The sequence below is a fragment of the Sylvia atricapilla genome, chromosome 17, assembly GCF_009819655.1.
Source record: "Sylvia atricapilla isolate bSylAtr1 chromosome 17, bSylAtr1.pri, whole genome shotgun sequence".
Lineage (NCBI taxonomy): Eukaryota > Metazoa > Chordata > Aves > Passeriformes > Sylviidae > Sylvia > Sylvia atricapilla.
Window position 1 is genome coordinate 9,376,507 of NC_089156.1, and position 55,959 is coordinate 9,432,465.

Here is a 55,959-nt window from a genome sequence, read left to right on the forward strand (position 1 = left end):
TGGGAGGAAGGACAGTCTCAACTTGCTCTCCCTGCAAGGGCAGAGCAGCTCTCCCCAAAATCTGGGGTAGCTCATTGCAGGTTGGGCACACAACATCCATGAGCACCATAAGAAGTGGGGACCAGAGGCATGGAACACAGTGCTGGGGGGTTGAAAAGGCATGGGAAGGACTGGAGGTGCAGGTCGTGACTTGGGAAGTGCTGCAGCAGCCTCTTACCTCTCTGCACTGGAAAGAGTCTCCTGCTACCATGTTTTGGGGACCTAAATGTCTTCCAGCTTTGCTCACAGTGACCCCACACCTCATGAATCATCTCAGGGTGGTGCCAGGCCTCCAAAGGCCCGGCAGAGGCACCCATCCAGCCTGCCCATCAGAGCAGACAGCAGGCCATGGAGGATCTTGAGCCAAATGGGAAAACCAGTGTTCCCAGGGAGTGCTGTGTTTTGGGCCAGAATTTGCCAGAAAACTGCCAGGAGGCTGAGCCAGAGCCCCCCTCATGCAGCTGCAGCAGCCCTGTGAGCCCCGGGCACCCTGGGGGAGGCAGAGCAGGGCAGCTGCGGAGGCTCAGCACAAGCGGCTGCCCCGGGGCACAGCAGGGCTGCACGGGCTGTCCCTGCCACCTGCAACCCCAGCAAAAGCCCTCTTGGCACTGGCGCAATTTGTCCCTGGCCTCTCGCTGTGGCCTGAGCTAAACTCAGCTTGTGCTGGCCACCAGCACAGTGACCACCAATCGTTGTCCACTCCACATCCTGGCAGTGGGACAAGGTCTTTGCAGCCTGAGCTGTGTCCCCATGGTGCCACTCAGTGCCAGGCAGGGATGCAGCAGCGGGAGATCCATGAGCAGTGGGACTCACCAGGGCAGAACAAACCCTGGTGCCCCATGCCCTTTGTGGCCACGCTGTGCCAGCTCTGGCCATCTGCTGCTGGGGCAGCTCTTTGCTGTGCTGGAGCTGTGCATCCCACAGGGTGAGATCCCACCCGTGCCAGGGAGGGATCGTGCAGTGAGGGGCTTTGCAGGGCACAGGGTCCATGGCAGAGCAGAGATTTTGTGTCTGGGGGGCTCAGGAATGGCCAAGGATCTATCACTGCTGTCAGCCCTGCCACAGCACTGGCTCAGGGAAAGCCACGGGGATGCTGAGTTCTCCATAATGAGAAAACAGCCATCAGGAGCAGAGCTCGGCCTCTCCAATGCTGGTTTGCCAGAGGTGCTGGGGATTGGGAGTGGGAGCAGAGTGAGGAGCAGGGGGTGGCTGAGATCTGTTGATTAATGCCCAGGAGGCACAGGGGAGGCACCGCAGGGAGAACATCCACACTGGCTCTGGGAGGAGGAGAGGGCAAGTTAAATTAGAAACCTGGATAAAAACCATGGAAACGAGCACAAATTGAAATCGTGCATCATAAAACACTGCCTGGAATCAAGGTGAGACCCAGATTGGGGCAGTGCCCAGGGTAACAGGGCAGCAGACCCCGCACCCAGCCGTGTCACGGGCACAGCACATCTCCTGAAAAACCTCGGGAAAAGAAGGGATCAATACATCCTTTTTGTTCAGGGGTTTTGCGCAATAGCCCAGAGGGTGCAGCAGGGATCCCACCACTGCTGGGTGACGCAGGAGAGGAACAAAAGAGGAGGGCAGCACACGGGGCTCTGAGCCCTCTGCCCGCACGCCCTCGGGTGAGGCACGGCCGGTGCTGGATGCTGCGGGAAGCTGCGGGTTTGGACAGGGCTGTGGAGGCGCAGAAGAGCTGATCAGAGGCCCAGAGACCCAGAGGGGCTCAGGGGAGGGTCCCCCCGAGGTGCCATGGGGTGATGTGGCACCAGAGGCTGAGCTGCCACAGGGGCTGGTGTGTGTCCTCAGCCAGCCACCCCACGACCCTCCTGTGCCAGTCAGGCAGAGCTGATGCCCCAAAACCATGAGTGTGGCGGTGGCAGAACCAGGGGTAATACAGCATGGGGAAAATGGGCTAAAAAGCAAAGAGCTCTGACAGTGAGCAGGGACATCCCCAAGGCAGAACAAACGCTGTTTTCAGGCATTCAGGTGGTTCAGAAAGTGTCAGCTTCGATTACACATGGTTTGGAAAAAACAACCCTAACTCCCGAAGCATTTCAGAACACTCAGGTCTCGCTTTCTGGCATCTCCAGGGCAGCGCTGCCGGCACCTGCGGGCACGGGGTGATGTTCAAAGCGAGAGGTTCAGTGTTTGGAGGGGAGAACGGGGCCGGGCACGGCGGGGCTGCCGCACCTCCTGCTATCAGCGGCCCGGGAGCGGGGTGTCACCACGGGCCCGGGCCCGGGGCGCTGGGCAGGGGAGGTGTTCCTGTGCCGGTGCCGGCGCCGGCCGGGCCGTGCCAGGGCTATATATGCCCTGCCGGGGCGGCCGCACGCGGGGCAGCTGGTGCCGGGCGCGCTGCAAAGTGGCACGGTCAGGTCTTCTGTTGTGCCGGGGGCACAAAGGAAAGTGCTGGGTTCAGCGGCTGGGCACGGGGCCGGGGAGAGGCTTCCAGCTCGCCCAGCGCTTTGCAGGATGTGATGACTGGGCGGCCGCGCAGACACTGATGAGCTGGCAGTTCCTTTGTGCGCCCGCCCGGGGGTCTGCCCTTGCCAGGCTATAAAGTGGGGGCCTCGCGGCGCCCCGAAACACAAGCCCGCTCACTCCAACAAGAAGCAGCAGCTGCCCAGGTAAGAGGACAAAGTCCCCGGGCACCGGGCTGCAGCCGGACCCGAGGTGGGGAGAGGGAAACTCAGGGTCTAAGCCGTGGCCACCGCTGTGGTGGTCACGTCTGGGAGCACCTCTGTGCTCAGCATCCCACCGCCCTCCACTCCCCGGGGAGCGGCTGGTGACACTCACCTGCGGGGCCACAGCAGGGTGCCAGCTGCAGGGCCTCAGCAGACCAAGGCTGTCCCCTTCCCACCCCTCGTACGCTGCCCCAGTAGCCCCCGGGCTTCCAAGGTCCACCCCGTCGGGGATTGCCCTGGTGCCTGGCACAGCGTCGGGCCCCATCCCTGGCCACCCCCAGTGCTCAGGTCTCTCCTGACCACAGAAGGAGCGTGTGGACTCCAGGACCTCCTGTAATCCCCCTGGTGAAGGCAGGACCCCTGCCTGTGCCTGCGGAGAACCTTCCAGCATCTCATCTGCTGGCCCTGCCCACCCACCCCACTGAGAGTCCCCATCCAGATGTTACCATTCCTGGGGTGGGTTGTGCCTCCATGCCTCCCTCTAACCTGCCGCTGGTGCCCTGTCACAGACTTGAGCCCACCACCGCGATGTCTGAGACCACAAAACCCGCTGCTCCCGGCCAGGCTGCGGATGAGAAGGAGAAGGCGGCTCCTGCGCCAACTCCATCCCTCGACCCTGCTCCTGTCGCAAACAGCAAGGGCGAGGAGCCCTCCCCAGAAGCCTTCAGGGTAAGCCCAGTGGCTCCCCACGCGCAGGGTCACGCTCTGGGCTGAGGGACAAGGGCAGCATCTCTGGGGCAGGAGGAGATTGTTCCGGGGGAAAGGAGTGTGGAGGTGTGGGTGATGCCGTCCCTGCTCTGTCCCTCTGACAGCAGGCACGGGATTTTGCAGGAGGAACAGTCTGAAGGTCCCTTGGCCAGGACAGCTTGTTGGGGACCACAGGCTTTGGAAGTGCTCTCCCCTGGGTTGTAGTGTCAGGGCTGGCTGCTGCCACCTGCACCCTCTGGTTACCCCTTGCATGCAGGGGTCCTGTGGAGAGGTGGAAGGGACACTAGGGGTGACAGGGCCAGCACAGAATTGCCACACTGATGCCAGGTCAGCGTGCCACTGCAGCAGGGCTGGCATGGGGAGCGAGTGATATGAGGGCTCCAGTGACATCGTTCCAGGCTGAGACGGCCACAGTGCAGACAGAGCACCTGGAGAAGCAGCTCCTTCCCACCAGGGTGGGCACCGGCAGCAGCAAGACCAGGGGCAGGATGAGGCCATCTTGGAGCTGTTGGGGGGAACCTTCCAGTGCTCAGCCTGTGCTGGGTATGGCCATGAACAGAGTCCAGCTCAGCATGGGCGGGCACCAGATCCGAGAAGGTGCAGGAAGGCTTGGGGAGCCACGGGGGACATGTGGAGCAGTGGGCTCAGGCATGCAGGGTCACACAGCACCAGCCTGCCTGAGCATGCCTGTCCTCATCCAACCCTTTCCTTGCACCCCCAGATCGTTGTCTTCGACCAGGAGAACTTCCAGGGCAGGCAGATGGAGTTCACTGCCGAGTGCCTGAACCTGGCTGACCGTGGCTTCGACCGGGTGCGCAGTGTCATTGTCACCTCTGGACCGTAAGTGACCCCAGCCATGGAGGGGGCCATGTCCCTGGGGATGTCCCTGGTGGGTGGGGACACAGCCCTGGGGGCACCCTGGGCACAATGTGACATGCAGGGGCATTTATCTGCTGCCTGGGCAGAGCACAGCAGGGCCGGCACAGGAGCAGGGCAGGCACCCGGATCTCCTTTGAGGAGGATGGGTGGGAAGGATGCCAGGGCCACGTGCAAAGAAAGGGCACCAGAGGCAAAGCCAAGGGCTGAGGAAAGGTGTCCATCATTTCAGCCTCTTGGAGCTGTCCATGGAATACAAGGGACTTGCAGATTTTAGAGAAGTCAAGGTGAAATGAGGTGGGATCCTCGGACCAGGCTGGAGCAGGCAGGGACGGGCAGGGACAAGCACATGCCTGTACCCAGGCAGCCCAGCAGCAACAAGGGGGCTGGGCAGGTCTCAAAGCCGTGGGAACAGTTGACACAGGCAGGGACAAAAACGATCCCCAAAGCAGATAACGGAGCAGACGGATGATCTCCATGTTGAAAGAGCATCCCACCCCGCCGTGCCCGGCTGGAAACAGCATGCCCAGGAATGCAGGGGGCTGGTAGTGCTGCGGAGAGGATGCACAGGATATGGCTTGTCCTGACAGCATCCCTGAGGGACTGGGAGGGTGACCTGGATTGACACCATGCAGCGCCGATGACTTTTTTATTAGGAACCCAGAATATCCAACTCTTCTTGAAACAAATGGGGGATGGAACAGCCTGGAAGGAGCTCAGATATGATACCTGTGAAGCTGCACTAGACATAGAAAGGGTGAAATTGGGAGGACAGAGAACTTGGGTGTCATTGGGGGTCCTTAGAAGCTTCTTGAGGGTCACCAATGGGACTCTGCACCCATTTTTATGTGCTCAGGGAAAGAGGAAAGCAAAACAACCAAGCTGAGCTTTAGCAGTCAGCTTGAGGCTGTGCAGCCTGGTGTACCTGAACACATCTCCTGCCAGCAGGAAAACCCCTGCTGGCATCTGCAGGAAGAGCTGTTCTGCAGGGAAAGGGGAAGCAGCAAATATAGGACTGCTGTACTGCCGGGGGCTTCTGAAGCCCCACACTTATGACATTCTCAGCACTGCAGCACCTCGTGGCTCTGCTAAAGAGGTGACATTGCAGCTGAGTGAGGCCCATGCCTGGCAGTGGGATGGGTGCCAGTGCTGGCTGGTGCTGGAGCAGTGAGACGTGCCAGGATTACACAGCCTGGGCAGGAGGAACAAGTCCTGAGCTGACTCTGAGGGGTCACCAGCTGTGCAGAGGTCCTGCTGCTCCCCAGCTGAGGAAGAGGAGGACAGTGAATGCTGGTGCCTGCTGCAGGTTTGGACACTCACACACCAGTGAGCTTCCAGCTGGGAGCTGATGGCTGGCCCTGCAGAGGCCACAGTGCCTGGGCTGGGAGAAAAGTGGGAGCAGGGTGGTAGAGCCACAGCCCTTTTGGAGACCTCCTCTACTGTCCTGCAAGCTGGCTGAGCAGGAAGGGAACAGCACCTGACCCGTTCTTTGCCCACCTCTGTCCCCAGCTGGGTGGCCTATGAGCAGGCCAACATGCGTGGGGAGATGTTCATCCTGGAGAAGGGCGAGTACCCTCGCTGGGACACCTGGTCCAGCAGCTACCGGAGCGACTGCTTCATGTCCATGCGTCCCATCAAAATGGTGAGTGCTCAGGAGCAGAGAGCCCTGTTGGGGTCTGCTTAGGGCTGGGCTGTGCTGCTCGATGCCTTGCTGCAGCAAAGCTCCAGGGCTTCGGCCACACTGCCCAGCACACCCTCCCTCTGTCTTCCCTAGGAGGCTGAGGACCACAAAATCTCCCTCTACGAGTCTGCTGACTTCAAGGGCAACAAGATGGAAATCCAGGAGGATGATGTGCCCAGCCTCTGGGCTTATGGCTTCTGCGACCGCGTGGGCAGCGTGCAGGTGCCCAGTGGAACGTAAGCTGGGCTGCAGCCGAGGCTGCCTCATGCCAGACTCCCTGTCCCCCCCAAGTGGCTGCCGTGGGCTCTCAGGCAGACAGAAAGCTCTGCATGACTGGTTTTGGTGGTGTGGTTGGTTTTGGTGGCATGGCTGCTTTGGGTGGTGCGGCTGTTTGTGGTGGCATGGCTGTTTCTGGTGGCATAACCTGTCCCCCACTGGCTTCCTGAGCTCACACCAGCCGTGTGGCTGCTGCCTGGATCGGCCGACCCCGCTCAGGCACCCTCTGTTTGCTTTCCCTGCAGTTGGGTCGGGTACCAGTACCCTGGCTACAGAGGCTACCAGTACCTCTTTGAGACCGGAGACTTCCGACACTGGAATGAGTGGTCTGCCTTCCAGCCCCAGATCCAGTCCATCCGCCGCATCCGGGACATGCAGTGGGACCAGAAGGGCACCTTTGTCACCCCCGACGCGCCCTCCGACTGAGCGTGCCGCCTGCTAGCTACGAGTCCCGGGCCCCGTGGGGCACCCCCGCCTCCCCTCGCGCTCGCCTGCCCAGCACTTTCCTTGTACATTGCACATTCCCTGGATGTACTCTACCTTGTGAGGCAAATTAAAAAAAAACCAGAAGATTAGAACTGCTCGGGGGTCGGTGGTGCATGACTGCGGCTCCGCTTTGCGCGGGGATGTGCCAGCCTTGCGCTGGAGCCGGGTGGGACACGGCGGAAGGGTGGTTTTGCCAGGGGATTGATCTCATGTCCCCGCGCTGGGGCTGGGACACAGGAGACCCTCGGTGTGGTAGAAGCGGGTGGCAGAGGCCCTGCAGCCCGACCTCACGAGCCTCCGTGGGGACTCTCTAAGTTGGGGGGCTCAGGGTGCCCTGGAATTAGGGTGGGCTGCTAGCTCTGTCCCCATCTGCGGGATCCGGGGGGCTGCGAGGGGTCCTTGCCGGTGGGATCCACCTGGGCACTAATTAACAATCGAAATTGCAGTCAATCAAAGACCAAATCACTTTCAAGGACGGTTTTTTTCCCCCTCGGATGCTGTCCCTCCCCAGCGGGCATTCTCTGCGGCCTCATCCCCCCCTTCCCATCCCTTTGCCTCCCAGTGGGGCACCTCGGGTGCCACTTCCCTGCGCTCCCACACCGCTAATTAGCGACGGCGCTGATTAATTACAGCGATAGCAGTGACGGCAGCGCTGCACACAGGCAGCACCGAGACAGGGGCGGGGAGCGGGGATAACGGTGAGGCCGCGGGCAGCGCGGTGCGGAGCGCTCCTGACAACTCGCGGGGACGGCTGCGCGGCCACGGCCGGTACCGGCACGGCCAGGGACAGGGACAGGGACAGGGACAGGGACACGGATAGAGATAGAGACACGGACACGGACACGGACACGGCTCCGCTCCGGGCTCGCTCCCCTCCGGTGCCGCCCGGTGCCGGGCGCGCGCGGCGCACGCGCGGAGCGGCGGGCGGGGATCCCGGCCCCGCGTGCGCGTGACGTCGCCGCGTCTCGCGGCGCTCCGGGCCGGCGGCGGCCCCGGTGAGTGCGGGGAGAGCGGCGGGGGGAGCGCGGGGAGCGGCCCGGCCACCGCCTGTGCCCCTGCCGTTTGTCACCCCGCAGCCGGCTGGCAGGTGACAGCGGCCGGGCTGCGCGGCGGGCGGTGCCTGCTACCGGCTCGGGGCTCGGTGGGTGGCGCGGGCGAAGCGGAACGGGGAGCGGAGCGGCGGGGATGCTCGGTGCGCAGTGCGGGGGGTGCGCGGTGCCGGGGACGCCGGGCGGTGATGCAGGATCGGAACGGCGCAGGGCGCTCGGTGCTGGGGACACAGAACGGTGCTGGGTGCTCGGTGCTGGGTGCTCGGTGCTGGGGACACAGAACGGTGCTGAGGACACAGCGGTCCTCGGTGCTGGGGACACAGCGGTCCTCGGTGCTGGGTGCTCGGTGCTGGGGACACAGCGGTCCTCGGTGCTGGATGTTCGGTGCAGAGTGCTCAGAGTAGTGCTGGGTGGCCGGTATAGGATGCTCCGTGCAGGATGCTCAGGGCAGGATGCTCAGGGCAGGATGCTCAGGGCAGGATGCTCAGTGCTGGGTTCACGAGTGGTGCTGGGTACACGGTGCTCAGGGCAGGATGCTCAGTGCCGGGTTCACGAGTGGTGCTGGGTGCTCCGTGCAGTGCAGGGTGTGCTGAGGTGGCCACAGGATGCTCAGTGCACAGAACATAGTGCAGGATGCACGGCAGTTGGGACAAGGTGCTCAGCCCTGGGTGTTCCTCGTACTTTTGTCCTCCCATTCTGCTCTTCCCCTCTCCCTGCTCCCATGGCACACCTCTGGCAGCCCAGCACCAAGCTGTGCCCCCATAACCTGAGCACTGCCATACACAGCAGCACCCGTGGGCTGGGGCTGTCCATCTGTCCAGGTGTCCAGAGCTCAGCCAGGGTTGGAACTGCCCTCCTGTACCAGGATGAGTGTGGTGGCCTGGGCAGGTGGGTGCCCAGTGAGAGGCTGTGCCTGCGGGTCTCAGGCAGCGTCAGCCTCTCATGAGGCTCAAGAGATGTTGGCAGCACCGAAGTCGGGCTGGCTGTGGGTCTCCCCTTGGCACGGGGTGCACATGGGCTCCTGAGCATCTGCATTGGCACCTTGCAGCCCGCCCAAAGCACTGGCACTCCTCTGGCAGTGCCCATCTGTTACTCAGCTGTGCCCTGTGTGGCAGGGATGTGACATCCAGGCTTTGTCCAGCTCAGGTTCCTTGGGACTCGTGGCTGGAGTTGCTGGCAGTGGGGCTGGCAGTGTGAGCTGGGCTGCCCTCCTCTGCAGGCAGAGAATGGTTTACATCACAGAGGCCTTTGCTCTGTCCCTCGCTGTGTTTGTTTGCGTGCTCGGGCTCTGTCCAAAAATCATCTCACAGCTTGAAACCCCTTCAGACGCCTCCCTCTGCCAGGCCCCTCCAGCTGCTTGGGCTCGGTTTCAGGAGGCGAGTCCCCCCCTCGGCACAGCCGTGCTGCTCCCTCCTGCTCGGGCACTGGGCAACGGTGAGTGGGGAGATCCCGATGACTGGTGCTAACAGGTTTCCAGATTTGCCGTGTGTTTAGTGGGAATGCTGCAGGGTGCTCGTGGGGAGCTGTCAAGTGCCAGCGCGGGCGCCTGCGAGCGGGGTTTGCCATCGCGTGCCAGTGGCAGCTGGTGCCCCGAGGCTGCTGCATGTGGCACCACAGGAGCAGCTGTGCTGCAGAGCCCAAAGGGAGCCCAGGGAATCTGTGCAGAGTCACACGAGAGAGGCAGCCTGGAATTCTGGAATTTGGGGGACAGCAGCTGAGCTGAGCATTGTGCGGGTCCTGCCCACAGCAGCTGGCATTGAGGAGTTTCACTGTGGGGGGACGTGGCAGGCTGGGGCCTGGGGTCTCTGCAGGACACTGATGGGCTCACCAGCATGGCCAGGCTCGTGCCACTGCCCTCCTCTGCCTGTAGGTTTTACAAACTGTATTAGTAATTTCTGTCGCTATTTTAAGGAGATTTTTCCAAAGGCAGTTTGCGTTACGGGTACGCTGAGCCTTTGGGGATGTGTGGGATGGCAGGAGCGCTGTTAAAACGCGGGGACTGTCAAGAAGATTTTTGGAGAGAGAAAACAAACCCCCAGCAGGTGGTTTTATTTGGCACCGTGCAGATGCGCCTTATGATGAATTTGTGATGCCTTGAGGAGCCTCAGCCTCATGCCTTAGCTGAGCACATTTCCCTCCAGATTCCACAGGCAGCAGGCACACAGAACCCGGGAGAAGCTTGCCCTGGTGTTGGCTGCCTGCTTTGGTTCGCTCTGTTTTCCAAGCCTTTAGTGCCCTGTCTGCCTCCAGAACTCCTGCAGGAATTCTCTCAAAGATTTCCTCTCCGAAGGTGAATGATGCCTTTTTTTGCCCCCTTTTCATCCCCAGTCCGTGCTGTGGTGCCTCACGGTGTGAGTGCAGGCAAGAGGGTGGCCCTGCCACAGGAGCCCCTTGTCCCCTCAAACAGCAAACAAGAGCAGCAGCGGGGGTTGCTCAACGCTCAGCACTCGGAAGTGAAGCAAGCAACTGCTTCCCACTGTGCATTCCCAGGCAGTGACCCCAGACTGAGACTGGGGGCTCTGGAGGGACTGTGAAGCATCCAGGTGCTTCTCCACGGAGGAATGACCATAGGCTGGTGCAGGGAAAGCTTTTCCAGCACTCCTATTCCTGCTTGGTGCTGGGAGGTGGCAAAGCAGCCACCCTCCCACAGGCAGCTGTGCTCACAGCTGGCTGCAGGCCAGCATGGCCCACTCAGGGCACGGGCCTTGGTGGCCCAGCGTTTGCAGATGGCAGTGGCAGCAGAGGAGGAGCAGGGCTCCCAGCTGGGCCCGTGCAGACAGGAAGGCGCTCGGATGTGCTGTGCAGGGTTCCTTTGGCTGCCGAGGCAGCCGTGGCGCAGGCTCGGAAGGACCCGGTTCCGTTTCTTCTGTCAGTGGTTTCACAAGGGCTTCTCCCGTGCCAGGGCTTGGGGGTGGTCACTGCCCGTCCTCGCTGGGGCTGGGACTGGGAGGATACAAACTCACACATTGTTGAAGCGGGTGCTGGTGCTTCCCAAAGTTTCTGGCTTTGTGGAGTCGCCAAATGCCTGCTGTTACGGCATGCGTTGTGCCGAGCGTGGCTGGGCACTGCTGGACATCCTGTGCTCGGGACTGTGTTCCTGAGGGAGCTGCAGGAAACGGGACAAGAACGAGCAGAGGAGCTGGGGAAGATGGGGAGGTGCAGCAGTGTCCCCTCTTCTCCTCCCCGCCTGCAGGGTGAGCAGTGACACCTCATCCTTGCTGCCCTGCCCTGCCCTCAGGCTGCGCCTCCAGGGCTGCTGCTGCTGCTGCATGGGGAAATAAAACACTTTGATTTTGTTTCTTAAGCAAATTTGAGGTTTTGGGGTTTGTCTTGCAGAAACAACGTTTTATTTGCAGATCATGATCTTTGTGCGTGCAAGAATGGAGCTTGTTGAGACTTAGGGTTTGGCGTGTGGATTGGGAAAATATTTTTTGAAGATACTTAGTGTTTTTTCTAGCAGTTCTTCTGACTTCTCTTTCTCCCTGTTGTATGGCAGGCTCTGACCACCCACATTCTTGCAGGGAGTGTTTGTGCAGTTTTGTGAGGGAAGAGCTGTGTTTGCATCAAGTGTGGTGGGGGCTGCAACCCCCAGCTGCCCTTGCCCAGTGCCCCCCTCCCATGAGGATCCCCAGGACATACCCTGGATGAGGGGTGAGAGTTGGAGGGACCTGGTCAGAGGCATGGAGAGTAATCATAGAATCGTCACAGAATCATGGAATGGTTTGGGTTTAAAGATCTTCTAGTTCCACCTCCCTTCCAAGGGCAGGGACACCTTCCACAAGACCAGATTGCTCTGACCTCCATTCAGCCTGGCCATGGACATTTCCAGGGATGAGGCAGCCACAGCTTCCCTGGGCAAGAGGAGCTGGGGGAGAGCCCAGTGCTTTCCCAGAGCCCCATCCTCCAGTGGGACAGTGGAGTCACTGGTCAGGGCACCTGTGCTGGCTTTGCCTGTGTCCCCCAGAGGCAGCAACTGCAGATTAATTAAGGAAGGGTGAAGCTCTGTGGGTTAATTAAAAATCAGGAGCTCCCTCTGAAGTGCAGAGCTCGTGTCCCATTTCAGCACAAGCACGTCAGACGTGCCGGAGCCCTGCTGCCATGTGGTGCCAGGTGCTGGGGAGTGGGTAGGTGCTTCCATCCCTGTGTCCTGCCAGCAGCTTTCCCCTTGGGCATTCCACAATTAATCTGCCACTCTGAGCTGAAGGCCGTGTTCCTGCGAGGTTGGCAGGGTGAATTCTGAGGTTTCCATCTCGAGAGGATAAAATGCTGTTGCCGTGCTTGGAACGAGGGATGGACAGAGGAAACTTACTGTAAATTGGTGGGATTCTTACTGTTTGAGGAACACTCTACCATTGAGCAGGATAATAAAATGTTTTGCTAATCGTAACAGCCTTGAGGCGATAAACCAACAGTCTGTTTGTGCTGTGAAATGTCTGTGGATTCTCTGCTGATGTGATATAGAGCCTGCTGGAGCTGGCTGGCACACAGTGCCCATAGCCCTGGCTGGGCTCTCTGGGATGCAGGGCAGGATGCACAGCTGGAATGGGTGCTGTGGCTCAGGGCTCTCACCTTGCAGCTTTTCTGGGCCAGAAAGTGTTTGAAGCTGGCACACGCTCTCTTCATCCTCAGGGCAGCAGGTTCTGCTGGTTTATTTTTCTAGGTCCTCAGCAGTGAGAATAAATTCCCCTTTGCCCCCTGAGCCTGTTGGGTGCTAAGATGCAGCTGCAGCAGCCTCTGTGTGGTTTAGGTGCTGAGGTGGCTGCTCGAACACTCATCCCTGGACTCTTTTGACTGTTAGTTTTCACTGGGATGATGGTGGCGGTGCAAGTGTAAACCACAGGGACTGTTAGTGCTGTTTGGGGATTTTCCAAGGGACACAGAGCTCCGAAGTGCTCCAGACCACAGGTGTTTTTACTTGGATTGGTTGTGTTTTCACTGGAAGTGGCCTCTGTTCCAGTGGATGCCCTGGGTTCGTGACCTGCAGTACAGCTTCAGTTTTAGTCACCAAACCCGTCCTCAGCGGTCCCGCTCTTGCCACGTGGTGGCTGATAGCAGCTTCTTTTTTGTTGTGGGGTGTTTTTTTTTGAGTGCAGCAGCTTAATTTTCATATCTTCTCTCCAAGGCTCAGGGCCATGGCTCCCCTGCAGCAGAGGTACGTGCAGAGCCCCTGTCCCCCCACTGGGCTGGGTGGGTTGGACCCTGTTCCCTATGGGATCGATCCCGGTCTGTGCAGGGCTGGGGTGGAGGAGCACGAGGGTTGTGCAACAGGGCTGACGCTGCACTCAGTGACCACAGCCACCCCCGTGGTGCCTCTGTGGGCTCCTGGTGGAGATTGGGGCTGGCCCCATACTTGCTGCATTCCAGTCCTGCTAAGAGAGATACTTGGGAAATGTTTGGAAATATGCCGTACAAGTGGCCAGCAGGAGCATCCAGGAGGAGCAGAGCTGCCATCAGCAGTGCCAGCATTGGACTGAGCTCAGGTTGAGATGAAGCAGTGGCCCTCAGGCAAGCTGTGTTTATTTTTGTAAATGAACTGGAGACTATCAATTCAGTAATTAAATATTGCTGATTTGTAAAGATGTGAGTTGGACATGTTGGGACATTTCTTGCTGACCACAGTTTCTGCTGCTGCTCCGCCACAAGGGTGCCTGCAGATCCTCATCCTTTTATTAAGCACCAACAAATTGAGCTCAAATTTTCCAGGCCACACCTACGTCTTTTGGGGAGGCTGCACTTTATGACCATCATTTCTGGGAATGGTTTGAAGAAAAATGCAGCTTTTGATCCTATGGGGTTTCTCGTAGAAACTGGTTTTGTGGTTGTTTGTAACACTTCAACAAATGGTGTTTCCTCACTGCCGAGGGTGCTGTGCCAGCACAGAGGCTGTTCTGGGGGTGGTTTTTACCCGTTCCCAGTGCAGGTGTCAAGATCAGGGGTTTCACTCCGGGGTTTTGGTCGGGGTTTTGGTCGGAGCTGTTGTTGGAGCCCAGCTGGTGGTGACGCCCTGCACAGCATCAGGAAGGAAGTCACAAACAAGTGCGTGTCCATGTGTCTGTCCATGTGTCTGTGCACGGGGAAGAGCTGGAGCCATTTCTGGAGAGGGGTGAGTCGGGTGGGCTGTTAAACCACCTCTGTCCCTGCACCTCAGCACTGCAGAAGCACATCCAGGGATGTGGCAGCTGCTCCGTGGAGCTGCAGCCTGGTCAGGAGCAGGAATCCTGCGGTCCATGGAGGCCAGGCTGGGCAGGAAGCCTCTCAGGGAAGCGCCTGCACTGCGGATAAGCCCTTACAGAGTTCATGCTGGGTGGAGTTTCCCTCTGGTTTCTCCTTAGTGCTGAGGCGGAGGGGCCGGTGACACTCGATGGCAGGAGGGGAGACTCGGGTGACTGGAATAGCCATTAGTGTCACTACTGGAAATGTTCTCAGGAACATCCTGTGGGGCCAGGACCTGCTGTGCAGTCAGGGGCAGCTGACTGGGAATGTCCCAGCAACAGTGACCCCAAGATGGTCCCATGTCGTGATCCTGGGAGCAGAGTGACATCCTGTGATCCTGCTGGGTCCTGGCCCCTCTGGGGTCTCTGCTGCAGCTCCATGTCCCAGACTGTCCCCAGGATGCTCTGTGCTTGCAGGATGGCTTCGGCCAAGGCTGCTGGGCTCCCTGGCACAGAGCAGTCCTTGTGGATGCTGGTGCTGTGTGCTTATAGGAAACCCAGTGTCCAGGGGTTTGGTTCCCAACCTGGAGGCATTTCCATGCTGGTGCTTGGCAAGTGGTGAGGCTGGAGAGCTTTGTTTCTTGGGCTGGAGACGGGAGGTCCTGCCAGGCCTGCAGGTCCTCTGGGCTTTGTCTCCTTTCACTGTCACTGATGTGGGGGCTCTGGTCATAGTCTGACTTGTGGCTGATTTCAGCATTTGCAGCAGGCAGGTCTGGAGCTGCTTCCTCTGGTCAAGGCTGTTGTGCTGGTCGGTGTGTGCTGGAATTGTGCCCAGTTGGATTGTCATCTCCTGGGCTTTAATCATCCCGGCTGCTCGGGTCCCCCTGAGGCCTCTCCCTCCCAGGAGGCTGCATTTCCTAAAAGAGCAGCTGCCCTGCTGCTTCCCTCTGTGTGTCCTGGTTTGGCTGTGTTCTGTGAACAGTGCTGGTGTCTGCACTGACCGTGAGCTGGGACCATCAGCTCCACCAGGAACACCTTTTCCTGGGGATCAGAGGAGGCTGTGGGCAGGAGGGGAAGCTGCAGAGGAGGAGAGCAGATGCCTGTGCTAAATAAACAAACCAACACTGTGGCTTCTCTTCCCCATCAGGTGTTTTGGTGGCCATAGGTTCAGCATGAAGCTCAACTAGCAGCACAATGACCCTTCGGGGGAAAGGTAAGAGCAAGCAGCTGGATGTGTGGTTCTCCTGGGATGCTGGGTGGCTGCTGCACATCTGTCTGATGATGTTGCACATCTGTCCACACCACCACTGGTGCCCCGTTGATCCTGTGTTGCTTTCACAAGCTGGCAGGACACAGTGTCAGCCTTGCTCATGCTCAAGTCCCATCAGAATGGGAATAGGAAAGACTTGCTGCCTGTAGGACCTCTTGTCACTCTGCTGTCACTTCCCCACTGGTTCCCATCATCCTCCATGTTCTGGGTGCCAGCCTTGCCCTGATGCTGGCCAGAGCCAGAACCCCTGGCCCTGGGTCACATCCCTGTCCTGCCATGTCCAAGCTCCCTAATTCCTGCTGGAGTGGGAAGCTCTCAGAGCCAGCTTGGGCATCTGAAAGGGTGTTGTCTCTGGAAGGGCTGTCTCTGCTCAGACAGCCCTGCACCTAATTACACCATGATTCCAGCACAGTGTCTGCTGGGGAGGAAATGACCCATCCATCTTCCCTCACAGACTAATGAGGCCCATAAATTGTAGGAAATTCTCAGTGGAGAATTGCACAAAAGAGCTGAGAACCAGCTGGGCCGTTTGTGGTTGCCCCCGGCCCGTGGCCAGACACGCTCTGGATGTTGTTCAGCCCTCCCAGCACACTGGGGTGATCCCAGGATGATCCCAACAGAATTTGTCCCATTCCAGCCCTCCCAGGGCCAGGGGCTGCCGTGCAGGGGCAGAGCCAGAGTCCAGAGCTCAGCAGTGGGGAGAAGCCATGCTCCTTTCCCACTCCCCACACAGAGTGGGACCTTTCCCATGCTTGTGGCATTGGGTGGGAGCAGTGGGGGCTGTGTCCTGCCTGCTGGACAGGCAGAGTGGTCTCCAGGGACTCAGAATCACAGGATCATTCAGGTTGGAAAAGCCCTTCCAGACCATCCAGCCTGAGTCCAACCTGTGCCCGGTCCCTACCTTGTCACCAGCTCAGAGCATTGAGTGCCATGTCCAAGCGTTCCATTCTAGGGATGGGGACTCCACCACCCCCCTGGGCAGCCCTTTCCAAGGCCTGACCACTCTTTTCATGTGGAAATTCCTCCTGATGTCCGACCTAAACCTCCCCTGGCACAGCTGCCCTCCCATCACACACAATATGAGAGTCCCTTTGTTCCCTCTGCAGCTCAGCCAGAGCTGCTGGAGCATCTCGGTGGGAACTGCTCCCTGTCAGCTGGTTCTCCTGGAGAACAGAGCACTTCTGTGCTCCAGCCTCCTTTCACGATGCAGCCTTTGCTGCTAATTAGCCGGTCTTGGGCTGCATCGCCCGAATTATTCCAGTTGGCCCTAAATCCTGCCTGCTCCTCTGCCATCCATTGAAATGGGTCTTGTGGCATTTGCAATTATTTTGGGGTGAGTATTTGAATATATTTACATGACTGAAACAGATGAAGAGAGCAGGAAGGAGCAGCACTTGTCTTGTTAATGGCTCTGACTCTGCTTGGTGCCACAAAAATGCCAGAGCTGTTGGGTGTCCCTCTGATCTACATCCCAACAAATCCACCCACTTTATCTCATACCTGGGGATGCAGTTGAGGCTGTTTAGCTTTGTTATGTTACCAAGCAGCTGGTCAGGGTGGACCAGGGAGTAAAAAGCCACAAAAATACTTTTGGTAGTGATGTTTGCCGTGCTGCTGGGCTGGGGAAGGGCATCCCCGGGCTGGCAGAGAGGCACTGCCTGGGCAGGAGTGGATAAAACCCCGTGAGTGGATGGCAGCAGTCCAGGATGGTGCAGTGGGATGTCAGGGACTGACAGGGGGGAGCAGACTGAGTCGCTGAGTGCCTGGCAGGGAAACTGCTCAGCTCCAGGCTCTCTCCTGCCTGCTCCCTGCTCCACATGGGCTGCTGCACAGCGTGTTCCTTCGTGGAGGGGAGAAAACGCTTTTCTGGAGCAGCTCTTTGGCCTCTGTCAGCAAAACAGAATCCATGGACGGCCCATTCCTTCCACTCCATTCAGCTCCTGCCCCAGCCTCATAATCACAAAGAACTGGAAATCCCGGGGTGAGCCCAGGGGAGGATTGCAAAACCTGCACTCGCAACTGGGGCGGACGGGGGGGAGGGGGCGGGAAGCAGTGCCAGCATTCCCGGGAGTCCCTCCGGGCACACAGCTGAGCTGGGCACTCGCAGAAGCTGCAGCCTTCCTGCTGGATGTCCTGCCGAGCCGTGGAAAAGCTCAAAAAGTCTCGGTGCCAGATGAAGTTTCACGGATTTCTCCGTCAGGTCAGTTCCCGAGGCAGGGCAGGGTGGTGAACGCTGCGTGTTGGCTCTCAGATGGCTGAACTTGTCAGTGTTTCATTCTAACGGTTTCTCCTGACCCAGACCCTTAAAGCTGGCATGAGAGGCTTTTGTTTTTCTCTCATTTCAGCTTCCCCCTCCCCTGTGACCGCAGAGTTAAGCTAAACAAAATGTAGGGAGGATGCAGGTGGTTGAGAGGTGAGCAGTGCTGGAGTGCTGGCTTGGGTTTGGGAGGAATAACCTCACCGAGGGTCTGGGCTTCATCTGGGACAAAACAGGCTCTCTGTAAAGATTTTGTTTTAAGGACTCCCTGAGTATACAAGGCCCCTCCTCTCCGAAAAGTTCCTGGAGCTTTGCTCCAGCCATAAACCTGTGTTTCTGGGAGCACAAACAATGCAGAAATTCTCTCATTGGGTGTGCACCGAGGCAGACTTTAATTACCTGCTGGGTGTAAGGCACCAAGCCTGGGAGGTGCTGATAAGCGAAGGAGGTGATGAAATGCTGGGATGGTGTCAGCATCCCATCGGAGCAGGGCTGGCCCCGCTGCTGCTCTGACAGTGCTGTTCTCTTGCAGATGCTCGAGGGGTTGGACACTCGCTAGCAGAGAGCTGAAGCCTCCAGCCTGTGCCCAGGAGAGCAGGATGCGGGTCACCACGCGCAGGGTGCTGCTGCTGGTGGGCTCGGTGGCGGCCCTGATGGTGACCCTGCACCTCGGGCAGCAGGTCCTGGAGTGCCAGCAGGTGCTGAGCGAGAGGAGGCACAGGCTGATGAGGCCCGAGAACGAGGAGCTGGTGATGGTGGACGCCAACCACGTGGAGTACCGGTACAGCAAGGACATGCCCCTGATCTTCATCGGCGGCGTCCCCCGCAGCGGCACCACGCTGATGAGGGCCATGCTGGACGCCCACCCCGAGGTGCGCTGCGGGGAGGAGACCCGCATCATCCCCCGCGTGCTGGCCATGCGCCAGGCCTGGTCCAAGTCCGGCCGCGAGAAGATGCGCCTGGACGAGGCGGGGGTGACGGACCAGGTGCTGGACGCGGCCATGCAGGCCTTCATCCTGGAAGTGATCGCCAAGCACGGCGAGCCCGCCAGGTACCTGTGCAACAAGGACCCCTTCACGCTCAAGTCCTCCGTGTACCTGTCCCGGCTGTTCCCCAACTCCAAGTTCCTGCTGATGGTGCGGGACGGGCGCGCCTCGGTGCACTCCATGATCACGCGCAAGGTGACGATCGCCGGCTTCGACCTCAACAGCTACCGGGACTGCCTGACCAAGTGGAACAAGGCCATCGAGGTGATGTATTCCCAGTGCCTGGAGATCGGCCGCGCCCGCTGCCTGCCCGTCTACTACGAGCAGCTGGTGCTGCACCCCGAGCAGTCCATGCACAACATCATGAGGTTCCTGGACATCTCCTGGAGCGACACGGTGCTGCACCACGAGGAGCTCATCGGGAAGCCCGGCGGGGTGTCCCTTTCCAAGTGAGTCTCGGCTGCTTCCTCAGCTTTTTCGAGGAGTAATTTCAGTACACAAAGCAGGCTAAAGCTGGGGGCAGAGCTGCACTGCTGGGGTTTGCGTGCGATTTTTTTGTGTGTGATTTTGGGGGAGGAGGGACGGCACATTGTACTGCAGTGGGGTTTGTGTTCCTGAGTAAGAGATGCCTTTAATGCTCCCAATCTGTTGTACTCCACAGAACAGCTTGTCAAGCAAGGATTTCAGGAGCAGGTGACTGTTTAATCTCTCTTGACACTGCAGAAATTATTTCAGTCTCTAATTTGCAAAGAGCTGCTTGCTCTGAAACGTGAGCTCTTTAATGCCTCTTTCTCCACCCGTCCTCAGATGCCTCCTTGGTGTGATTAGTTGTGCTGTTAATGATGATGAGCTGCACTTCTTGCCAGGTCTGGGGCTGGTATTGCAGAATAAAAGCAATACCTGCTCAGTGGGGGCACACCCAGCACTCCCTCCTGGCCTCTCCATGTGTGGGGGGCGTTTACTTTCTCCCACTTTCTTTTCCTCATTTAAGGCTGTTTCTTTTCTAAATGGAAGCTTAAGTCAGCCTTAGTAAAATTTAATCAGCCGTGTGAGGGAATTATCCAAGTCTCCGTATCAGTTGTTGGTGTCCCAGTGGTGAGGGCACAGGAGCCATGCAGCTGCTCCAGTTTTCTGGGATGCCCTGGGCATGCAGCTGGCTCTGCTTCCCTGTTTGCTCAGAGTAAATTGGTCCAGGTTGCTTAGATCAGGTTTTGAATATTCATAGGGGTCACTGGGTGTATCAGTGCTACAGCCCACACATCTTACATTGTTTTCCTCTGATAAGCAGAGGTGTCCTGGTGAAAACTCCTGTCCCAGTGCAGGATGGATCCTTCCTGTAGGAAAAGAGGAAGCAGCCTCAAGTTGTGCCAGTGAAGGTTTAGGTTGGATAATAAGGAAAATTCCTTCTCTGAAAGGGTAGTTAAGCACTGGAACAGGACAGTGGTAAGAGTTACCATCCCTGAAAGGATTTAAAAGTGGATGTGGCACTTGAGGACATGGTTCAGTGGTTGCTGTAGCAGTGCTGGGGGAATGGTTGGACTCACCGATCTTAGAGGGCTTTTCCAACCTTAATAGTTCCATGATTCCAAACAGAAGAACACGGCCTCTGGAGCTGTGGAACCCCCTGCCAGGGTCTGTTTCCCCAGAGCAGGGCTGTGAGGGACAGAAGCTGTGGCTACCCCATCCAAGGAAGTGCTCAAGGCCAGGTGGGACAGGACTTGGAGCAGGCTGGGATAGTGGAAGGTGTCCATGCCAGTGGCAAGGAGTGGGATGGGATTTAAGGTCCTGTCCTGTGGCTCTCTGTGGAGGTGGCAGCGAGTTGTGTGTGAGCCCAGCACGTGCATGAAATCCAACCATCGTGTCTTTTGTTTTTTTCTCCTTTGTTTTCCCCAGGATAGAGAGGTCAACAGACCAGGTGATCAAGCCGGTGAACATGGAGGCGTTATCCAAATGGACCGGGCACATCCCGGGGGATGTGCTGCAGGACATGGCCCACATCGCCCCCATGCTGGCCAGGCTCGGCTACGACCCCTACGCCAACCCCCCCAACTACGGCCACCCCGACCCCCTGGTTGTCAACAACACGCACAGAGTGAGTGCCACTGCCGTGGGGGACAGGCCAGGGGGCCACAGAGCCCTCCAGAGCAAGGGAAGCTCCTGAACCGGATCGGGATAGAGCAGGGGGAAAATAGACTCGCCCAGGGAAAACAGAATCACAGAATTCCAGAGTCGTTGAGGTTGGAAAAGGCCTCTCAGAGCCATTGAGTCCAACTTGTGCCCGATCCTCACCTTGTCACCAGCCCAGAACACTGAGTGCCACATCAGACACGTTCCTTGGACGCCTCCAGGGTTGGGGACTCCAAACCTCCCTGGGCAGTTCCAAGGCCTGACCACCCTTTCCATGAAGAAATTCCTCCTGAAGTGTAACCTGGCCCTCCCCTGGCACAGTTTGATGCCGTTTCCTCTCATCCTGTCCCTGTTCCCTGGGAGCAGAGCCCAGCCTCCCCCCCACCTCAGCTGCTCCCTCCTGTCAGGGAGCTGTGTGAACCAGAAGATCCTCCCTGAGCCTCCTTTTCTGCAGGCTGAGCCCCCCCAGCTCCCTTAGCTGCTCTTGGTGCTCCAGGTCCTTCCCCAGCTCTGTTCTCTTCCCAGGACATGCCCCAACTGTCTGTCCTAGAGAGAGAGACCCAGAGCAGGACAGAGCACTCAAGGTGCAGCCTGGGGAGGTTGGGAATGGCTGACAGCAGTGACCCAGAGGTGATTCCAGTGCCCCAGGGGATGACCCCAGGTTCTCTTTCCCACAGGTTTTAAAGGGGGATTATAAAACACCGGCCAATCTCAAAGGTCACCTGCAGGTAAGAGCTGGGTGTACCCTGAGGGTTTGGGACACACCAGGGTGCCTGCTCCCTTCCCTGGGGAATGCTGCCTCAGAGCTGACCCTTCTCTTTTGGGGCTCTTCCAGGTGACTCAGAACACGTCATCTTTTCACTAAGAAAATTAATGATTTCCAGGTAAGACCCTGTTTACTTAACTTTGGTATTTGGGCAAATCTGCCTGCGTTGCTCCAGCACCAACACTTGGTTTGCGTGATTTCTGTGGATCATCTGAGGTTCCAGCCTCACTCCTGGTGCCAGGGATCCTTCACAGTCGCCTCAGATCTTACCAAACAATGCTGCTGTGTGGGACCATTTGTAAGGAATTCTTTTCCTGAGCTCTGGGAACAGGATTAAAGCTGCAAAATGAAACTCAGCCGCTTGGGAGGGATTTTGCAGCCTGTCCCCGCAGGCAGCTGGGACACATGGAATGTGGGGATGAGCTGAGCTGCTCCCCAGCTGCCTCCAAGGACGTGCCATGGACCTGAGGAAGGGGATAGAAAACAAAGGAAAACATGATGGAAAACAAAGCTGCTGCCTTGGGCTTCTGCTCCAGAGACAACTGTTGACGTGTTGGATGTTCTTCTTCCATGCTAAAGCACAAAATATCATTCTTGGTACTGAAACTAATCCTTCAAGAGCAAGTTTGTGTAGAAGCAGATGGTCGGGATAGAAAAAGATCAGAAGCACTGAGGGAAGATCAGGAATTGTGTCCCCACTGTCCTGGGCTGAAAATTGGTTCCTTTCTGGCCATTTTTTTTCTTTTGTGTGTCACAGAGGCTTTAAACCCTCAGTCGAGCATTGCTGTGCTATCTGAGGGGATCCTGTTCCTGAGGGGATCCTGTTCCAGAAGGGATCCTGCCCTAAGGGGATCCTGTTTATGAGGAGATCCTGCCCCTGAGGGGATCCTGCTCCTTATGGAAACCTGTTCCTGAGGGGATCCTGCTCCTTAAAGGATCCTGCTCCTTAGGAGATCCTGTTCCTGAGGGAATCCTGTCCCTGAGGGGATCCTGCCGCTGAGGTTGTGTGTTTTATCTCTTGCAGAACGCTGCCAGTGGCCCGTTGTCGCCCGAGAACGAAGAGTGTGCAGTGGGCCCGTGGAAATCGGTTCTCCAAGCATATTGCTTGCTCCTACTGTTGCCAAATGACTGCGCTCCAGGAATGTATTTGCATTTATTTGCAAAGGCCAAACGTGCTCGGCGGCGGGCACGTCCCCGGCCTCTCCCGGCGCTGCGTGGGGAATGCAGCTGTGGAAATCCGGACTCGGGGGGGCGGGAGGAGATTCCCTGTGCCGTGGCTGGAGGACTCCGTACATCGCGTTTGTGTCTCTGTGATCCGTTCCCCGTTCCCGGCGTGGGGAACGGCCCTCCCATCCCTGCCGTGTTCGGTGTTCCCGGGATCGGGAAGAGCCACCCTGGTCCTGTTGTTCCCAATTCTCAGGGTCAGGAACAGCCCCCTGGCCCTGCAGAGCCTTTTGTGGTGCGTGTGCCCTCCCCCCGACCCTTTTCCCGACCCTGCAGAGGCTATTGCAGAGTTAATATATGGCCCCCTCTACCCTCGGTGTCGGACACCATTAAAGTGTTGATTTGATATTTAATATTTTAATTATTAATCGCGCGGGCTCCGCCCCCTCTACCTCGCCGGGCCACAGGGCGGCGCTCCGCCCTTGACGACTCTATGGTTTGGGGGCGGGGCTTAAGCGCTACCGGAAGCGGACCGGAAGTGAATGGGGCGCATCCGGTTTGGCGGCGCGGCCGGAGCCGCGGTTCCTGGGCGGGCCGTCGGTGCTGGGTGAGGAGTCCCTCAGCGGGCCGGGGTCCCGGCGGTGCCCGAGTCAGGAGTTCTGGAGCGGGCCGGGGATCCCTGAGCAGGCCGGGCTTCCCGGCGGTGCCACGATGTCGATGTCGCACTTGTACGGCACGGACGGAGACGATGGCGTCGAGATGGAGAGTTTCGAGGTGTCGGACTGGGACCTGCAGAACGAATTCAACCCGCATCGGCAGCGGCACCGCCAAACCAAGGAGGAGGCCACCTACGGCGTGTGGGCCGAGCGCGACTCGGACGAGGAGCGGCCCAGCTTCGGCGGGAAGCGGTACGGCCGGTCCCGCTCAGGGACCCCAGGAGCTCCCCCGTTCCCTGCAGCTTCCCCCCGTTCCCTGCAGCTTCCACTCGTTCCCTGCAGTTTCCCCCCGTTCCCTGGGCCTTTCCCAGCTGTGGACACCCACCCGAGCAGCTCATCCCGGGCCAAGGCTGCCCTCGGGGTCTCTCAGTTGTAGAGATTTTCCCTGTGCTCGCAGCGTGGGTGGGAGGAGGATGGGGATTGCCTGACAAAAGCAGGGTTAAACAGCTCGACAGCCTTTGATATCCCATTTTGGGGGGTTGTAAAGCGCAGCAGCACGCAGGCTCCTGCAGGAATGTTCTCTGGAGCAGAATTCCCTCTTGTTTTGCAGCTCTAGGGATTACTCGGCCCCCGTGAACTTTGTCAGTGCTGGGCTGAGGAAGGCGGCAGCCGAGGAGCTCTCTGATGAGGACTCAGATGACGATGAGAAGCCTGTGAAGCAGGAGGAGATTCCCAAGGAGTTTGTGCCCAAGAAGTTAAAAACAGTGAGTTCTCCAGGAAATTTACTGTTTTCTGTTTTATATTTGTGAAATTCAGGCTGTGGTGGAGGGCAGTGAAACCGTAATAGAGCACTAGAAAAGGGAGAAATAATTAAACCAGGGGCCCAAATGTGTCATTAAGGGAAGTGTTTGCTCTGGATTTTGAACCATTGATGCAAATACATTGATAAAACAAAAATCAAAATAATAAATCATTGGTACAACTGTATGTTGATAAAACGGTTGTGTATCCTTTAACAGGGTGGAAATTTCAAGCCCAGCCAGAAAGGCTTCGTAGGGGGCTCCAAGTCCTTTGTGGATTTTGGCAGCTGGGAGAGACACACGAAAGGAATTGGGCAGAAGCTTCTCCAGAAAATGGGATATGTCCCTGGAAGAGGTCTGGGAAAAAATGCTCAAGGTACTGTCAGTGTGTTTGGTGGTTTATTATTAACTGGCGATTTGGAAGAGAGATTGGATTCCTTAAAGAGTTGCCAGGTGGCTTAAACTTCCTTCTGTGCTTTGGGAGTAGGGCTGTGCTTTGGCAGTTTGGTGTGTGCTGGGATGGAGTGATTTTATAGGGAATTGGTGATGTTGGAAATACCATGGTGCTGGAGGCAGCGCCAGGGAGGGTATTGGTGCTGATCTGGTAACTTGTAGGGAAAGCCTGGCTGTTCTGCTCTCTCCCAGCACACAAACCGCTCCTCCTGACCCCATTCCCATCCTGCCAGGAATCATCAATCCCATCGAGGCCAAGCAGAGGAAAGGCAAAGGTGCTGTGGGCGCTTACGGCTCCGAGAGGACCACGCAGTCCTTGCAGGACTTCCCTGTGGTGGACTCAGAAGAAGAAACTGAGGAGGTATTTCTGGGGTTCTTGCTGTTTGCCTGCTGTGTTGTATGTACAGAATTCAGTTTGTTTAATTTCTGTGTCAGAGAAAACATTTTAGGCTCATTTTATATAACATGCAAAACAAAGAGCACTTTGATTTCCTTTAGGGAGATCTTCCTTATCACTGTAATGTTTTTTGTTGTTCCTGGCTCACTCTACTTCAGTACCTTTACTAGAATCCCTCCTTTGAAGAGCCCCCCAGACAAATAGTTTTTGTCTTTTGTTTAAATAAAAAAAGACCAGGAACATCCTGGTAATTTAATCCATAGGGTGGGTGACTGGCCCACAGCATTTGAGCTGGTTTGGCATGAGCTTTTCCACTTCCCAGTTCTTTCCTGTACAAATTCCTCGGTGATCTGACGGCTATTTCCCTGTAAAAAGAGGCAGATTTGGGGTGTGACAAAGAGCAGCCACCACAACTCTGCTGTTTTTGTCCAGGAATTTCAGAAGGAGCTCAGCCAGTGGCGGAAGGACCCGAACGGAGGCAAGAAAAAGCCCAAGTACAGCTACAAGACAGTGGAAGAGCTGAAAGCCAAGGGCAGGATCAGCAAGCAGCTTGCAGCCCCTCAGAAGGAGCTCTCCCAGGTCAAGGTGAGGTAGATAAGCCAAGAGGGGACCCCTGAGGAACAGTTTGGGCTCTTTGGTGTCTGTCACCAGCACATTTTAGCCAGCAGTAACCTCAGTAAAGCCAGTCCTAGGAACTGCTTATGCAGCCTCATGGAACTCACCCATGTAATAGCTCTGTGTCACCTGGATGTGGTGACAGATTAAATGTGAGTGTGTGTAGGGGGTTAATTGCAATTTAAGTTTAATTGTTTCACTTTTGTCATAATGAACACTCACCCACTTATGAAAGCACAGTTGTCCTTTCTGGGATTGTTTGAACCGTCTTCTACTTCAAAGGGACCGTAAGGGATTTGTTTGGTGTGCACTCAATAAAATGATGAATCTGAAATTGAAGTCTCATTATAAAATTAAAAAAGTTCTAAGTGCAATAACTAATAGTGTAACTAATGGCAAGATTGTAGAATCATTCAGTGAAACTGGAATGAGATGAGGAGATTCTTCTGGCTCTGATTCCAGATTGTCTCTTATTTGTTCTAATTCCTTGTGTCTGGAGAAGGCCATTGTGGAGGCAGTCCCCTCGTTCAAACACAGTGTACATTAGCAGCCTCCTTGAGTAATTAAACTCCTTGGAAGTATCCAGATTTCAGTTTGGAGTCAGGAATTTTCTCCTTTTTTGAAGATGAGAGAGTTTTTTGTGAGAGAATTCCTTGTTGTGTGCTGGCAGGTGATTGACATGACAGGCCGGGAGCAGAAGGTTTATTACAGCTACAGCCAGATCAGCCACAAGCACAACATCCCAGATGACAGCCCCCAGCAGCCCCTGGGCAAGGACTCCAAGCCCCAGGGCTTTGCTCTGCCCGAGCTGGAGCACAACCTGCAGCTGCTCATCGACATCACGGAGCAGGAGATCATCCAGAGCGACCGGCAGCTGCAGTACGAGAGGGACATGGTGGTCAACCTGAGCCACGAGATCCAGAAGATGGCTGAGGTGCTGTCCCACGAGGAGAAGGCCATCAGCAACCTCAGCAAGGTGCTGGACATGGTGGAGGAGTGTGAGAGGCGGATGCAGCCAGGCTGTGAGAATCCTCTGACCCTGGATGAGTGTGCAAAGATCTTTGAGACCCTGCAGGACAAGTACTATGAGGAGTACAGGATGTCAGACAGGGTGGACCTGGCAGTGGCCATAGTTTATCCTCTGATGAAGGAATACTTCAAGAACTGGGATCCTCTCAAGGTGTGTGTTGGTTTGAGTTATCTGCAGTTCGCACTTGATGGCTCCAGTAATCTTTGTTACCTTGTCCAAAGTGGTCTAGTAGGAGGTGTCCCTGGCCATGGTGAGCTTTAAGATGAGCTTTAAGGTCCCTTCAAATCCAAACCAGTCTGGGATTCTGAGATTTTAAATTCCTGATCAGTCTGGAGAAAAAGAAAAGAGACAAAATGAAACCCTGTACTATCTCCACCCTCAGACATTTGCTGGGTAAAAATTTAGGAGTTTGTAAGGTTAAAACCAATCCCTTTTATGAATGTTGGTATGAAAAATTTGGTGAAAAACAGATCTCTAGCTCTTGTTTTGTAGCAAAAGCAGGAGAGGTTTGTCTGTCAGGTATCAGAGAGGCACAGTCTGTTCTCAGTGCTGTTTAAGCTGGGATAGAGTCTGGATATCTCTGTACACCTGGAAAAGTTCAGACTGTCCTTTTCTCTCCTTGGAGGTGTATTAATACCATAAGGTGGGTTTTTTCTCTGGCAGGACTTAACTGAAAGTCACTTAAGAAATGATGGACATTGGACTCAGTGCTCTGGGCTGGTGACAAGGTGGGGAGAGGTCACAGGTTGGGCTCAATGGTCTGAGAGTTCTTTTCCAACTTCAGTGATTGTGGGATTTTGGAATTAAGACTGCAAGCTCCTGGCTTGCCCTGAGAGGAGGTGAGAAGGCTGCTGTGCTCAGCACACCATCAGCCTGCTCTGTGCAGATCCCTGCTGGAATTAATGGAAAAGGATAAGGAGCATTTGTGCCCTGTCATTCCCAGGACTGTACCTATGGCACGGAGATCATAGCCAAGTGGAAGAGCCTTCTGGAAAATGATCAGCTGTTATCCCACAGTGGACAGGACCTGTCAACAGATGCTTTTCACAGGTAAAGAACTAATTGTTTGTACTTTGTGCAGCATCTTCCTGTGCTGCTTCCTCGAGGATGGAAAAGAGCAGACACGAGGGAGCTTTTCCCAAGGATTCCCTTGCTGGGCCTGTTAAAATTCAGTTTGCAGCTACAGAAAAGAAGCAGCTTTAACTAACAGCTCCCATTTGGTTTGTTTATGCCCAGGCTGTAGCTTTGAGCTTCATTTAGATTTATTTGGGGTTCCTTTCCAGACTGATGTGGGAGATCTGGATGCCATACGTCAGAAACATCGTGGCGCGGTGGCAGCCGAGGAACTGTGGATCCATGGTGGATTTCTTGGATAGCTGGGTGAACGTTGTTCCTGTGTGGATTCTGGATAACATTCTGGATCAGCTCATCTTCCCCAAGCTGCAGAAGGAGGTGAGGGGAGAGGGCTGGGGAGAGCAAAGCCACGCTCTGAACCCCTGTTTGAATTCCAGCTGTAATTCAAACCAGTGTGCGGCCTCTGCTGATGGATTGAGGAGTCAGGGATTGCATCACAGCTCTCTGTGCTTCAAATAAACTTGCTGCTGATGGCTGGGCTCAGTTAATCTTTCCTGTTGTGCCCCAAGGTGGAGAGCTGGAATCCTCTGACGGACACGGTGCCCATCCACTCGTGGATCCACCCCTGGCTGCCGCTGATGCAGGCGCGGCTGGAGCCGCTGTACTCGCCCATCCGCAACAAGCTGGCCAACGCCCTGCAGAAATGGCACCCCAGCGACTCCTCTGCCAAGCTCATCCTCCAGCCCTGGAAGGATGTGTTCACTCCTGGCTCCTGGGAGGCTTTCATGGTCAAGAACATCGTGCCTAAACTCGGTGAGACGATAGGCAGTGCTGGGTTTTGGGAATCTGCTGGTGGCACCTTCCCCCTGACACCAAGGAAAGATCCTTGGGTGCCAGTGTTATATCAGAGATTGTTGTTAGTGGTATTAGGCCAAGCTTGCCTCTGGTTTTCTGCTACCTGTCCTGTGCAGAGGAAGAAAGATTAGAGAAATATGAGGAGTTACTGGTTATTCTAGTTTGCTTTTCTGTCTTATTTTTTATAAATCATCCATCTCCAGCTGGCAGGAATATCTGAGAGCTGTCAGGTAGGACCAGGCTGTAAGATGTCTCTCTGTTACTCCTGAATTCCTTGGTCTGTTCTAAGGTTTTACCATGGATTTTTTAATGCAGAGTGGCTCAAAGGTTAAAAAATAGTCAAGTGTTTTTAGTTTCTCAGTTCTGGCAGCAAACTGTAATCACTGGAAATGGAAATGCAGTGATTACAATTTTGTGGCAGGATCAGCCAGAGATCCCCACTGTCCCTTAGGATAACAAAAAGGTGCTGCTCAAGTTCTGTGTATTGGTAGTGAAAGAGGTCAGGGCACTGATAAAACTGAGTGAGGCTCTTTTCTAACTGTCCTCTCCTTTCCCAGGGATGTGTTTGAATGAGCTGATCATCAACCCACACCAGCAGCACATGGATGCCTTTTACTGGGTGATCGACTGGGAGGGGATGATTTCTGTCTCCAGCCTTGTTGGGCTCCTGGAGAAACACTTCTTCCCAAAGTGGCTGCAGGTGAGACACTGAGGGCTGAGAAAAGAGGTTTGATTAACTGGGGAGTGTTTTAGTGATTGCTGTCCAGGAATTGCTGCCCTGGTGCTGAACTGGCCTGGTTCCCACTCACAGCTCAGTAGTCATTGGAACAGTTCCTCCTTTTACTGACACTCAGTAATAAACCAAGTGGTAAATTATGCCAAGAGAGATTCAGGTTGGACATCAGGAGGAATTTCCTCATGGAAAGGGTGGCCAGGCACTGGAAGGGGCTGCCCAGGGAGGTGATGGAGTGCCCATCCCTGGAGATGTCCAAAGTATGCCTGGATGTGTCACTCAGTGCTCTGGGCTGGTTGATAAGGGGGTGATTGGTCACATATTGGACTTGATACTCCTGGAATCTTTTCCATGTTAAATGACTCTGGGATTCTGTGGCAGAGAGGCCTCTCCTGCACAAACATCCCTGTGCTGCCTTTGACCTGTCCCTTGTTCTGCAGGTGCTCTGCTCTTGGCTCAGTAACAGCCCCAACTACGAAGAGATCACCAAGTGGTACCTGGGCTGGAAGTCCATGTTCTCAGACCAGGTGCTGGCACATCCCTCCATCAAAGACAAGTTCAATGAAGCCCTTGACATCATGAACCGGGCCGTGTCCTCCAGTGTGGGTAGGTGGCTTGTGGGAGTGGCTCTGCTACTCTGGGCTGGCAGCACAGTCATGTGTGGCTCCTGGGAGGCTGACTGGGGCACAGCCCTGCTGGCAGCACAGCAGCCATGAGCAGTGAAATTCAGTGGGCTGTGCCTTGCTCTCTCCTTAAAGAACACTTCTGAGGTGCTGCTCAATAGTTCTGGACTGCACAGAAGCAGGAACAGATTTTTGGTGGCTTCCTGGGCTGTTGAACAACTGATCCTCTTCCAGCCTTGCCCTGTCAGTCAGACATCATCCTTTAGGGCTCGACTTCTAAAGCTGCCATTATTGGGTATTTTTTTTCTTTATGGCAAGATACCAGTTCTTTTCCTTATCTTTACAGCAGTTCCCTTCCCTTCCCTTCCACATGACTCTCCCTTAGACCTAAAAGTGACTGTTGGGAATTCACTGGACGTTACATTGTATAAAAGAGAAAGATATAAAAGAGAGGGAGCAGCGCCTGAAATTTGCCCTCTTTCCATAACTGAGAGCTCCCTTTCTTAGCCCAAATTTAAACACCACACTCCAAAAGCCTTGCGTGACTCGATGTCCTGGATAGAGCTGCTTCCCTCTGAGGAACAGCTCAGCACCCAGTGTTCTCCCTGGTTTTTTTCCCCCAGGTGGGTACATGCAGCCGGGCGCCCGGGAGAACATCGCCTACCTGACGCACACGGAGCGGCGCAAGGACTTCCAGTACGAGGCCATGCAGGAGCGGCGCGAGGCCGAGAACATGGCGCAGCGCGGCATCGGCGCCGCCGCCGGCTCCGTGCCCATGAACTTCAAGGACCTCATCCAGACCAAGGCCGAGGAGCACAACATCGTCTTCATGCCCGTCATCGGGAAGAGGCACGAGGGCAAGCAGCTCTACACCTTCGGCAGGATCGTCATCTACATCGACAGGGGCGTGGTGTTTGTGCAAGGGGAGAAGACCTGGGTGCCCACCTCGCTGCAGAGCCTCATTGACATGGCCAAGTGAGGCCTCTGTGCAAGGAGAAACCACCCTGGGTGCCCGCTTTGCTCATTGACATGGCCAAGTGAGGCCTCTGTGCAAGGAGGAACCACCCTAGGTGCCCACCTTGCTCACTGACATGGCCAAGTGAGGCCTCTGTGCAAAGAGGGATCACCCTGAGTGCCCACCTCGCTCATAGACATGGCCAAGTGAGGCCTCTGTGCAAGGAGAGACCACCCTAGGTGCCCACCTCGCTCATAGACATGGCCAAGTGAGGCCTCTGTGCAAGGAGGAACCACCCTGAGTGCCCACCTCACTCACTGACATGGCCAACTGAGGCCCTGCTGGGGACAGAGTCACCACCCAGGAACAGCCTCTGGGTAACAGAATAAACAAGTTCCAGGTTTGTAAAATAGTGACACTGGAGCTGGATGCCGGGATGGTTTTATTGGAGAAGCTGTTCAGGCAGTGGTAAGAGGATGGAGGGCCAGACTTCCTGACCTGGGAAGCCAGGCTAAGGGAGAACAAGCAGTGGTGACACTTGTAACTGCCACCTAGGACAGAGGTTTACCAGCAGGTTAGGAGGGATCACATTCTCTGCTCCAACAGCTGAGTGAGGGCTGGCCTAGCTGAGTCCCCTGAGTCTCTAATGACAGATGTCACAGCTTGTGCTGCCTGTGTGCTGTGCTGGCAGTGAGTTACTGTACCCACAACATCCCTGACACAGTGGGTTCCTCTGTCCAGGACCTGTCCTAGCTCTCTGCTGTGGGACTGCAGTGGTTAAGAGCACAGAGGTGAGGGAAGGAACTCAAGACTTTTTTTTTTCCCCTGGAGGGAGACATGGTTATTCTCAGGACTGTTTAAGAGCTGATCTCAGCAGAAATGAGATCTGGGAGCTTTTCCCAAGTGTGCACTGAGGACCAGATCCCAACAACTCCCACTACAACCCCCTCAGATAATTTCCCCTTCCTGATGCTTTGGAACGTGTGTAGGACATGCAAAGCCTTGAATTGTTATGGAAGGGGAGGGAATCAGAGAGCAGTCACTGCAGTGTGGATGGTCCTCTAGGCAGGTTTTGGTAGAATTAGTTTTCCTGTAGTTCAGCAAGTGTAAGTCAAAGCTCAGCTTTACTTTTTTATTAAATAAGATACAAAAATGTCCCATCACCTCAGCATTCAGGTGCTGCCACTTTTGACACAGCCTGATGCCACTTGTTGCTACTTGAGCTCCATCTCAGCTGCACAGAAGCTTCCATGGGAAGAGATGTGGATCCCAGCCCTCCCACCACAGGGAGGGTCAGGACTTGGCAGTGGCTCCCTCTCCCTTCCTGATGATCTCCAGGTCCTCACAGTCTTGGTACATCGGCTCCTCCACGAAGTCCCAGACCTCAGGGGAGAGCTCCTGCAGCTTATCCAAGGGAAACCAGTGCACAGAGGTGTCATTGAAGGTGTCCAGGTAGCGGGGGTGACTGGGGAGTGCCACTTCCTCCACTCCTTTCAAGACCTAAAGATCGTTTTGGGGGAAAAGTTATAGACAATGCAGAAACCCTTTCCTGCAAAGCTGAGCCAGTGAGGATGAGAATGGTGTTACATTACCCTCAGCCCCTGTGTGCAGGATGTTCTGCAGATGTTCAACAATCCTGAAGTGATTAGTTTTTATATTATATTGTCTAGGAAAAAGGTTTCCAAAATACCCCCCCTCCTCTTCTTTCCAGTGGCAATTTCATTTCCTTTCTTATTAAAAGGTGTGTTGTTAACATGGAACGATGTTGAAACTGTTGCCTCATACCTTTGCTATGTAAGAATAATCTCTCTCCAAGATTCTGGACAGCAGTCTGCAATAACAGAAGATGTCCGTGTTAGACATGATGTTCCTGTGGATTTAGACAGGTTTTCTGCAGAGAGTGGGACAGGAGAGAGGGCTCACGACTGAAAACTTCATGGCAACAAAAATGCGCAAAACTGAGAAATTGCTGCTGGAAGCAATAAAAATAAAGTAGTGGGACAGAAAAGAGAAAAGCAGCGTGGGAGGCACTGAGCCTGCCCGGGATGTGTCCATACCTCTCCTCGATTCCTCGGAAGCTGTTCCCGATGATGACCATCTTGGAGAGCGCCACTGGGCTCCAGTTGCTCCACAGCAGGTTGTTGTACAGGGCCTTCCCGCAGTGCACCATGTAGAACACCGTGGCCTCGCCCTCCACGCCGTGTTTCCCCTCCTGCCCGGGAACCGCCGAGCCCGTCACGGCCGAGGCCTGTCCGCGGGCCCCCGCGGATCCCGGACAGTCTGTCCCGGCCGTGTGCTCACCTCATTCTCCGGGAGCAGGCACAGCCCCAGCGCTCGCAGCACCGCCGCCTCCCGCGCCGAGAAAGCCGGGTCGAACAGGGCGCAGCGAGCGGGCGGCACCTACGGGGCCAGCGCGGCGTGAGCGGGGACCGGCCCGGCGCTGCCCCCGCCGCTCCCCCCGGGCCCGGGGCTCACCCGCAGCTCGTCCAGCAGCAGCAGCAGGAAGGCGAGCTGGTACCGCGCGGCGGGGCAGCGCCCGAAGCGGCCCAGCCCGTAGCACACGCAGCGGGCCGGCGGCTCCCCGGGGCCGCTCAGCGGGCTCCGCACGGCTCCTGCGGGCGGCGGGGTCAGCGCGGCGGTGCCGGGGCTCGCTGTCCCCGCTGTCCCCGCTGTGCCCGCACCCCCCGCTCCCCGCACTCACCCGCGCTCGCCGCCCAGAAGCCGGAGCTCAGCAGATCGTCCCTGCGGGGAGAGCGCGGCGTTAGCGGGGCCCGGCAGCGCCCGGCGGGGAGCGCACACACGGACCGGGCACTCACCGCGCCTCTCGCAGCCGCCGCAGCACCGCTTCGGTTCCGGGGCCGCCTTCCCCTTCCTCCTCATCATCATCCTCCTCCTTCTCCTCGCCCCGGCCCCGCCGCCGCCGCCGCGCGCGCCCCGCTCGCCACCCGCCCGCCGCCGCCATGCGCGCGGTCACGTGCGCGGTCACGGGACCGGGGGCGCGCCCGGAACCGGCGGCGGGAGTGAGCGAGGGGATCCCGGAGCATCCCGGAACCGCCCGGAGCATCCCCGACTCTCCCGGAGCCTCCCGCAGCCATGGCCCGCCCCCGCCGCGCCCGGCCCCGCGCCATGGTGAGCCCCTTCCCCGGCCCGAGCCCCGCTCGCCGGTGCCCCGGGAAGCGCCTTCGGCCCTTTGCTGATGGCTGTCCCCGGTCGTGGGGGAGGTCTGGCAGGGGCTCAGCAGCTCGGTCCCTGCCCGTGGGTCACTGCAGGGCCGGGAGCGGATCCAGCCTCCCGCTCCTGGGCCGGCAGCAGCGCGGGTTCCTCGGTGCCGCCTCGGAGCAAACCTTTGCTCCAGACCTGGGCTGGTCCTACGGGAAAACTCCCGCACGAAGCTTGTGACGAGGTGCTGACTGACAGGACAGGATAAAACGTGTTAGTGAATACGTGTATTGCAGAAATTATGAGCAGAATGGGATCACATCTTCAGAGGGACCCCGCTTTCTCCTGCTCCTCGGGAGCTCTTGGGTACAGGCAGCATCTGGGAGCTGTTTAGGATGCACATGGATAATGCTTCTCAATAATTATCCCGTGTGCTGAGGGTACAATATCTCACAAATCCATTTTTCCTTCTGGGTGTCTGAGAGGTGGAGTTAGAGAACCTATTTTCAAATCACAAAAGTGGTCAAATTTAGTCGTGAGGGACCTTTTTGGTGCTGCTTTTGGGTGTGTAAACTCGGTGTGATTGTGCAAAGAATCAGGTCTCTCCATTTGCAATAACCTCTTGTTTCCAAAGAAATAGAAAGGAGAGGGAGAAGGGTGACAGTTTTCAAATACACAATCATTTCTGCCAATGTTTTTTAGGTGGAATTATTTTTTCCTTTATGATGGCTCCAAAGTGAAGGAGGAAGGGGATCCTACGAGTGCTGGGATATGTTATTTTTACCCTTCCCAGGTAATGTCTGCTTTATTTCAGTACCTGTAAAGGGGGTGCTGATGTTTCTGGATCAACAGGGGTCGGGCTTCCACGTGATTTGGATTAATCTTTACTTAGTAGTCACAAAAGTTTTAAGAAACTTTTTAAGAAATCCCAATTATCTATTAGCTCCAGGTGGAGCAGGGCTGGGCTCAGGGCACAGCAATGGGGTGACACTCTGCTCCCTCCCTGAGGAATGGGCCAGCACAGCCCAGGTCTGTCCTGGTGATGTGAATAAACACTCACGAGGGATGAAAGTTCCTCTCCATAAGCCTGAGGCCCTTGTGCTGCCTGGAAAAAGCAGTCCAATTAATTTTTCTCCCAGAAATTTGCCTGTCCTACTGCATTTGATTTATAGAATCCCAGAGGTGTTAAGGCTGGAATAAACCTTTAAAATCAAGTCCAGCCATGAACTCAGCACCTTCTTCACCACTAAGCCATGTCCCCAGGTGCCACACTGTAGTGGGCACAGACCCACACATTTTCTGAACACTTCCAGGGACAGTGACTTCACCAGTGCTCTGGGCAGCCTGTGCCACTGCCTGACAACCCTTTCTGCAAATTGACTTGAAATGATAATTACTTTTTATTTACACCTGAAAACAGCAGTGATTTTTTTTTCCCTGAATTCTTTTAATGAGAAGTTAAATCCTTTACTCCCTGGCAGACCATCCCAGAGCAGCAGGAGCTGCTGTGTGGGCAGATGGCTGGGGTTGTTCGCTGCCTCACCGAGATCTCCGGGGCTCCTCCCAGCCTCGTCCGCCTCAGGAAGCTCAAGTTTGCCGTGGTGGTGGATGGAGACTTTCTGTGGGTGAGTTCAGGAGCTCTGGAGCAGTCACAGAGTGAAAACAGCCAGGGGCTGAAGGACTGGATCAGACAAAGAGGGTTTATTTTTCAGGCTGTGGGGTGCAGCCAGAGAGAAGGTCCTTGCAATGCACAAATGTCATTGCAAGGTAACTTAAATTCTGTTTTCTGTGGCCTGGCAGTCGCTTCAGCTTCCTGCAGAAAAATTTTAAGTAGCTTGTTTCTGTGCCCACACCCTAATGGATTTCTTAAAATGTTCCTGGCTGGAAACAGAATCCCAAAATCCCAGACTGGTTTGGGTTGGAAGGGACCTTAAATTCCTCCAGTTCCACCCCCTGCCATGGGCAGGGACACCTTCCACTATCCCAGGCTGCTCCAAGCCCTGTCCAACCTGGCCTTGGACACTTCCAGGGGTCCAGGGGCATAACAGGGTTCCATGTGCTGCAGTTTGTAAGGACACAGTCGCTGTTTGGTAGTCAGATTGTTCTTTCCTTCTAGCCCTGAGAGCTTTGTCAGTGTCCACAGACATTTAGTATGTAAAGAGCAGCATGTGGCAGTCGTGACAAAAGTGCCCCAAACCATCCCCTAGGAACTGGGCTGAGGCCAGTCAGCCCCATTTAATCGGCACTGCTGCTTCTGTTTCAGCAACTCAAAAAACCAAATGGAGCATCATCATAATATAAATAATGAGTTAATTGGACTATTTTGAAGTGCTTAGTTTCAGGAAAATGTTCTTAGCTATTAAAGCATCAAGTTAGGTCATCTAACGTGGGAAGTGAGTGTGTCTGAAGCGCTGCATTTCTGATATTTATTTATCCTGTCTGTGCCAGGGCTCTTGTGTGGGCATGTTTGCATTTCCTTTTCCTGTGGCTGTGATCCCAAGGGCTGTTTGCCTGCACAGAGTTGCCTGTCCTTGTGTGAAAGTGATGAGAGTTGTTCTCACTTGTCATGCCCGAGTTCTGCCAGGCAGCGTTCTCCATCCCTGTCTGTGTCTGCTGCAGGTGCTGGGCTGTGCTGTGGAGCTGCCTGACGTGAGCTGCCGGCGGCTCCTGGAGCAGCTCATGGGGCTCTTCACCTTCTACCAGGGCCCTGTGCGTGGTGCATACACGGTGAGGAGGGACTGGGGACATGGGGACACAGTAACAAGAGATTGGGACATGGTAAGGAGGGACTGGGGACTTAGGGACACAGTAAGGAGGGACTGGGGACATGGGGACACAGTAACAAGAGTCTGGGACATGGTAATGAGGGAATGAGGACGCGGGGATGTGGTAATGAGGGACTGGGGACATGGGGACACAGTAACAAGAGATTGGGACATGGTAAAGGGGGTCTGGGGATATGAGGACATGGTAATGGGGGACTGGGGACACGGTGACTTTTGGGGAGGTTTAAACACTTCCTGTGGTGTCCCAGCTCTGCAGTGTTGCCTTCCTCCTGCCAAGGGTCATGCATCCAAGAAGTGGGACCTGGAAAAGTGAGCAGGTCATCCCCTCCTTTGCCTCGAGGTCCTGTGGGGCTCTGCTGAACCTTTCCCACATGTTCACCCTAAACAGTTTTCCCTCAGGATTTCCTCCCAGCTTGGATTGCATCTCCCATCCTGAGGGCACGGACACTTTGCAGTGACAGTGTGGGGGATTTTTGTCACCCACAGGCGTTTTCCCAGGAGGAGCTGAGCAGGGAGTGGGACAGATACATCGAACACATCCAAAACAACACTAGTGACCTCCACAGGATTTTCAATTCTCTCTGGCATCTGGATAAAACCAAGGTAAGAGCCTGTCCTCTGCAGTGCCTGGCTCTAGAGCTGCTCCAGTGCCACTGTGTTTGTTTGTTTGCTGCTTTGAGGTTTCCCAGGATTGTGTGGCCTCACTGCCCTGGTTTTTCCTGTCCAGGTGGATCCCCTGCTTTTGCTGAAGGCAGCTCTCATCCTGCAGACATGCCAGCGCTCTCCACATGTCCTGGCAGGCTGCATCCTCTACAAAGGCTTGTAAGTGACCAGGAGGAGTTCTCTGGAGGGTTAATTCCACCCCTTTCCAGGGCTTGGATCAGGGGGTGCATGCAGGGAGCAGAGCAAGGGCTCAAGGGATGCTCTTGGTTATTGGCAGGGACATCAGAGCTTCAGGCCAGGCAGTCTCTGTCTGTCTGTGTGTCACTGAGACTGAGGGGTTTGTGGAGTCATGGGATCATGGAATGGCTTGGATTGGAAGGGATCTTAAATCCCATCCTGTTTCACCCTCTGCCATGGGCAGGGGCACCTTCCACTACCCCAGGTTGCTCCAAATCTCATCCAACCTGGCCTTGGACACTTCCAGGGATCCAGGGGCAGCCACAGCTTCTCTGGGCAACTTGTGCCAAGACCTCACCACCCTCACAGGGAGAATTCCTTCCTAATATCCCATCTAACCCTGCCCTCTGGCAGTTTGAATCCATTGCTGCCCTGTCCTGTCACTTCAGGCCCTTGTGAACAGTCTCTCCATCACCATGAAGGAGTTCAAGACTTGGGTTTTAGTAGAAATCTGCTGGTTTTGGTACTCAGCAGGATGTGAGGACTGAATTTCTGAGGCTGTTTTGGGGGAAGTCACCAAGGAAAAGGGAGATGAGTGGGTGTTGTGCTTTCCCAGCAGCGTTCCCTCTGCAGATGTGCAGTTCAGGACAGGTGAGTCTGTGTGTCCCTGGGTTTGTCTGACCTGCTGGCCAGGACCACGGTCTGTACTGACAGGAAATGCACAGGGGGATGAGCCTGGATTCCCCATGAGAAATTCCAGCTTCTTTCAATCAAACATGACTGAATGACTTCAAGGAAAACCTCCAAGGTGGACTTGAAAGACAGGAGGTGGGGAATTCCGAGAATTCCTTGGCAGCAGCACTCAAGTGCCATTTTTCTTTGGCATGAATTGTTCCAGTGATACCTTTTACGAGCACTGGAAATGAGCCACAGGGAGAGCATCTGCCAGGCAGTGACCTCATAGCTGCAGGCAGGACACTGGAGTGACTCACTGCAGCACCTGAGAGTGCAGGGACCTGGACATTTGACTTGAGGAGGGACTTGGGAGCCTTGTCCTGCACCAGGGTGGGTCACCTTGTGTCTTTGGTCTGTCTGGTAGAGATATTTTGTCATCAAAAGTCATTAGAGTTCTTTGAACTGATGATCTGTAAGTTCCTTCTCGAGCCAAACCATTCCGTGCTCCTCTGACTTTGCTTTGTCCTTTCAGGATTGTGAGCACCCAGCTGCCACCTGCACTCACTGCCAAAGTCCTCCTGCAGGGCAGCGAGTCCCCAGGCCAGGTATGGTTCTGAACATTCCCTGCAAGCAGATTCCTGTAAGGATCTGTAGTGTGGGAGCTCTTGTCACACAGATCTGGCATGTGTCACCACAGAGAAGGACAAATATTGGTGCTGATGCTTAAAGCTTTTATTAGTTATGGTTGAAAAAGGTTCCAAGACTTCTGCACTAGGAATTAGTTGTTTTTTTTTTTTCCCAGTTTTTAACTTACTGAATTTGTGAGTTCTCATTTATACGATGTTTTGACTGGCTTTTTACACGAGTTTTGCTGTTTACTGAGAAATCCACCAAATGAATGTCTGAAAGGGACAAACAGCAGTTTTCATTTGCTTTAAAACTTGTCAAAAGTTATTATTTATGTGATCAAGATCTTCTATAAAAAGCCATTGGTATGCAGATATGAAGACTGCCTTTGCTGTTCTTCTGCTTGAATGAAGGGAGTTTTCTGTGCCCTGAGCAGGTGGTGATGATAAATCTGGGCTCTGTCCTGTGTTTTGGTTCTTGGGAAGGTCCCCTTGGCTTTGAGAGCTCCCTGAGGAACAAAACCCTTCCCAGCACCAAACAGTCCCAGCATTTGCTGGGGATTGGTGTGGGGTCTGCTTCAGCCTTGGGGCACTGGGAGGGTGACAGAGGTGTCCTGGTGTCCCTATTCCATCCACAGAGCTGATTCTTGGCTTTTGTTGCAGAGCAAGCCTGGAGCTGAGGAGCCACAGGAACATGGTGAGCATCCAGCTGCATCCTATGGGCTGCCTTCCCTGCATGGGAGCTCGAGCTGGTTCTCTGGGATTCACATCCAAGCTGTGCTGGGTGCTGGAGTATCTCCAGAATATCCCAGAGGGTGTTGCTGTCACCAGCCAGCCTGTGCTGTGCGATCAGAATCAGCTCCTTCTGCTGGGTTTGCTCTTTTTGGGTTTTATTCCAGTTCTGCAGATTCCCAGCCATGCCTGCCTTAATTCCAGTTCCCCATGTGGCCACTTGGCCACTGCCAGGCCCTGACAACAGATGGCTGGTGCTTGCAGTCCAAACCTCCAGCCATCCCCTCGCAGCATCAGTGTGGAGATACCTGCCAGGATGGAAACACTGAGGGGAAATTTATCTGTGCCAGGCATGAAGGGTATGAGCAGGATGGGAAAAGGCTGCCCAGCTCAGTTGGGATGCAGGATCATGGCAGGCTGCAGCTCCTGCAGGAGCCTTTGGGCTGATGAGGTTTGGTTTCTGTTTTCAAGTTGGGACATGTTTGCTGAATCCTCACCCCTTCCCTGCTCTTGCAGAGTCTCTGCTGCCGCCGGGCGTCCGAATCATCCCGGTGTTCCTGACAGGAGAGGAGCTCTCCGTGCTCAGGGACTTCCCAGTGGAGTGGATGGCCAGGTAGGACAGCAGCCTGACCCAGAGGCAGGATTTGCTGCAGAATTCCCGTGTCTGTATCCCTGCTGTGAGCAGCCTGGGGCAGAGCTGCTTCCTCAGACCAACTGTGATCTGTTGTCCCTCAGCTCACAGCTTTGTGGACAAGGGAGGGACATTCCTAGGAGTCTGCAGTGTAAGATTCCCAGGCTTTTCACCTGTGTTAGACCTCAGCCCATCCTTTTCCCGTGTCTCTTTGTAGCAGGGGATGGATCAGCCATTGATCAGTGTCAGGAGCCAGTGGGGTTATCAGCTATGGGATAACTCCTCAGAGATCCTGCTCAGTGTTTAATCCATTTGTCATCTCCCACTAGGTCACCCATGACCCCAGCAGGCCCCAGAGGAGAGCAAAGCACTCTCTGCTCCCAGGCAGTTCCACAATCAACAGGAGCTCATGGAAACCAAGCCCTGGATGGAATCTCTGGGCAGGAGTCCCATGAGGACACTTCAGGCACACCCACCCCAGGAGATGCTGTGCAGCTGGGCAGCCCTGCAGGTCCTCTGATGGACTCCTCTGGAATGGGAGCCAGCACAAGGGATTCTCCAGCTGCAAACCTGAGTGGAGCAGGCAGTGAAAGCTCAGAGCTCAGCAGGAAAACATCCTTCCCCTCAGAGAGTGACACAGAGCAGCTCCCAAGCCCGTCCTCACTCCAGACTGAATGTGCTTGGACTACAGGTCCATACCTGGAAGGCTTTTCCTTTCCCAACCCTTACTCCTGGGAGCAAGAGAGCCAGGACAAGGGGGAATCCCCTGCAGATTCTGATGTTGGTCACTGTGCTCCTCAGAATTCCCTTTCAGTCAGCCACAGTCCAGCTGTTCCCTCTCCTGCCCAGGAGCTGAGCAGAAGAAAATCCAGTGAGCAGAACAAGCCACGGACTGTGAGCCAGGACCGTGTGTCTGGAGGAAGTGACAGTACAGCTGGTGACCACGTGTGGGGCTTGGACTGTCCCGGCCCTGCTGGACACACACAGCTCCAGAGCAGGAGACAGCTGCTCATCCCAGGGCTTCAGGAAACTCTGCCCAGTGACCCTGCAGGGGACAGGCCATGTCCCAGCAGCGGGGACAGCAGCTGCCACAGGCTGGGTGGCAGAGGGGGTGAGCTAGCCCAGCTGAGCCTCTACGTTCACTGCATCCAGGGCTTGGTGCTGTCGCTGCTGGCTGAGGAGCAGCTGCGCCAGGACCGCAGCGCCGTGGAGGATGTGGTGAGTGGGAACGCTCTGCCCCACTGCAGCTGCAGCGGTGGGGAGCACAGCTAAGGGGAGGGAGCATTGAATGGTGCTCCCTGTCCCTCCATCACCTGCTCCGAGCTGTGCCGGGCTCGGCAGCCGCGGCTGCGTGGGAGCTGTCGGAGCGGGGACAGCCGCGTCTCACAGGCGGCTCCCGGTGCTGCTGTTGTCTGGCAGTGCCGGCACCGGAGCAGAGCGTGTGGGTGTGACAGACAGCCGCGGGCTGCCAGGGGCCCGCGCTGGAGCTGGGATTCGCTGGGGATCCCCCGGCACTTCGGCGTTTTTTGGGAAGCGAGGTTGGTGCTGTGAAACCCCCGCCCTGCGCGTCACCGCCTCTCCCTCGGGGAGCACCACAGGCTGCAGGTCCCGGAGAGGTTCCCTTGGCTGTGGGAGCTCCAGGCTGCTCCTGGGGCTCAGGAGAGGGATGCCATGTGGGCATTGCACTGGGGAACACCAGAGCAATCCCAAATTTCCCCGTGGTGGGGTTTGGGTGCCCAGGCTCCCCTGTGAGTGGAGCTAATGGGGTTGCAGGGGCAGGATGTGCCAGTCCCCCATCTTTCCCAGGAAGCATCAGCTGCAGAGCTGCTGCATGGCCTCTGCCTCCCTACCAGCAGCTGAGTCAAAGCTGCAGAGCCCTGTTTGATATGCCAGTTGCCATAGGAACAACCTAATTTCCTTATCCAGCCAGACTGGATAAGGTGGAGGGAAGCTCAGACTAATGCAGAGCCTCAAGGTTGCTCCTTCCCCTCGGAGCTGTGGGACACCTGGGGCCCCGGGAGCTGGGGAATGTCTGCTCTGCACAGCAGGGCTGATGTGCCTGAGCTGGGATTGCTGCCAAATCAGCAGAGCCTGGAGGTGCAGCCAGGGCCTTTTGCACCAGACGTGGCACTTTGTCCCCTTTCTGCTCGTCTGGAACAGCAGGGGGGACACAGGCAGGTGGGAATTGTCATGCTGGGGAGTGGAATCCCTATTGCACAGGGATGGCACAGTCCGTTTGCCTTGATGTCTTGCCCTGGGGCTGACAAGCTCTCAATTCCATTCAGGTTTCTCTTCTCCCAAACGTGCTCCTTCCATCTCACATACCCTTGTTTTGGATCTCACCAAAACTGCTCCGTCACACAGCTTGGATTTCAGCTGTGACTGGGCTCTTCTGCTGAGGTGTGTTATCCCTCAGGAGAGGTGCCCTGCATGTCCCATAGTCCAAGGAGGAAGAGCAGTGTCTGAGGAGGTGCAGCTGGGCTCTGCTGCTGGTGGATTTGAGGCACAACCTCGGCTTGTCCGTCCCTTTGTTTATCTGTAGGTTAAAAATGACCCTCAGCTCTCAGGGATGTCAAAGCTGGTTTATAATTAATGTTTTTTTGAATGCTTTGAGGCCCCCAAATTACACCAAAGAAGGGTAAAATATGCTACTTGTGCAGCTGCGAGCCTCTGGGAGGGCGGGTTCCATCCCAGACCTTCTCTGTGGAGTGGGAGGCTCTTGGCCTCGCCTCCTGCTGCTCTTTAGGTCTTATCCCTCCTTTTCACTGCACAGAAAGGAAAATCTGTGCTGTGACAGGGGTCAAGGGTAGGCCAGGCACTGCAGTCCTGCTGAACAAAGGCTTGATCCTCTCCCCAGTAGGGAAAAGCGCATTGGCAGGATGAGGATTATGGAGTTAATCTTCCCAGGAGTGGTGGAGGTACCCTGCCTGTGCCCTGCCTGTGCCCAGGGAGCCTCAGCATGATCAGGGCCTCTGGGCTACTGAAAATCCATCCAGAACAGCAGCTTGGCATTCATTCACTGCTTTGTTGTGTGTGTTTGTGCTGCCCGGTGTAAGCAAAGGAATGTCCCTTGCTGGGGCTGTAAATCGTGTGAAATGAGCCCTGGAGAGTAATGGTTGATGGTAAATTAATGGGGCCTTGCATTTTCCTGTAATTAGTAGCATCAGGTGGCTTAATGGCAGATTTTCAGGTTGGAGGGCCCTTTTGTGAGTCATAGAACCCCAGACTGGTTTGGGTTGGGAGGGACCCTAAAGGTTGGTCCTGTTCCAACCCCTGCCATGGGCAGGGACAGCTCCCACTGGACCAGGTTGCTCTGAGCCCCATCACTGCCTTAGGAGCTCTGTGACTTGTCTGCTTCCCTCCGTGCCCAAATTTCCCAGCCATTCTAGGTGGGAGCCTGGACAGCACAGCAAGGAAGGGTCCAGTCTGGTCCAGTCCTTGTGTCACCTGAACTCTCTCCAGAACCTCCTTGAAGCCCAGGAGAGGCACAGGTGAGGCTCTGAGCTTTTCCTTTTCCTCTGCCTGCAGTACCACAGCAGCCTGGCCTCCCTGAATGGCCTCGAGGTCCACCTGAGGGAGACTGTGCCCAAGGACTCCTCGGCCTCAGCCAGGACAAACTACAGCTTCACACACTATGACTGTGTCCAGAACGTCCTCACAGGTGAGTCTTCATCCTCAGGGACTGCAGGAGGGAAGAGTGAGGAGAATGGGGTTCATGGGAGCCTTTTCCCACGCCTGAGACACCTTCTCAGGAGCATTTCTCAGCATAGCTCCCACCACAGAGCCCAGATCAAAGGCCATGTTGGTGGAGCTTTGTCTGTTGGCATTGAAGGTGTCCCCAGGCTGTTCTGCAGCTGTCCAGGGTCTGTGGTGAGCTCCAGAGCCTTTTCCTGCTCAGTGAATAGGGCCAGACTGCAGAGTGGGTTTTTAACACCCCCTTTCTCCTGTCATGCAGCCAACTTGCCCCACACCCCCGGGCCCCTGGACCGGCACTTCCTGAGGGCGGCCACACTCATCCACTCCGACTTCAGCCAGCTCCCCACGGCCTCAGAAGTGATCATCAGGTAAGGGGTGCTCACAGCCCTCCTATCCCAGGCTCAGGGGTGGTCACAGAAGGGCAGAACCCTTTTCCTGGCTGGGTTTTGACACAGGTTGTGACCACACCCAAGGACCAGTCACATTCGATTTGACTTGTGGGTTCCTTCGTGCTCTGCCTGGATGCTGAGAGGCTGCAGTGGCACCAGGAGGGTGGACTGAGGGCACAGCCGAGTGGTGCCATGGCTTGGATTAAGATGCAACCCTCACACAACTGCCAGTTCCTGGCACCATAAGGTTCTAAGACGCAGTTTTAAATTTAGCTGTTCCTAATAAATTTGTGTCTCGGCCGGGAGCCAAAGGCGCCCAGAATTGGCAACCTAGATATTGTTTTCTTGCACGGCTTATTGGGTTGGAAACACACTGTGATGTGCATGGCAAACTCAATTGTGATGCACCAGGCAGGATGGGCTTATCATAGCCAGAGCCCTTCCCAAAATCCAGAGCTTTTCCTGACATCCAGAACCCTTCCCCAGGCCACAGCTGAAGTGGACACCCCTTTCCTCAGCTGAGCTGGGAGTGCACAGATTCCACCCACCTGGTCTGCTTGTTTGTCCAAAACATGATGAAATAAAGATGCTCCTGGGAATTACACGGTTTCACTGCTCTGGCACCGCTTGCCAAGGGAATGTGAATCACACACTTCAGTGCTGGAGAACTCCTTGTTTAGCATGAGCTTCGCTGGCTCCTTAAATCCAATCCTAAACTGACTGGCTAAGCTGGCGTGTTCCCTGTTACCCCGAAAAAAGCAACTCCATGTGTGAATCAGCCTGAGTAACAAGATGACTAAAACTGCTTTCTTTTATGGAGAGTTGTCACAGAAGGGTGTCAGCAAACATAGCAGTTGCTGCTTTCCTTCTTTGAGGAGGAATCCAGGGTCCTTGGCTTTGCTCCCTGCCAGCCCTCCTGCAGGCAATACTCAGGGAGGGGGGATTCTTAGCCTTAATTAATGTTTTTAATCATGGCTTTGGTGGTGACTGAATCTGACTCTTCTTGAGCTTCATCACACCTGTGACTGAACACGTGGTTCCTGCTGCAAGGTGCTGTGCTGGGATTTGGTTGTGGCCAGCAGCAGTGGGACAGAAGTTGGGCACAAGGAGTGTTCCAGGCTGGTGGTGTCCTGGGCTGGGCTGGCAGCAAGAGGAATCTTTGGAGCGTGGCCATACGTGGAATCCCAGAATCACTGAGTTTGGAAAAGCCCTCCAAGACCATCGTGTCCAACCTGTGACCAGTCCCCACCTTGTCACCCAGTCCAGAGCACTGATTGGACTCAGTCATAGGTTGGATTTGATGGTCTTGGAGGTCTATCAAACTAAATGATTTTGTGATATCCCACTTTCCCTTTTATGGATGCTAAGACCCTTTGAAAATGGAATCTGGTTCCCTGTGGCCTTCAGGGGTTTGGTGCCTGTTCAGCTCCATGTTCCCATGCTGAGACACCTGAAAGTCTCTCTCAAAACTTGGGAGCCCAGTGCCCAGCTGTGAATCTTGCCCAGAGCTGTCAGTGTGACCCCTGCCTTTCCCTGCCCCTCCAGGAACGCCTCCACAGCCGTGTATGCCTGCCGAAATCCTGTCCAGGAGACCTACTTCCAGCAGCTGGGAGCTCCACTCCGCAACTCGGGCGTCCCCAACCCGCATGACAGTGCCTTCAGCCTGCCCAGCAAGGCCAAGCAGAAGCTGCTGAAGCATGGGGTGAACCTGCTGTGAGCTGCTGTGCTCGGACAATGGCTCAGCCCTGCGGAATGTTCACCTCCAGTAAGGAAAATCTCAGCTGTTTGTGCTGACAGAGGCAGGAGGCCCTGCCCTGCCTCTGTGGGGTCTCCAGCCTGCCTGGTGCTGAGGAAGAGACACTCCTTGCCCCGTCTTGCAGCATGTTTTGGGCCAGTGCAGGTGTCACTGACAGCATTTACCAAAGACTGAGGACAGAACACAGCGTCTTGGGGCACTTGGTTTACATGGACTTTACTGGGATTCTCTTGGTGCTCTGCAGACTCCCCACGTGCCTTGATCTGAGGGAAAGCCTCACCTTGCTCTGAGTTACACAGCCCCCTGGGCACTGCTGCCTTTCAGAGATGTCAGTCAGCCACTGTCTGTGCCTGCACTTGCCCTGGTCAGACTTTGGCTTTATTTATATCCCTTAATCCATGGGAATGATCCTGCCATGACCTAGTGCCTTACCTTGGTTAGCAATGCCTGCCTGTTCTCACTTGAGAGCAGAACAATCCCACTGCAGAGCTCACAGTCCCCCTTTGGGTGCTCCCAGGAAGTTTTTACACCACAGGTGACTCTGGAGGGATGTCCCTGTCCCTCCACACCTCCCTGGTCAGTGATGGTCCAGCCCAGCCCTGCCCTCCTTGTGCCCACCTGGCCGTGCTGCCTCACAGGGGCTGGGTGATGGTGATGTTGGTGTAAGTGTCCCTCAGCCTTGTGCTCCCTCCCTCCTGCAGCAGGACCTCACTTGACTGCTCTTACTGCTCCATTTGCCCACTCTGCAGACCCTGAGGTTGCCTCTTAGCTGATTGTGCTGTTTTTTTAGGGACCAAAGAGGTTTTGTATCCCCTCAGCAGCTGTTCCCTTTCTCCTCTGACAGTGTCCCCAGTCAGTGGTGGCTGAGGGAGCCCATGGTGGTGGCTGCTTAGGCTGAGGGATGGATACCTGTGTTTGGCTGGGCTGGAACCTGCTGCTGGTGCAGACACACCCCTCAGTGAGACTGTGGAAATAAAGGAGTCTCCAAGGCTCATCCCAGCACTGTGTGTCAGCAGCCAGAGTCACGTTGTTGTCATGTTTGTGGTTCCTGGTGTGATGGGCTGGGCTGTGGGAGCTGTTTAACCCTGTGCCAAGGGTGATTCCTGCAATGGTGGGGTTGAACAGGCAGAGCCTGTTGGTTCAATCATTCCTGCAGAGCAGCTGCTTGGAAGCTTCCTGAGGGATAGATGTGTGACTGGTGTCACCAAGAGATGGTGAGCAGAGACATGAACGTGGGGAGGTGCTGGGCAGGCTCATGTCAGAGCTGGGCACAGGAAGGTCACCACTGCCACATCTTCCGGTCCCACTCCAGCACAGACACTTCCCAAGGTTGTTCTGCCATCCCAGGGCTGCTCCACAGACATTGCTGGGAATTTCAGAGGACTCCAGAGGATGAGCCAGCTGCTTGCTCAGAGGTGGCTGGGCACAAATGCCACCCATCTGCCAGCCCTGGCAGCTGAGGAGGTGTTTCAGCAGGAGCAGAGTCGTGTGGCACTGCTCCCATCCTGGGCATGGAAGGACTGTCAGGAGCCTGTTGGCAGCGTAGGAGTGAAAACTCCATGGGAAGCCTGAGCTGGAGCCACCCTGGTGACCTCAGTGACATCTGTGTGGAAGATGGCACAAGGTAAGGTGCTGCTTCCCTGGTGATTTTCCTGCACACTTCCGGTGGGTGATGGACAAACTGCTCTGTGGAGGAGCACAGGGAACATTGTGAGGAGGATCAGGAAGGTGGGGTGAGAGAAGACAGGAGGGATGAGGGTTGTATGTTCTGGGATCCCTACTCAGCTGACCCAAGGAACCCCTCTGGGAGATGCTGCTCAGCCTGTCCCTTCTGTGCCCTCAGCAGATATCTGGGTTCCCTCTGCAATTCCCAGGACAGGAAGCCTTGGAGCACCAGCAGCAGCTCCAGCCTGCTCTGCTCCCTGGGGAGATCTGCCTGGGTGCTTGGGAAGTGGTTGTGTGTTCTAGCAGGAAACACAGAGAAGTGGAAGGAAAAGCCTGGGAGGGACAGGAGGGAGATTTGGCACAGCAGCAAAGCACAAACTGGATGGATGCTCCTGCCTGCTGCCGTCAAGGATCTCCTGCTGCAATCTGCTGAGCCGTCTGCCGGCCAGGAACAGCTGGGCTGGCTCTGCTCCTTCAGCTGCTCAGGCTGCATCTACCCACCCAGCCCAAGCCTGCCCACCCAGCCCTGTGCTGGTCAGGAGGGACCAGCACACAGAGAGTTCCTGGCCCACAGGGCAATGCCTGTGCTGAAAAGGATGCTTAAAAATGGGGCATTTTGAGCATCAGGGGATGAGAAGCAGCTGGGCCTGTCTGAGAGCTGCCAGGGAGGGGCTGTGGGGAGTAATTCCTGCCCTGCCAAACTGGCTTTGTGCTGAAGGGGGTAAGGCATTGGTTTTCAGGCAGTTGGAGGCGATTTGAGCAACACCCTCTGTCCTGGAGCTGCTCCTGGGAAGCTGCTGCCTCTGATGCATCAGTGCAGGCAGCAGGAAGCAATTCCTGAAATGGTTTGTGGATGCTCTGGCAAAGCTGATGGCTTCTGTGGGGCCCAGGGAGCTTCGGTGCTGCAGCTGCTTCTGGGGGTGGTTGAGGCCAGTCTCTGCTGCCCTGGGCCAGGCAGTGGGGCTGGAACCCACAGCTGTCCCCACGGGCAGGCTGGGGGAGATGCTCCCTGTGCTCCTTGGCAGCCTGGGCTCCACTGACATCACAAAATCCCAGAATGGTTTGGGTGGGAAAGCACCTCAAATATCCATTTGCCGTGGGCAAGAATTCATCCACTAGACCAGGCTGCTCAGGGCTCCATCCAGCCTGGCCAACTGCAGGCCTGGGAGGCTGTAACTGGTCAGGGCAGAGTTTCCATGGATTGGGGATTTTAGAGCAATACCCTCACTCACTGTATCACTGGCAAACAGGCCTGTGCCCTCTCCCACCCTGCAGCTCCTGCTCTTTCCAGGCCACTTCTCCCCACCAGCAGCCAGATAAGGAGGCCCCAATCCATCAGTGTTTGCTTGACCCTGGAGTTGTTAGAACAGCAGGCAAAGCTCATTCTGTTTTCAGCACAACTGTTTATTGATAATCTTTGCTTATCCACTGTATGAATGTTACCAACCTTCGGACAGAGCCAGCCTGCTTCCCCAGGGCCTGTGTCCAGGTAGCCAATGCGTGTAGAAATCATGCACTTCAGGTAGTCTGTAACAAGACGGGTGTAAAAAATATCTCAGATGTATTTGAAATCTCTGCCTTATCTTGCAATCGAATCACTGAAAAGTCTGTAAAGAAGTTGTTGGGAGACAGGGCTGGTCCCTCTCGGGCAGAGGAGAGCCGTGAGCATCCACCACACACTGTGCTTTGGGGGGGTGTTATAAACCAGCTCCCAGACCCCAAACAGACCTTGGTGCTGGGGGACTTCAGGAAAAGTGTGGTGGTCCCTGGGTGGGCAGGACCCCAGGGTGGGGGCTCATTGCTCAGGCTGTAGAATTATTAACCCCCCTTGGGAGCCTCTCCTGTGGTGGTGTCAGGTCCATGGGAGCTGCTGCTGTGTGTGCCTGCCCTGGCTCAAGGAAAGGAGAAGATGGAGCAGCAGAAGGAATGGTGACCTCCTTTCTTCCTACGGACAGACAAAACCCCCATTCTCTGTTCCCAAACAGCATCCCTGCCCCTGCAGGGCCTCCGGTCTGGAGCTGGGAAAACGGAGGGTTGCAGATAGAGCAAGGAAGGGATTTGGGCAATTGCTAACACCCTTGGTCAGACTGAAGAGCACGACTGTGTGTGCTGTTCCCTCAGCAGGGTGGAGGTCGGGGCTCCTGCCTTGCTGGGCTGGCGGTGGACTCTGCTCCCTGCCTGGGTGACAAGAGGGGGTTTGGAGGGCAGGAGGGCTGGGGACCCCCAGCTGGCACATGGAGGAGGAAGCAGGAGCCCCAGGAAGGCTCTTTGTGGGCAGAGCTGTGCCCTGCCCGCCCCATCAGACCCAGCCTGGGGGGAGCACAGTGCCCATGGCAGCCCCCAGCGTCCGTCTGTCCGTCCATCCGGGGCCGCAGCCGGGCAGGGCAGGCCGGTTGGCTGTTATGGCGCGTGTGTGCTGTTCCTTTGATGACCACGAGAAAAATTTTACATTACATTCAAACGAGCACCCTTGGGTTTGTTACTCTACTTCTGAACACCGCAAAACACAGTAGCAACAGAACACGAAGGAGCAGGGGGCGGGCAGCGAGCCCCGGCGGGGCCGAGGCGCCGGCGCTTGGAAAAGAATCCCTGAAGCCAACGATGGAGGAAGGAGATGGGCGCGGATACACGTCACAGTTTCCATTTACAAGACCCCCCCGGAGGGAGCACCGAGGCCCTGCGCCGGGACAGGCCCCGGGGCCGAGCTGCCCTGAACCCACCAGGCCGGGCAGCGCCGTCATCGTCCCGGCGCGAAGATGAAGTCGAGGGCTTGGCGCTCGGCCGCCGCCACGTTGGGGTGCCACAGGTCCACCATGAACACCACGCGGGGACCTTCCTCCGGGGCACCTGGCGGGATGGAAACACAGGGTGAGGGTGAGGAGAGAGCTCCCCAGTGCAACCCCAGTAAACTCTGCTTACTGGGAGCTCAGGGCCATGGGACAGGCACACGGAGGGTTCCTGAGGCAGGGCCTCCTTGCAGCTGCCTCCTGGATATGTGCAGGGAATGGCTGCTGCGCCACTCCAGCCTCCCTGGCCCTGCACGGAGCTGTGCTTCCCAATCCCACAGCGGCTTCGATGTGGAAGCAACAGCTTTTGTTCTCCCACTCTCTCCGCACGCTCCCCTGTGTAGAACAGCTCTGCCTGATGCTTTCATGCCACGGGCGACTAATGCCGGGTAATCTGGAGAGCTGGAGCGGAACAGCCTCCGTCAGTCAGCGGTGGAGGGAGGAACAACCCAGAGGCGTGAGGCTGTTCCCCGGCCACGGAGACAAAGGCGCCGCTGGCACGTCAGCACCGAGCTGCAACAGGGCCAGGGGAGGCCGAGGCCATGGCATCACAGCCAGAGCTGCCCTGCAGAGCTCGGCAGTGAGGGAAACTGAGCTGCTATGGTGGGGAGAGGGTCAGCAGGCTGGGCTGGGGGTGCTGTGACAGCACCGTGAGCAAGCCATGGGCTGGCTGAGGGGCTCCAGGGCCGTGCCAGGATGCCCCAGCACCCTGAGGTCACGGGGAGCCCTGCCGTGCTGGGGACAAGGGCTGCTCCCACCTGGGGCAGGTGGAGCCTGAGCCCCACAGGACACAGGGACTCCAGCGCTGCTGGGGCAGGAGAAGGGACTGGGCATGGGTGTCCCCCCAGCTTGTCCCCAGTCCCTGACACCATGAGAGGGGACACCATGAGACCCCACACGCTGAACTCACCTTCGTGGAACGCCGTGTGCAGGAAGGAGTCATCGAAGAGCAGGCACCGGCCCTCAGCCCAGCACTGGGGCTCGCCCCCCACCACCAGTTCACAGTTGCTGGGTGTCTTCAGACCTTCAAGCACAAAGAGAGAGGACAGGGAGGGTCAGGCCGTGCCGAGTTCCCTGTGGTGGGGCAGCAGGGAGCAAACTGTGAGCTCTGTGTGAGCCCCATGCTGCTGCTGAGGGGATGTTCCCCTGCAGGGAGTGACCTGCACTCCCAGCCTGGAGCAGCTCAGCCCCTGCCCACTCCCTGTCTGCTCCCTCCTGCCCTTTCACCATCCTCAACAAGCTCAGAACCGCAGGCACTGCTTTCATATTTGGAACACCTTCCAAGTCCCCAGAGCCCATGGCCCGAGGTGTGCGCAGGGAGCCAGGCTCCTGGGATATTTTCCAACTTCAGGACCAAAGGCAGATCCTTCCTGCTCCTTCCTCCAGCCCTACAGCAATGACCCTGCCCCAGGGAAGGCTAGGGGAGGAGGAATTGTTCTGGGGCTGGAAAATGGGCTCAGCTGTGGCTCTGCCACAAGTTCCCCATGGACCTGCCCTGTCCCTTGGTCCCCACCCGAGGTGCTGCCTCAGGGTGACCCACAGGGCTGCAAGGACAGAAATCCAGGTGGGTCACAAAACCCTCATAGGGAAGCAGCTCTGTGAGGGCCACATGAAGGACAATCACAGAAATAAAATGGGTCTTTTCCTAAAATACCAGCACAAACCAAGGCAGTTTGACAGGGGTTGATCCCATCACCTCCTGCACCAGGACTGTCACCCCTGGCAGTGCAGGGGACGCTGGAGCTGCTGCAGAGCCATCCTGCCCCGAAGATGTGGCCGTGGCAGAGAAAGGGGTCAGGGCTCACGTGGCTCCCGAACGGTAACGATGCAGCAAACGAGCAGGACGGATCCAAGAGCGATGCCAAACCCAGCGAGCACAGCAGGGACTCCCAGCTGCCCGGCAAAGCTGGGACTACAAAGCTGCCGTTTCAAAGGCTGCAAAACCCAAAGCCTTTTCCCTGCACAACAACCTCAGCTGGAGATGCTGGAACAGGGAAGCTGAGCTGCTGGAGGATGCAGGGAGGGAGCAGCCTGCAGCCCTTCCATCCCACTCACACCCTCGGGATGCTGCCCTGGCCCATGGATGCTGCCTGTGCCTGGAGTAAATCCTCGGGAGTGACTCGCCCCACTGATGGCTGTGCTGGCTTTGCAGATCCAGCCGCCTGAAAGGGCAGGTTGTGTAGTAAACACATCCATGCCCTGGGCACAGCAAAAGCTGCATTTCCAACACCAAGGCAGGGGTGCCAGTGTGCCCCGGGCTCAGTGCAGAGTCCTAGTGGAAGGACAAGTGAATGACCATGTCATTCCTCTGCCCAGAGCATGTGTGCTCCAGCTGTGCTCACCTGAGCCCACTCAGGTTCCTCCTGAGTGGAACCACATCTGGTTCCTCCCAGCCCCTCAGGAGAAGAGCATATCCCCCAAACACCCCAGAGAGAGGGGTCAGTGACAGGCTTCCTCCCGGCATCAGCAAGGGCAGGTCCCAGCTGCCCAGCATCTCCCGGGATCAGCTCAGAAAACAATTCCCATTCCAAACAAATGGCCAGCACTGCCTGGGTGTGTTTACCCGAGCTGTTGGCTGAACAGGCGCGGTTGGTGTTTGCCAGCCGGGCCCGTGCGGTGCCTCCCCCGGCACGGTCGGTGCTGTGCCAGCCCGGCCATCTGTGCTGTGTGGGCTCTCCCCGTCCCTGCCCGCCGAGCGGGGAGCACTGTGCCACCAACCCAGCGCCTGACCCACCGCAGGGGACACCCCAGGACCCCCCTCCCACCCTCACTTGCAGCTTTGCAAAGCCCAAAGCAGCGTCTCTGCTCCTGTTCACCCATGTCCCATGCAGAGCACCTGAGATGGGAGGAGAGGGGAGCTGCCAGTGGCACAGCACAGTCCTGAAGCAGCGCCCCAGGCTGCCCCACATCCTGGGATGGGACAGGGATGTGCCTGCAGAGAGGGGGATGTTCAGAGACCCCTATGTAAAATCAGCCCTGTATCACACACTAGCAAGGGTCCACAGCCTGGGTCATCAGGAAGAGGAGGTGAAACCCTTCTGCTGCTGATCTGGAGACCCTGGGGATGTCAGCTACCCAGGGACTGAGCACCAGCCTCTCCTCAGGCGGCTATCACCACCAAAGCCCCCAAAACCTCCCTCAGGCCAAAGCAGAGCAGGTGTCTGAACCCCAAGAGCACAGGGTGCCAGAGCCTTTTTTAGGGCTCCTGCACCCAGGCACGGCCACATCCCTCTGCACCCTCCGGACACAGGAACTCACCGAGGTGGCAGCGGATGCGGATGTTGGTGGGCCCGTAGTGCTCGGCGATGACGGTGCCCGGGCTCAGCACAGAGATGCAGGCGTTCCCAAAGACATTGTTGCCAATGCAGGTGCGGAGGCTCCCCAGCAAGCGGTACGTCCGTGGGCATCTCCGGCAGTTCCTGGGCACGCACATGCCCTGGTTCACCAGGTAGAAGGTGAACCACTCCCCGCTGGGCGTGCTGTTCATTTTCCATCCTTGCGGGAGGCTGCAGTTTGAGAACGCCTTGTACAGGGTCTCAAACTCGCACAGGATGGTCTGGAAGTTGCGCTCCAGCAACTCCACGTCGTGCTTTTGAGTGTCCCGGGAGAAGTAGGGCGTGGTGGGCAAGTCGGGCAGGAAGAAGACTTCTGGCTTCTGGATGGAAGGCCGGCTGTTGAGGTAGCGGCCCTGCTCACGGATGCCCTTGTGGATCCTGCCCATGCCGGACCAGGAGTAGCGCTTGGCGTACTCCTGCAGGTTGTGGTAGAGTTTCTGGTTGAGGCCGTCGTGGTGCGAGCAGCGGACGCACTCGGGTGACTGGCAGTACACGAACCCGTTCTGCACCCCGTTGGCCTCGGCGCTCTGCATCAGCGCGTTCACCGTGGCGTAGGCGCGGGGCTGCTCCCGCCCCACGTGGTAGCAGTACCACACGAAGAGGACCAGCAGGCAGGCGACGGCCACCAGGGCCGTGGCGTCACAGTCGCGGAAAGACTGGATGCCGGTGGCGATGAAATCCCGGAGTCCGTCCAGGGACCAGCTCCAGTCCATCAACCACTCCAAAGACATGGTGGTGGTGCTGGGAATGCGCAGCGGGGCCCGGCGGTCACTGCTCGTGGGGCTCAGGGGCACCCACACCATGCAGCTGGGCCGGGGCGCGGCAGGAAGGGGCTGCCATGGGCGGCGGCTCTGCCCTGCGCTCCCAGGAGCTCTGCATTGGCAGCCCGGCAGCACCCCTGGGTCAGCAGCCACGTGGCTGGAGAGTCTCCATCGGTGTTTCTGGGCCCATCATCCTGAAAGGTTGTGCTGGAGGGAGGTTCTGGGGAGAGAAACCCAGAGGTGTTAGGGAGAGGGCTGCCCCGTGGGTCCCTGCTGGGGTCAGTGGACAGGGCACAGCGGGAGCTGTGCGCTGGGACTGTGTGGGGCAGTGGCTCCTTAGGGAGGGGATGGTGGATAAGGAGCCCAACATCAGCCTGTGCTGAGTAAGTCCCCCAGTGCTCTCAACAGCATCTTCCAAAATCCCCAAATAAAAGGCAGCAGGGAGACCCAGACCCCATCCCCCACGGCCCCAGTGACCATGGCCCCTGCTGCTCATCCTCCAGTTTCTCTCCTAAGTTGCTGCTTTATCTTGTTTGGAATCTGGCTGCTAAGTGAATATACACCAAGAGTAAACACTTCACTGCCCTATCTGGCAGCACATCAGCTTATCCCCTCCATCTGACGGCTCTGGAGTGACTCTCCTCCCAGAGACTGGGCTGTTGGAGAGCCCAGAGCTCAGCCAGCACATGGCCACAGGGCCAGCACACGGCCACGGGAGCAGGTCGAGATGGTGGCAACAGGGGCAGGTCAGGCTGGCTTTGATTTCACCAGCTCATCGGTAAGAGCACTGACTCTAAGTAGCAGGATGGGTTTATGAGCCAGGGAAGCCATCCAAACCCTCCCCAGCCCTTCCTGCCAAGGTCCTGCAGCCTCTCAACGTGCATTTCCTTATCAATGGTGATGGAGATGGGCTGCAGATGGGATCTGACCCTACAGCAGGGACCATGCTGCAGGGCTGGAGACTCGGGATTCAGGCAGTGTTACACCCCAGGGAGGCACATCCACACACCCGACCTCCCTCCACCCTACTTCCTTGTAGCACGCTGTCTGCGTGCCCCATCCCGGAATCTGCAGTCCACGTGGCATGTCACAGCCTCCCGGGAATCTCAAGATAACTTTCCTCCATCTCCACGGCTGGCATCCCTCCAGACACTCCCACTTCTCCCGCCCAGGCCTCACTTCCCCGGGTGCAAGCACAGAGCCGGTCCCAGGGCTGTCCCCCGAGGCCAGCACAACCCCCGTGCTACCTGCAGGACTGGAGCATGTCAAGGAAGGAGCAGAGCCCTGGGTGATGTGTATTCAGGGTGGCTCCTGCCCTACGAGGGGAACTGCTCAGGCACAGCAGCCACGCTCGGTCACAGCCGATGGCAACGCGAAGGCACAGAGGGAACAGAGCTGGGG

At 56.5% G+C, this 55,959-nt stretch overlaps 6 protein-coding genes across 11 annotated transcripts; 4 read left to right on the plus strand and 2 right to left on the minus strand.

Annotated features, from left to right (window-relative positions):
* Positions 1-3,260: 3,260 nt before the first annotated feature.
* Positions 3,261-6,702, plus strand: CRYBB1 (crystallin beta B1). Its single transcript, XM_066331086.1, has 5 exons — positions 3,261-3,401; positions 4,162-4,280; positions 5,826-5,958; positions 6,091-6,233; positions 6,519-6,702. Exons 1-5 carry the CDS (start codon positions 3,261-3,263, stop codon positions 6,697-6,699), a joined length of 717 nt encoding a protein of 238 aa, XP_066187183.1. The 3' UTR covers positions 6,700-6,702.
* Positions 6,703-7,708: 1,006 nt separating this feature from the next.
* On the plus strand, positions 7,709-22,616 carry TPST2 (tyrosylprotein sulfotransferase 2). 6 transcript variants are annotated; one of them, XM_066331512.1, is made up of 7 exons: positions 7,709-7,754; positions 15,108-15,173; positions 18,020-18,922; positions 20,367-20,565; positions 21,278-21,328; positions 21,436-21,484; positions 22,391-22,616. In XM_066331512.1, exons 3-6 carry the CDS (start codon positions 18,087-18,089, stop codon positions 21,463-21,465), a joined length of 1,116 nt encoding a protein of 371 aa, XP_066187609.1. In that variant the 5' UTR covers positions 7,709-7,754; positions 15,108-15,173; positions 18,020-18,086; the 3' UTR covers positions 21,466-21,484; positions 22,391-22,616. The 6 variants fall into 6 exon arrangements, with proteins under 6 accessions (XP_066187609.1, XP_066187610.1, XP_066187612.1 ...); XM_066331513.1 differs by lacking the exon at positions 7,709-7,754 and adding an exon at positions 7,765-7,900; XM_066331515.1 differs by lacking the exon at positions 7,709-7,754 and adding an exon at positions 12,729-12,960.
* Positions 22,617-23,065: 449 nt separating this feature from the next.
* On the plus strand, positions 23,066-32,481 carry TFIP11 (tuftelin interacting protein 11). The gene is made up of 12 exons (XM_066331517.1): positions 23,066-23,438; positions 23,797-23,950; positions 24,206-24,362; positions 24,673-24,800; positions 25,269-25,421; positions 26,122-26,631; positions 27,425-27,531; positions 27,765-27,933; positions 28,125-28,368; positions 28,968-29,110; positions 29,584-29,749; positions 30,390-32,481. The coding sequence occupies exons 1-12, from the start codon at positions 23,242-23,244 to the stop codon at positions 30,743-30,745; spliced, it is 2,484 nt and encodes an 827-aa protein (XP_066187614.1). The 5' UTR covers positions 23,066-23,241; the 3' UTR covers positions 30,746-32,481.
* Positions 31,827-33,698, minus strand: SRRD (SRR1 domain containing). Its single transcript, XM_066331518.1, has 7 exons — positions 33,538-33,698; positions 33,423-33,463; positions 33,197-33,333; positions 33,023-33,121; positions 32,779-32,933; positions 32,507-32,552; positions 31,827-32,221 (listed from the first exon to the last, which is right to left on the minus strand). Exons 1-7 carry the CDS (start codon positions 33,681-33,683, stop codon positions 32,015-32,017), a joined length of 831 nt encoding a protein of 276 aa, XP_066187615.1. The 5' UTR covers positions 33,684-33,698; the 3' UTR covers positions 31,827-32,014.
* An 842-nt stretch (positions 33,699-34,540) lies between these two features.
* Positions 34,541-47,057, plus strand: HPS4 (HPS4 biogenesis of lysosomal organelles complex 3 subunit 2). The gene is made up of 12 exons (XM_066331520.1): positions 34,541-34,673; positions 35,362-35,505; positions 36,500-36,607; positions 37,153-37,269; positions 37,394-37,488; positions 38,714-38,786; positions 39,471-39,504; positions 40,056-40,152; positions 40,500-41,388; positions 43,699-43,831; positions 44,126-44,234; positions 45,801-47,057. The coding sequence occupies exons 1-12, from the start codon at positions 34,572-34,574 to the stop codon at positions 45,970-45,972; spliced, it is 2,073 nt and encodes a 690-aa protein (XP_066187617.1). The 5' UTR covers positions 34,541-34,571; the 3' UTR covers positions 45,973-47,057.
* Positions 47,058-49,065: 2,008 nt separating this feature from the next.
* Positions 49,066-54,770, minus strand: ASPHD2 (aspartate beta-hydroxylase domain containing 2). Its single transcript, XM_066331521.1, has 3 exons — positions 53,721-54,770; positions 51,373-51,486; positions 49,066-50,523 (listed from the first exon to the last, which is right to left on the minus strand). Exons 1-3 carry the CDS (start codon positions 54,598-54,600, stop codon positions 50,414-50,416), a joined length of 1,104 nt encoding a protein of 367 aa, XP_066187618.1. The 5' UTR covers positions 54,601-54,770; the 3' UTR covers positions 49,066-50,413.
* Positions 54,771-55,959: the final 1,189 nt, after the last annotated feature.

Bases quoted from the DNA above. Each gene is read 5' to 3' on its own strand.
- CRYBB1 (XM_066331086.1), top strand. From the start codon at position 3,261: ATGTCTGAGACCACAAAACCCGCTGCTCCCGGCCAGGCTGCGGATGAG. The intron at 4,281-5,825 runs GTAAGTGACCCC...CTCTGTCCCCAG, and splicing joins GTCATTGTCACCTCTGGACC to CTGGGTGGCCTATGAGCAGG. The intron at 6,234-6,518 runs GTAAGCTGGGCT...CTTTCCCTGCAG, and splicing joins GTGCAGGTGCCCAGTGGAAC to TTGGGTCGGGTACCAGTACC.
- TPST2 (XM_066331511.1), top strand. The intron at 18,923-20,366 runs GTGAGTCTCGGC...TGTTTTCCCCAG, and splicing joins GGCGGGGTGTCCCTTTCCAA to GATAGAGAGGTCAACAGACC. The intron at 21,329-21,435 runs GTAAGAGCTGGG...GGGCTCTTCCAG, and splicing joins ATCTCAAAGGTCACCTGCAG to GTGACTCAGAACACGTCATC.
- TFIP11 (XM_066331517.1), top strand. From the start codon at position 23,242: ATGTCGATGTCGCACTTGTACGGCACGGACGGAGACGATGGCGTCGAG. The intron at 23,439-23,796 runs GTACGGCCGGTC...CTTGTTTTGCAG, and splicing joins CCCAGCTTCGGCGGGAAGCG to CTCTAGGGATTACTCGGCCC. The intron at 24,801-25,268 runs GTATTTCTGGGG...GTTTTTGTCCAG, and splicing joins CAGAAGAAGAAACTGAGGAG to GAATTTCAGAAGGAGCTCAG.
- SRRD (XM_066331518.1), bottom strand. From the start codon at position 33,683: ATGGCGGCGGCGGGCGGGTGGCGAGCGGGGCGCGCGCGGCGGCGGCGG. The intron at 33,464-33,537 runs GTGAGTGCCCGG...CTCTCCCCGCAG, and splicing joins CGGCGGCTGCGAGAGGCGCG to GGACGATCTGCTGAGCTCCG. The intron at 32,222-32,506 runs GTATGAGGCAAC...AACGATCTTTAG, and splicing joins ATTATTCTTACATAGCAAAG to GTCTTGAAAGGAGTGGAGGA.
- HPS4 (XM_066331520.1), top strand. From the start codon at position 34,572: ATGTTTTTTAGGTGGAATTATTTTTTCCTTTATGATGGCTCCAAAGTG. The intron at 34,674-35,361 runs GTAATGTCTGCT...ACTCCCTGGCAG, and splicing joins GTTATTTTTACCCTTCCCAG to ACCATCCCAGAGCAGCAGGA. The intron at 41,389-43,698 runs GTGAGTGGGAAC...CTCTGCCTGCAG, and splicing joins GCAGCGCCGTGGAGGATGTG to TACCACAGCAGCCTGGCCTC.
- ASPHD2 (XM_066331521.1), bottom strand. From the start codon at position 54,600: ATGGTGTGGGTGCCCCTGAGCCCCACGAGCAGTGACCGCCGGGCCCCG. The intron at 51,487-53,720 runs GTGAGTTCCTGT...TTGTGCTTGAAG, and splicing joins CCGCATCCGCTGCCACCTCG to GTCTGAAGACACCCAGCAAC. The intron at 50,524-51,372 runs GTGAGTTCAGCG...CCATCCCGCCAG, and splicing joins GCACACGGCGTTCCACGAAG to GTGCCCCGGAGGAAGGTCCC.